We start from the raw sequence: 72089 nt of genomic DNA on the forward strand, positions 1-72089 counted from the left end.
CTAAGAGAAAGGGACCCAAACATGATACTTAAGAAAGCCATGAAACCACAAGGGAAGAGAGCAAGAGAAGAAGAAAGGAACAGAAAAGAACTACAAAAACACCAAGAAAAAAAATTTTAAAAAGGCAGTAAGTACATACTTATCATTAGCTACTTTAAATGTTAATGGACTAAATGCTCCAATTAAAAGGCATAGGTGGCTGACTGCATAAAAAACAAGACCCATATATATGCTGCATACAAGAGACACACTTCAGACCTAAAGACACTCACAAACGGAAAGTAAAGGGATGGAAAAGATACTCCATGCTAATGGCAATAAAAAGAAAGCTGGGGTGGCAATACTTATATCAGACAAAATAGACTTTAAAACAAAAACTGTAAAAGAGACAAAGAAGAGCACTACATAATGATCAAGGGAACAACCCAACAAGGAAACATAACACTTGTAAACATCTATGCACAAAACGGAGGAGCACCTAAATATATAAAGCAATTATTAACAGACATAAAAAGAGAAATAGACAGTAACACAATAATAGTAGGGGACTTTAACACTCCACTTACACCAACGGATAGATCATCCAAATGGAAGACCAATAAGGAAACATTGGCCTTAAATGACACACTAGAAGAGATGGACCTAGTAGATATATATAGAACATTCTATCCAAAATCTGAAGAATACACATTCTTTTCGAATGCACATGAAACATTCTCCAGGACTGATCACATATTAGGCAACAAAACAAGTGTCTATAAGTTTAAGATGATTGAAATAATACCAAGCATCTTTTCTGACCGCAATGGTACAAAACAAGAAATCAGCTCTAGGAAGAAAATCAACAAAGCCACAGATATGTGGAGATTAAACAAAATGCTACAGAACATTGATTGGGTCAATGAAGAAATCAAAGGAGAAATCAAAAAATACTTTGAGACAAATGAAAACAAAAATATGACATGCCAGACTTTATGGGATGCAGCAAAAGCACTTCTAAGAGGGAAGTTTATAGCAATACAGGCCTATCTCAACAAATAAGAAAAATCTCAAATAAACAATCTAACAATGCACCTAAAGGAATTGGAAAAAGAAGAACAAACAAAGCCCAAAATCAGTAGAAGAACGGAAACAATAAAAATCAGAGCGGAAATAAATGAAATAGAGACTAAAAAAAAAATAGAAAAAATTAATAAAACCAAGAGCTTGTTCTTTGAAAAGATAAATAAAATTGACAAACTTTTAGCTACACTCACCCAGAAAAAAGGTGAGAAGGCTCAAATAAGTAAAATCAGAAATGAAAGAGGAGAAATTACAATGGACACCTCAGAAATACAAAAGATTATTAGAGAATACTACAAAAAGCTATATGTCAAGCAATTTGACAGTCTGGAAGGAATGGATAAATTCTTAGAATCATACAACCTTCCAAAACTGGATCAAGAAGAAATAGAGAATTTGAATAGATCAATCAACAGTAAGGCGATCAAAACTGTAGTCAAAAACCTCCCCAAAAATACAAGTCCAGGACCAGACGGCTTCCCCGGTGAATTCTACCAAACATTCAAAGAAAACTTAATACCTATCCTTCTCAAACTCTTCCAAATATTCAGGAGGTAGGGAAGCTCCCTAACTCTTCACAAAGCTGACATTACACTGATAGCAAAACCAGACAAGGACAACACAAAAAATGAAAATTACAGACCAATATGACTGATGAACATCAATGGAAAAATCCTCAACAAAATACTAACAAATCACATACAAGAATGTATTAAAAAGATTGTACACCATGATCAGGTGGGATTTATTCCACGGATGCAGGGATGGTTCAACATTTACAAATCAATCAACGTGATACACCACATTAATAAAATGAGGAATAAAAATCACATGATCATCTCAATAGATGCAGAGAAAGCATTTGACAAGATACAGCATCCATTTATGATAAAAACTCTGAATAAAATGGGTATAGAAGGAAAGTACCTCCACATAATAAAGGCCATATATGACAAACCCACAGCTAATATCATCCTCAATGGTGAAAAACTGAAAGCTATCCCTCTAAGAACAGGAACCAGACAAGGATGCCCACTCTCACCACTCCTATTTAACATGGTATTGGAAGTCCTAGCCAGAACAATTAGGCAAGAAAAAGAAATAAAAAGGATCCATATTGGAAAGGAAGAAGTGAAACTCTCACTATTTGCGGATGACATGATTTTATATATAGAAAACCCTAAAGAATCCACCAAAAAACTTTTAGAAGTAATAAACGAATATGGTAAAGTTACAGGATACAAAATCAACATACAAAAATTAGTTGCATTTCTATACACTAACAACGAAGTAGCAGAAAGAGAAATTAACAATACAATTTCATTTACGATTGCAACAATAAGAATAAAATACCTAGGAATAAACTTAAGCAAAGAGGTGAAAGATCTGTACACTGAAAACTATAAAACATTGCTGAAAGAAATTGAAGAAGACAGAAAGAAATGGAAAGATATTCCATGCTCTTGGATTGGAAGAATGAACATAGTTAAGATGTCCATGCTTCCTAAAGCAATCTATAGATTCAATGCAATACCTATCAAAGTTCCAACAACATTTTTCACAGAAATAGAAGAAAGAATCCTAAAATTTATATGGAACAACAAAAAACCCTGAATAGCTAAAGGAATCCTGAGAAAAAAGAACAAAGCTGGAGGTATCACACTCCCTGATTTCAAAATATACTACAAAGCTATAGTAACCAAAACAGCATGGTACTGGCACAAAAACAGACACACAGATCAATGGAATAGAATTTAAAGCCCAGAAATAAACCCACACATCTATGGACAGCTAATCTTTGACAAAGGAGCCAAGAACATACAATGGAGAAAGGAAAGTCTCTTCAACAAATGGTGTTGGGAAAACTGGACAGCCACATGCAAAAAAACGAAAGTAGACCACTATCTTACACCATACACAAAAATTAACTTCAAATGGATTAAAGACTTGAATGTAAGACCTGAAACTATGAAACTTCTAGAAGAAAACATAGGCAGGACGGTCTTCGACATCCGTCTTAGCAACATATTTTCGAGCACCATGTCTGACCGGGCAAGAGAAACAATAGAAAAAATAAATGGGACTACATCAAACTAAAAACCTTCTGCGCAGAAAAGGAAACCAACAAAACGAAAAGACAACCTAACAATTGGGATAATATATTTGCAAACCATACATCTGATAAGGGGTTAATCTCAAAAATATATAAAGAACTGATGCATCTCAACAAGAAAAAAACTAACAACCCAATTAAAAAACGGACAAAAGACCTGATCAGACATTTCTCCAAAGAAGATATGCAGACAGCCAACAGGTACATGAAAAGATGTTCAGCATCATTAATTATCAGGGAAATGCAAATCAAAACTACAATGAGATATCACCTCACACCTGTCAGAATGACTATAATTAACAAGACAGGACACAACAAGTGTTGGAGAGGATGTGGAGAGAAGGGAACTCTCATACACTGCTGGTGGGAGTGCAAACTGGTGCAGCCACTACGGAAAACAGTATGGACATTCCTCAATAAATTAAGGAAAGAGCTACCACACAATCTAGCTATTCCACTGCTGGGTATTTATCCAAAGAACGTGAAAACACCAATACGTAAAGATACATGCACCCCTGTGTTCATTGCAGCGTTATTCACAATAGCCAAGACATGGAAGCAAACCAAGTGCCCATCAAGGCACGAATGGATAAAGAAGATGTGGTATATAAACACAATGGAATACTACTCAGCCATAAGAAATGATGAAATCCAGTCATTTGTGACAACATGGATGGACATTGAGGGTATTATGCAAAATGAAATAAGTCAGAGGGAGAAGATCAAATACTATATGATCTCACTCATTAAGTAGTAGATAATAACAACAAACAAACACATAGAGACAGTGATTGGATTGGTGTTTACCAGAGGGGAAGGGGGGAGGGAGGAGGGTGAAACGGATAATTAGGCACATGTGTGTGGTGATGGATTGTAATTAGTATTTGGGTGGTGAACATGAGAACATGGTGTAATCCATGCAGAAATAGAAGTATGATGATGTACATCTGAAATTTATACAATGTTATAAACCAATGTTACCACAATAAACCAAAAATAAGTAAATAAATAAATGCACTGCTACATATTTTGTAGCACTATTCTGCCAAAAGTGGCTACAACAACTATATAGACATGATAGTGCTGTATAGATCCTTCTCTTGGTGCCCTCTTTCCTAATTTTCTTGTTTATTCCAAAGATCTGTTACAAGTACATGATTTCTTAAAGATATGATTATATATATTAACATATAGTTTATTTTGTTGTTTCTATTCCAATTCTATATTATGTAATTTAATTTCTTACCTCATTTCATTAGATAAATCCTCCAAAATAATATTGAGTGGTACTGGGGATATCTATCTGAATTTTCAAGATTTTTTAGTGGAAATGTCTTTATCTCTCTACTAAGCAGATTTGATTTTAGTTTGGGGCAGTAGAATTTAAATTAATAATTTTTCTTTCATTTCTATTTTGCTTAGAGCTCATATGAGAAATGTTTGCCAAATTTTATCAGATAATTTTAGTAGCTAATGATGGGATCCTATGATACTTCTCTCTTAATGTGCTCATGCAATTAAGCAGGTTACTATAACAACTAATCTTGGAAACCTTCATTCCTGTAAAATTTCTTACCTCATCATGATGTATTATTACCTTGGTATACACTTGAATTTATTAAATAATATTTTATTTATACTTTTGATTCTTTATTCACAAATGAATCAGCTTATAATTTGGGGATACTCTAATTATCAAGGTTTAGTAGCAAAGATTTTTGAGCTGCATAAAATAAATCTGGAGGCATTACATCATTTTAAAGGCTCTACAATAGTTTAAGTAGACAGTAGTAAATTTTTCTTTAAAGTGTAAATAAAATCTATATGGAGAACTTTATGAAATTCATTTATTTTTTAATGTTGAAGCTGTAATTCCTTTTCTAATTACTTCAAAGGTTATTAGTGTGTTCAGGTTTGCTACCTCTTTTTGGAGCAATTTGACACTATATGTTGCTAGTAAATGACCTAATGTTTTTCAGTTTTCCCAATTTATACCATTATGTAACCAAAAATAGTGATATTTTTGGCTTTCAATTTGTGCCATCAAACTAACATGTTTGCCTTATTAAACTTGTAACTCTATACTACTAACTTTGTTCCTTTATCTAATGTCTTAAGTGTTTATTTTATTTGACATTTTCAGGATCTAGCTTTTGATATTATATAATTTTCATTTTATTTATATGTGCATGGACATTTTCACAGCATGGAAATTTTAGAACTAAAAATACAATGTTTGATATAAAAAATCACTAGATGGGCTTAAAAACAGAATGGAAAAGATAGAGGAATGAGTCACTGACTTGAGGATAGGTCAATAGAAGTTAACTAATCTAAAGAAAAAAAAGAAATATATTTTGAAAAAAAGACACAGAGAGCAGTAGGACAATTTAACATCTGTGTCATTGGATTCCCAGAAGGAAAGGAAAAAAGGATTGGTGCATGGGAAGTTAAAATTTTGAGAGAAATCTGTCTTCCTGCCTGGAAAAGTCTGGGAAAAAGCACTCCTGGAGCTGGGGAGAATAAGGAGAATCTCAGAGAGGAGAAAATCAGAGAATTAATTTGGTATATGAGCTGACAGAAGCTCAGCGTTCACCTATTAGCAGCAAAAGTGTGGAGTAAACCCATGACAGCATAGCAAAGGCTTTGAAAACTGAACACAATCTATACCACCAAGTCCCACAGTAACCACCAAATGGTTCACGAACAAGGCAGACACAAAGCAACATAATGAAGGTTTTGAAACTGAACTGACATGGAACCACCAACCACAGAAACCAAAGGGCACAAGGAAATTTGGAGGCATGAAGGATATGTCCATTATCTTAATGGTGATTTCATGGATACATACATATGTCAGAATACATTAAACTGTACCCTTTAAAGATGTTCTCTTCACTATATATATCAATGATACCTCAATAAAGCTGAAAAATTCAAATGTTTTTTAATTTGCTAGCAACAAAAATTTAGGAAATAAAAGTGGATAAAGATGACCATTTCCTATAACATCAAAACTATCAAATGCCTGTGAAAAAATCTAATAAAAAGTTTTGCAAGACAGTTCTGCTGAAATTGACAAAGCTTTTCTGTGAGAAAATAAAGGCAATATGAATAAAAGGGCAGATAATCCTTGTTCATGAATTGGAAGAGTCAGCATTGTTCAAGTGTTACTTATCTTTTTTTTTTTTTTTGAGGAAGATTGGCCCTGAGCTAACATCTGTTGTCAATCTTCCTCCTTTTTTCCTTTTTTCTCCCCAAAGCCCTATCAGATAGTTGCATGTCATAGTTGTACATCCTTCTAGTTGTTCTATGTGGGATGCCGCCTCAGCATGGCTTGATGAGTGGTGCGTAGGTCCGCACCCAGGATCCGAACTGGTGAACCCCAGGCCACTGGAGCAGAGGGCACGACCTTAACCACTATGCCACCAGCCAGCCCCTGTTAGTTCTCTTTTAATTGACAGATTCTATGCAATGTCAATCAAAACCTCATCTGTGTGTGTATGTGAAGTGGTAAGATTATACTAACACACACATACAAGACTTAGAATATCCAAGGCAATCAGACAATTAAGAAAAACAATAAAGTCAAATATCAAGATTTACTATAAAGCTACACTACTTAAGATAGAATAGTACTGTTCAAGGATAGACCATTGGACCAGAACAGAAAGACCAGAATTAGACTACCACATATATTGCCTGATTTATGACAAAGCCATCCTTGCAATTCAGTGGGGAAAGTGACTTTTCAATAAATAGTTCTTGATAGAAATAAAGTATTTTTTATCTGTGCTGTAGATAAAAAAAAAAATTAACTTGAAAAGAATCACTTCCAGAAGAAAAAGTATAACATCTTCATGATCTTGTAGGTAGAAAAACTTAAGACAAAAAATGAGTAGTATGTAATGAAAAGATTTATTAATAATATTTTATTTTATTTATTAAATTTAATTTATTTTATTAAAATACAATTTTATTGTATTTTAAAAGTATTTTAATTGTAAAATACAATGTATTTTAATAAATAAAATACAAATTTATTTATTAAAATTGTTTTCAACTTATGGAGAGACTCTATTCTGTTCATAAGAGACATTAAAATCCAAAGTTATTGAATAAGAGAAGATATCTGCAATCTGTATATCTACAAACTGTATCCAGAATATATACATTTAAAAAATCAATAAATAATGGCCAAAGATTTAACAGACATTACATAGAAGAGAATATCCAAACAAACATAAAGTTATCAGCACCATTAACCTTAAGGGAAATGCAGTTTTATGCTACAATTATATATCAACACATACTACGTACATGTAAAACTAGCATATGTAAAACTAGAAAGATTGACAACACTAAGTGTTGACAAGGATGTAGAGCAACATAAAGTCACAGAAAACTATTGGTAAAATTATATATTTTTCCCAGCACTTTGGAAAACTGTTTGGTATTATCTACTAGAACTAAATATATGCCCACAACATAACTTAGAAAGTTAGTTCCTCCGTAAATATGCAAGGGAAATGAGAACACATATTCACAAAAAGGCATGTACAAGAAATACAAAAATGTTTAGAGAAGTTTTATTCATAACATTAAAATAATAGGAAACAACCAAAATGACCATCAAAAGTAAAAGAATAGAATCGCCAAGGAGACTGTTGTATAATCATACAATGAAATTATACATAGTAATAAGAAAAATCTCACAGACATGATGCTGAATGGAAGAATGCAGACAAAAAGAGTATGTACTCTTTGATTCCATTTATGTGTCCAAGTATAGGCAAAAACAATTTACAGAGTTTGATATCAGAACAGTGATTATTTTAGGGCTGAAGAATAATTATTGATAGTTAGGGGGCACGAAGAAGATTTTGTTGGTGCTAGAAATGGTCTATGTTTGAAATCAGGGAATAAGTCCATGGTAATTTACATAGACAAAAATTTCATTGAGTGTACACTTATGATTTGTGCACTTTACATATGTTATCTCTCTTATTAAAATAAAAAGAGGAAAAGAGTTGCTAGTACTGACACGTTTGAATTGACTTTTCAGCTATTGTAATTAGAGTAAAAAACTATTTCATAAATCAAAAAATTGCAGAAACATCATATTATTTAAGACCATGTAGGTGCTGCAAGATTATATATTGGAAGTATAAACTCATACTTGTTGTTTGTGCCTGTGTATTTTCCACAATATTCCCATACCCCTCTCGACCTCCCACACACAGGTATTCACTCAGCTAGATCCTTCCATGTTAATTTTCTAATTTCATAGCAAAAAACAGAAAGCAAAAAAATTTAAAAAATGGACTCTACCCAGAGTATATATGAGAAATCTCATGACACAGACAAGAAGGAATTTTTAGAAAACTTGTATATAAAAGCAGTCTCCTTTTTCCTAAAACTAGAAGGAAATTGCTAGGAATGAGGGAAAGAGGAAAATGAGTCAGGTTGAGGAGTGGGAATATTAAGAAAAAGAAGTCAAAAAAGGCTCAATTAAGTGTGACTAACAGGAAGGGGCCAACCTCTGAAAAAAACCTTTTCCTTGAGTCACCACTATTCTCTGCCCATGCCAGTATCTGTTATCATAAATGCCTTGAAGTGATACAGTTGCTGAAGAAGCATCTGGAGTCTTTAAAGGAGCACTATTCAGTCTTGAATTGAGCGAGCAAAAGGTTTTCCTTTCTCAGGCAGGGGAAGACAACTTCTGCTGGAGATTTCCTCCTGAAAGTAGACAGCATCATCCTATTTTAAACTATTTGGATCCCCACTCCCCTTACAACTGTATTATATGCTCATAAAATCTAGAGAAGAATGGATCCCTGGACACCTCGTAGAGTAATGATGTTAAAGGGATCATCCTTGAATCTATCCATACTTTGATGTGGCTAAATAAAGGGAGAACTTCTCTGGTTCCATTACATAAAAAATCTCTGTAGCAAAAGAAGATGCCTCAAGAAAAGAGAGTGGGGAGATGGAATAGGTTGGACAGAAAACTGGTGATTTTCACTATAAATTCTTTGGTACTAAGGGATTTAATTTAAATTTAAGGTATATAACTTTGAAAACACATAGAAAGTAGAGACAAAACTTTGCATATATGTAGGAAGCAAAGTGCACAAATTCTCTTAGAGTTCAAACATGTTTAATTATTATTTTCTAATCTGCATCTTTCACTGTATAAGAAGTACATCTTTCCTAAATCAACCTTCATTTAAGAGTGAGAACTGTCTTGCCTTGCAGTCCTAGTGGATTTATGTCTCGGAAAATAAATGAAAGAGCTGCTTTCCTCATCCTTGACTCTATGTATACTGTAATCCCATTTTTATTCTGTTTTAATCGTTTTAGTTGAAATATAATACTAGAAACAAAATGGATATGCGAATCCAAGTTTCTTAAGTTACATATGTAACAGTCATAAAAGAGAATCACACAATATTCAACTCTGACTTTTAGGAAATGGATTTTCAGGACTGATTAGAAAAAAAAGATCTTCAAATGCACAAGTAAGTGACTCTTTTGCTGATGGATAAGATTAAGACAAGAAGCATCAGAGAAAAAAAGAAAAATATACAAATTCATTAAATTCACATGACTATGGAAGGGACTACCTGTCCCCTGAGAAAATTTAGAAGCAATTAGTGTATTAACCACATGTTTTCAAGTATTATTCAAAGACTTTCTACTGTTAGGACTATTGAGAAAGACCATCAAATGTGTTCCCCTCTGAGGTTGGGTAATAAAAGTAAACTGTTTTTCTCTATTCACTTCATTTCTGAGACCAGATTTTTCTACACCAAACAATTCTCCAGTTTTTAATGGACATTGACTGGGTGTCCTACAATTTAATTCGATTTTGACACTAACTGCGCAGAGTTAGCATGGACTCCACAGGTTAAGGGCTCAGTACCACAAGACGTCCCCCTCCCCCACCTTAGATGCCAATTATAATCCCCAGTTTACTTATAACTTCTGTTTGATTTGGCTACAAATTGGAGGTTCCACAACCTCCTTCTCAGGTTCAGTAATTTGCTAGACTGGCTCAGAGAACCCAGGGAAACAGCTTACTTACTATTACCAATTTATTATGAAGGATACAACTCAGGATTAGCCAAAGGGAAGAGATGCACAGGGCAAGGTATGTGGGAAGGGGTATGTAGCTTCTACACTCATTCTGGGTGGGTGCACCACACTCCCAGCATATGGATGTTGTTCACCAACACAGAAGCTCTCTGAATCCCTTTGTTTAGGGTTTTTAATGGAGCTTCCATTATGTAGGCGTGATTGATTAAATCATTAGCCATTGGGAATTGAATTCAATCTCAGCCCTTCTCCCCTCTCTGTAGGTCTGAGGGTGGGGTTGAAAGTTCCAACCTTCTAATAACATAATTGACTCCTCTGGCAATCAGCTCTCCTTCTCCAAGAGTCACCTTATTAGCATAAATTCAGGTACAGTTGAAAGGGGCTTATTATGAATAACAAAAGATGCTCTTTTCACTCCTATCACTCAGGAAATTACAAGGGTTTTAAGAACTTTGTTTCAAGGAGCAGGGAGGAAGATCAAATATATGTATCAAATATACATTTCTTATTATATCACAATATCACAGATAATATATATAAACAAACTGTGGTATGCATTTTCAGCTCTAAAAAGAAAGAATGTCCACATCTTCACTCAGCGAGAGCTAGACAAAAAATATTAAGGTTATTTTTCATTTCAGAAAAGTGAGGATGGGACTTCTTAATTTAGTAGATCATACGAAGCACTGAAATAAAGTTGATGTCTGTTATTTGGTGTCAATATTTAAATCTTTGTTGAGATTACCAAGAAAAGAGGCATGATGAAAAAATAAATGTTATATACACTCTATCTGGCATCTTTATTTTTTAACCCTGTTATGTAAATCTTTGTGGCATTTTATGCCAGTTTTGTAACCGGTATTTCAAGGTAGAGGAAATTAATAAATATCTTTTTCAAAGATAATGAGCCATTAAATATCTGAATGAGGAGCCAGATCAAAGTATGTAACTTATATAGCTAGTTTGTTTCCCTAGATCGAGCTGCCTGTCAAAGGAAAATGTGTAAAATCAGGATAAAGCTCACACTAAATCATCCTTGCTTTCCAGCTGAAGTATAATGGAATTCTGAGTAGTGCAGAGAACCCAGCTCTCTGTTAAACTATTTTCTTCGTTAGCAAAGAGCTAACATTTGCATCTGCACTCAATTCACTTTCTGTACAAGCACAGCAGCTAGATCCTAAGAGTGAAAAGTAAAAACATAATTGATAATATTGGAGTTTTCGAAAACTTTTACTAGTATTTGCTCAGTCAAAAACCACTTGTTATTTGTTCATTCTATCAACAAATAGTAATTGAAAACCTACTACATGCACTGCAGTGTGATGTGCTTCGGGGATCTGACTGTGAGCAAGTCAGACACAGTCCTTTACACTGTATTATAAAGGATAAGGTAAAGGGTAAGATAATAAAATCACCAATAATTTATTAATTATAATAAGTTATTCTTGCAGAAAGCATTAAAATAATTATTGTGTGCTAAAACAACATGTAACAGACAATGGGATGGGAGTGCTTAGGAGAAACCATTTTTAGGAAGTGACCTATAAGCTGAGCTCTTAAGGGTAAATAGGAGTTAACTAGAAGGAAAAGTAAATGGGAAAAGCTTAGCAGGCAAAGGAAATAGCATTTGCACAGTTCCTGAGCCAGTAAAGATCCTTCTGTATTGGTGGAATTTTTTTTTAGTCTTTAATCAATTAAGAAAGTAAATTTATTTGTGCATCATAGGTAGTTCAGTGGTAGAATTTTGATAGCTGTTCAGAAAGTGTTTTTATTTTCCCCCTAAAAGTTGATAGATTTTAAAAAATTAGTTTAAATTCTGGTGATATACTGTGGTAGTGATGGTGTCTTATTCACTTTTCTTTCCTTGGAGCCCACAAGTCATAGCATATGGTAAGGATTCAAGTGTTTGCCAAACAAATAGCGCTGAAACCGCTGAAATGAGTTATTAAAGGAGTGTTTCACGATCATAAGAAGCGTGAGGGACAATTTCAAGATGAATTCAGGGAAGAAAAGATTCCATGTAGCAATTGGATTTTGAGCTGAATCTCCCAGGATAACAAAGACTCAGAAATGCCAAAATACTTGTACTTTTTCCCGAGTCATGCACTCAACAGTAGGAAGAAAGGAAAAGAGTTAGGAAAGCAAGGGCTATGAGCAAGCACAGGCAAGTAATCAGAATTCACTGTAATATTTGTGGTATTTTATTTGTAATTTGTTACATAATCATATGCACACAGAGAGGAAAAATCTTTCATGTCAAGCTCATATTTCCATTATTCATTTAACATACAGATGTTGAATACTTGCTATCATCCTTACATTAGAGAACATTGGAATCAGACTCTCCTACAATGAGGAAAGGGAACTTTTATTATTATGTTATATTCCTACTCCTGAGTGGTGAAGTACAGGAAACCCTCGATTTTTAGGTTAAGCCAACCACTGGGGTTTACAAATATTGAAACCTACATTCCTGAATGGTTACGGCAGCTCCTGGAGAGGACATTGAAAACTATGTTTAAAAAATGCCGTAAGATGGGCTGGCCCCGTGGCTTAGCAGTTAAGTGCACGCGCTCTGCTACTGGCGGCCCCGGTTTGGATCCCAGGTGCGCACCGATGCACCGCTTCTCCAGCCATGCTGAGGCCACATCCCACATACAGCAACTAGAAGGATGTGCATCTATGACATATAACTATCTACTGGGGCTTGGGGGAAAAAAAAAAAAAAAAAGGAGGAGGATTGGCAATAGATGTTAGCTCAGAGCCGGTCTTCCTCAGCAAAAAGAGGAGGATTAGCATGGATGTTAGCTCAGGGCTGATCTTCCTCACAAAAAAAAAAAAAAAATGCCATAAGAAATTATTAGATATTTATGTGATTAGGTTCAAGTTTCAGGAAATACATGAAGTAAAAACATGTTATTTATTGGTGAAATAAAACCTTTATGATCAAAATGCTTCAGAAAAGCTTTGATTTTCCAAAAGACTCCTCTAGAAAAACTTACATTTTTTAACAAGATTTACACCATAATTGTCAATACAAGATGCAGCTCTCCCGAAGTTTCAGACATCAGCCGCGATTGAGCAGTCTGAAAAGGTGAGAGGAAGCAAGGGAGATAAGGAAAAGAATTAGGGTGAGAACTCAGGGTATGGAGGTGTTAAAAGTGGAAATCAGTGGAGGAGAATTCAAAAGCTCCAGGATCAATATAATAAATATATGAAAGTATCTTTTAGTCTTTAGGTCGTTTATTTGATACTTAGTCACTTGGCCAATGAAACATTGAAAAAGGAAGATGTTCTATTCAGACCTCTAACTCTGTAATTTTTTAAGTGGAGTACTTTTTTCTTCAGTGACGTTATTCTTACATTTTCTTCTCTACCCCATCAGTGTCTCTCCTCAGCCTCTAGAAGACAGTAAAGTGGCAAAGAAATCTGGAGTAAGAAGACAGCAAGTGATCTCAATTTAATGAGCATGTACTACATTCTCACTTTTGTTTTATATGCTTCTTTGCAAGTACTTATCTTTACTTCTCAGCAAATTCACCAGGTGGATATTCCCATTGTGTAGATGAGAAAATTGAGGCTCTGGTAATAAAATTATTTGCTCAAGGCCTCAAATAGAGTAGGGATTCAAGTAAGAATTCAAATTCAGCTTTGTCTAAGCCTCTAGAGCTTTTAAATCTGAACTACTTTACCATTGTCACTAATAAAATTACTTTTTGGAAACATATCTTTCTCTTAATGCTGGTGAAGGCTGTACTCCGAGTGATTTCAAGCTGCACGTGTAATTTTGCAGATCTTCATGGGGAAAAGAAAGATGAATTGTGTACCTTGTTGCATGAGACTTCCCATAGCCAACAGGCAGGTACTGAATTGGTGATGGGATGGGGGTTAGAAAAGACTTGGTTTATTTCACATAAAATTGATTTATTATATATAAATAATTTGTTTTCATAAGGATGTTATAATTTTCATATTCATTTGCTCATAGTAAAAATACTTGCTATTGACTTTTCCACCTGAACAACTCCATGTTATTGGAATGTGAATTAAAGTTACCAGAAATTCATGGTCGTGAGGAGTAAAGTCAAGGATAAGAGTGTAATGTTTCAAAATGTGTAAATCTGAGTCATCTTTTGATGTCCCCCAAAAAAATAAATTTTAATATATGCTTTTTATGCATTATGACATTTACATTTGATCTTAGTATATTTTTCTATATTAGAATTTTGTTGATCATAATTTAACCAGATGAATTTGGTTTCTCACTCAGAATTCGGAAGTACCGTAAACACAACACAGTCTTAAGCCTCTTGGAAAAGCTGCACAAAATGATTTATAAGTTATAGAATGAAGAACAGGAAATTAAAATGTATGTGAAAGTGTTTATACATGTCCAGTCTGTTAATTATAGTATTAATTGTACTGTCTGATACAAAAGTGTTATACTGAAATTAGCCCAACCACACAAATATTACCCAGGAGTTAGCTTCATATTATTTTTCTGAATGCATGCACCACACACCTGCCATGAAAATTGATGTTCCCAGATGCATACAAGGTGCACTATAAGTGCATGAGAGAGAAGAGTGGTGTTGGATCACGAATTTGAGCTGAAAGTCAAGGAATCTAAAAGATGTGGGTGTAAAAATTTAAGAAAAGATAAGAAATACAACTTATTTTTTGCCCAAACTTTCTGTCTTGTATTGAGAGTGACCTGTTAAAATCACCTTTTGTTAATGTGTTACTATCAATTTCCTCTTGAATCTCCTGTAATTTTTATATTATATAAATAGTCACTATTACTTACTGGATAGATTCATAACTATTTAATCTTCATAGTATGCTCCTTTTAACATTATAAAGTGTCTGTCTGTCTCGTTTAATTCTCCTTAGGCATACTGCTTCTTTGCCTAGTATCAGGATTGCAACCTCTGCTTTCTTATTGCTTCCATTTGCCTTGTAAATCTTTGTTCATACTTTACTTTTAGCATTCTATTGCTTTCCTGAGTTTGATCAACTCCTACCTCATTTTGTCTTTTTTTCTGCATTTCTGTTCTTTTTATGACGAGGATATCTAATTTAATTTGCAGAGTTGTATTCCAGTTTTATTCACCTTTGTAGTTGTTTCCTTTTTTAGGTGGACAACTTTTTGTACACAGAAAATATTTTATTCACATTCTTGAATTATTAAAGAGGTTTCATATAGATGTAGTCCTGTTTTTTTGATTCCTATTTGTTTAATGGTCAAGATTTCTGGTTAGAGAGCTCCCTCTTCTGTCAGTTCTGCCTTATTCTGTGCAGTTTCCCCTATGGGTGGCATTGATATGGAGGTGAGGAGGGCAAAGGCATGTCTTTTTCTCTTACATTTCTTCAGGATCCTTAAATTCTCCAAGTTATTTCTTTGCGTTCACACTCACATGTCTAAGAGGCACTACCCCTTTTTTATTATCTGCTTCTCACACAGAAAAAATGCTTTCCCACATTTCCCACTTCTTGTCTTACATTTCAAACCCTTTCCCAGTGTTATAAACTAGCAAGTCAAACTATGTTAAGTATTTTGGCATTTATTGTTTCAGTTTTATGTTTCTAGGTTGATTATGTCAGTGTTTCATCTATGTCCTTTGTTCTTCTCTTTTTCATAGACTATTTTATGGACTAATCCCCCTACCCTGCACCGTGGGCATTCACTAGTAGGCTGGAGTAAGTGCTCTGTCAGAATTTCTTTTCTCTACTTACAGATAATTTGAAGGTTGTGGTACTCTGTGTCTCCTGGAGATGCTGAAAGGGCATGAGTCTTGTGTGGCTTTATTTGCTTTCCTTATTGATTTTATGGATTTCAAGGAAAGAAGAGGGGTATTTGGAATCAGGTGACTATCTTTTCAATATGAAACTGACAGTTTAGCTAGTATATTTATTAAAGTACTCTTTCTTTTAGATCCTTACTCTAAGATCTATTTCATACTCTTAACCAGTAAAAGCTTGCAGGGAAGACTCATAAATTCTCAGTAAATAAACATTCTAAAATGTTAATTGAGGTAACTGTGTTCTCCATGTATGCATTTGCTTTCTTCTAGCCCCTCTGTGTTATTTATTTAATGTATTAACAAACAGCTGTAGTCCACAATGGATGAAAAAATGCAACTCTAACAACTTTAATGCTGGATCAAGTAAAAACATACTGAGGAAGAGTATCACATTGGATTTTACAATATAGGTTTTTATGGTAGCCAGAAACTTCTCAAAGAATATGGTTCAGAAAACCTCAGCAGGTAATTAGAAAATATTGGAAGTCCTAGTTAGTAGTATATGGGGATATTTTACAGCGTTGTTTACAATAGCAATTACTCTCCCAGTCATGAAATGAACTCAGCCACAATTTTTTTCACTTAAACAAGTTAATATGTTAGTCCATTTAAAATCCAGCTAAATTGCATTTGATGGCAATCCAAATCTAATATAGATACAAATTAGAAATAGAGTGCATAAATATCTCTATCTTATATTACTTAAAGCTGGAAATATGGATATATATATACACACAAATTATAAATATATATTATGCTTATTTATACTTTTACTTCTAAGAAAAAATATTAGCAGAGTGAAGTTAGCAAGATGGCAGAATAGGAAGCCCTTGACCCTACTTTTGGACACAAACAAACCAATTCAACAACAATTCATGGACAAATTTCCTTTTTGAGAAATTCAGAAACTAGTTGAGAGGTCCCTGCACCTTGGTTGAGTGCAAAACTATCCACTTTGAAGCCAGTAGGGAAATCTGAGACATCTCCTTGCCATAATCTCTACCCCCAGAATAGTGCCATACAATTAAAAGAAAACTGCCAGCTCTCAGCTTTCTCTGAGGAAAGAGACATGGACTGAGTTTCCAATGCCCCAACTTTTCCAGGGGCTACCCAGAGGACTGGCTTCTGACTAGTCTGTTTCAGAGCACTGTTGGAACCCAGCATAATCTAGCTGCATGGGGCCAGTGAGAACAGAAACAGTGGTGTGAGCTGGCAGTCACCATAGCCCCATAGCCCTTCCCCCCAGATAAGCGCAAAGTAAGCAAACAAAAATTCCCAACTCCCAGCTTCTCCCTTGGGAGGAAAAGAGGTAGACAACATGTCCAATGCCCCAATTTTTCTTGGAGCTACACAGAGGACTGGCTTCTGTCTAGCCTGTCCTGGAGTGTTGATGGGACTTAGCAGCGTCTGGCTGGCTGGTACCAATGAAAACAGAGATGGCAGCATGGGATGGAAGTTGCCATAGCTCCATAGACCCCACCCTGACCCAACACAGAGTGGGTGGACTTAAAAACCCCAGCTTCTGGCTTCTCCTTGGGAGGGTGAGGGGGGAGAGTTGGAAAGAGTATCTGATAATCCAACTTTTGTGGGGACTTCCTGAGAAACTGGAAGGTCTACCTTGTCTCAGAACATTGAAGACTTGACATACTCTAGATGACTGGGGGCCACTAAGAACAAAGTGGGTTTGACTAGCACAAAGGCTGAAGAGACCCCTAGAATCTCTCGCCAGGTTGATTAGTGAGAGTCTTCTCCTGTATGAGGCCAGTCTGTGAAGACTTGGAGAGGTGGCTGCTTTGCCTAATGTGTGGACACAAACTCAGAGAGTCAACAAAAATAAAGAAAAAAGGAAAAATATTTCAAACAAAGAAACAAGATAAATCACCAGAAACGGAAACAAGTGAAATGGAGTTTCATAGATAACATATCAGAGAATTCAAGATGGCCATCATAAAAATACTCACCATGGTCAGGAGAATAATGCATGAACAAAGCGAGAATATCAAAAAAGAGATAGAACATATAAAAAGAACAAAACAGATATCATGGAGTTGAAGAATATGATAAATGAATTTCAAAATTCACAAGAGGGGCTCAATAGCACACTAGATCAAACATACGAAAAACATTATCAAACTTGAAGACAGGCCACGGAAAATTTTCAGTCAACGGAGCAAAAAGATAAAAGTGAAAAAGGTGAAGAAAGCTTAAAGAACTTATGAGACACCATTAAAATAACCAATATACAAATTATGGGAGTCCCAGAAGGGGAAGTTAGAGAAAGGACTAGAAAGCATATTCAGAGAAATAATGTCTCAGTAAACAGGGAATAGAAGGGAAATTACTCAACTTAATAAAGACTACCTACAAAAAACCTACAGCTATCATCAAACTTAATGGTGAGAAACTGAAAGTTTTCCAACTAAAATCAGGTAAAAGGCAAAGATGTCCCCCTCTCATGACTCCTTTTCAACACCATACTGGAAGTCTTTGCTAACGCAGCAGGCAAAAAAGGGAAATTAAAAAAGATATAGATAAGGAAGGAAGGCGTAAAACTGTTTTGGTCTGCAAATGATCATCTATGTAGAAAATCTGAAAGAACTAACAAAAAACCTTCCTGGAACTAATAAGCAATTATAACAGGGTTGCAGGATACAAGGTTATTATACAAAGTCTTCCTATATTACAGCAATGAACAAGTGGAATTTGAAATTAAAAAGACAATATCATTTATGTTAGAGTCCTCAAAAATGAAATAATAAGCATAAATCTAACAAAATATGTAAAAGAATCTATATGAGGAAAACTATAAAACTTAGATGAAAAAAATCACAGAAATAAATAAATGGAGAGACATTCCATGTTTGTGGATAGGAAGGCTCAATAGTGTCAAGTTGTCAGTTCTTCCCAACTTGGTCTACAGATTTAATACAATCCAAATCAAAATCTGAGCAAGTTGTTTTGTGGATATTGGCAAACTGATTCTAAAGTCTATACAAAGAGGTAAAAGATCAGAATAACGAACACACTATCAAAGGAAAGAACAAAGTTGGAGGACTGACACTACCAGACTTCAAGATTTACTATAAAGCTACAATAATCAGGATAGTGTGATACTGGCAGAAGAATAGACAAACAGATTCATGGGAGGGAATAGACAAACCAGAAATAGACTTACATAAAGATAGGCAGTTGATCTTTGACAAAGGAACAAACATAATACAAAGATATAAATACAGTTTTTTCAGGAAATGGTGCTGGAACAACTGGACATCTACATGTAAGAAAATGAATCTAGACAAGATCTTATACCCTTCACAAAAATTAAATCAAAATAAATCACAGACCTAAATATAACAAACAAAAGTATAAAATTCCTAGAAGATAATATAGGCAAAAATCTAGATGACTTTGGTAAGGTGATACCTTTTTAGATACAATATTGAAGACACGACTCATGAAAGAACTAATTGATAAGCTAGGCTTCATGAAAATTAAAAACTTCTGCTCTGAGAAGGACCAAGTCAAGAGAATTAGAAAACAAACCATGGACTGGGAGAAAATATTTTCAAAAGACACATCTCATAAAGGACTGTTATCCAAAATATACAATGAACTCTTAACACTATACAATAAGAAAACAAATAACCCAATTTAAAAAACAGCCAAACACCTTAACAGACACCTCTTCAAAGAATATGTACACATAGCAAATAAGCATATGAAAAGATGCCCCAAATCATTAGAGAAATGCAAAATAAAACAACAATGAGACACCATTACACACCTATTTAAATGGCCAAAATTTAGAACACTAACAGCACCAAACGTTGGAGAGGAGATGGAGCAACACAAACCCTCATACACTGCTGGTGGGAATTCAAAATGGTATGGCCACCTTGGAAAACAGATTGGTGGCTTCTTAAAACAGTAAAAGTACTCTTATAATATGATCCAACTCCTTGGTATTTAAGCAAAGGAGTTGAGAACTTATGTAAACACAAAAAACCTGCACATGGATATTAATAGCAGCTTTATTTAAAATGGTTAAGACTTGGAAGCAACCAAGATTTCCTTCAATAGGTGAATGGATAAATAAGTTGTGGTACATCCAGAAAATGGAATATTATTGGGCTATCAAGAAATAAGCTATCAAGCCACGAAAAGACATGAAAGAGACTTAAATGCATATTACTAAGTGAAAGAAGTGAATCTGAAGAGGCTACATGCTGTATGATTCCAACTATATGACATTCTGGAAAAGGCAAAACTATAGAGACAACAAAAAGATCAGTAGTTACTGAGGATGGGGGGAAGGGGAGGAGATAACTAGGCAGAGCACAGAGAAATTTTAGAGCAGTGAAAATACTTTGTATGACATTATAATGGATTTATGTCATCCTATACTAATATCAGACAAAAAAAGACTATAAGCCAAAAACTATCAGAAGAGATAAAGAAAGACATTATATAATGATAAATGGATTAATTCACCAGAAGGAATTAATAATTATAAGTAAATATGCACACAACAGAGTACCTTAACATATAAAACAAACGTTGACAGAACTGAAGGGAGAAATAGTCAGCAACACAATAATGGTAGACTTCAACCTCACGTTCAATGATAAAACAATCAGACAGAAAATCAACAAAGAAACAGCAGATTTAAAGAAACACTATGGACCAAATGGACCTACCAGAAACATACAGAGCATTCTACCCAACAGCAGCTGATTACACATTCTTCTCAGGCACACTTGGAACATTCTCGAAGACAGATCATATGCCAGGTCACAAAATAATTCTTAATAAATTTAGGAGACTGAAATCATACCAAGTATCTTTTATGACCACAGTAGTATGAAAACAGAAATCCATAGCAGAAAGAAAACTGGAAAATTCACAAATATGCGATAATTGAACAACATACTTTTGAACAGCCAATCAGTCAAAGCAAAAAAATCAAAAGGGAAATTAGAAAATATATTGAGACAAATGAAAATGAAAATACAACATACTCAAAAGATAAAGAAAAAGCAGTAATAAGAGGGAAGTTTATAGTGATGAATGTCTACCTTAAAAAAGAAGAAACATCTCAAATCAATAGCCTAAATTTACACCTCAAGGACTAGAAAAAGAAGAACAAACTAAGCCCAAAGTTCACGGAAGGAAGAAAATCATAAAGATTAGAGCACAAATAACCAAAACAGTGTTTAGAAAACAATAAAAATAAATCAATGAAACAGAGTTGGTTTTCTTAAATGATAAACAAAATTGACAAACCTTTAGCTAGACTAAAAAAATCAGCAAGAGACTCAAATAAATAAAATCAGACATGAAAGAAGAGACATTGCAACAGGTGCCACAGAAATTTAAAAAGTCATAAGAGACTACTATGAACAATTGTACACCAATAAACTGTATAACCTAGAAGAATAGATAAATTCCCAGAAACATACAATCTTCCAAGACTAAATCATGAAGAAATAGAAAGTCTGAGCAGACCTATAACTGGTAAAGAGATAGAATCAGTAATTTAAAACCTCCAAACAAAGAAAAGCAAAGAACCATATGGCTTCAGCGATTAATTCTACCAAACACATAAGGAAGAATTTAAGCCAATTCTTCTCAAACTTTTCCAAAAAATTGAACAGGAGAGAACATTTCAAACCAATTTTATAAGGCCAGCATTATCATGATACTGAAGCCAGAAAAAGGTATAATAAGAAAAGAAAACAAGCCAATATCCATGATGAATATAGGTGTAAAAATCCTCAACAAAGTACTATCAAACCTAATATAATTGCATATTAAAAGGATTATACACCATGACTAAGTGGAATTTATCCCCGGGATGCAAGGATGGTTCAACATATAAGCAACAGTTAATGTGATACATCACATTAAAAGAATGAAGAATATTTCAAAATATATTGAAAGTAAACCTAATTTGAAAAATAAAAGTACTTTCTACTTAAAAAATTAAATTTAAAAAAAGAATGAAGAATAAAAATTACATGATTATCTCAGATTCAGGAAAAGCATTTGACAAAATTCAACACCACTTCATAATAAAAACTCTTAACAAAGTAGGCATAGGAAGAAATTACCTCAACATAACAAAGGCCATATTTGAAAAGCCCACAGCTAATATCATACTCATTAGTGAAAACCTGAAAACTTTTCCTCTAAAATCAGAAACAAGGCGAGGATGCTTGCTTTCACCACTTCTATTCAACATAGTTCTAGCAGTCCAAGCCAGACCAATTAGGAAATAAAAAGAAATTGAAAGGTATATAAATCAGAAATGAAGAAGTAAATTTATCCCTGTTTACAGATGACATGATCTTACATGTAGAAAACCCTAAAAACTCTACAAACAATTGCTTGAAGTAACTTAAAAAAATCAGTGATGTTGCAGGATACAAAATCAACATTCAAAAATCAGTTGCATTTTTATAAGCTAACAATGGACTATCTGTAGAGGAAATTAGAAGAACAATACCATATAGAACAGCATCAAAAAGAATTAAGAAACTTAGGAATAAACCTAAGTAAGAAGGTGAAAGACGTAAACTTAAAACTATAAAAAATTGATGAAAGATATTAAAGAAGACACAAATGGAAAGACATCCCAGGTTCATGGATCAGAAGACTTTGTATTGTTAAAATGCCCATACTACTCAAAGTGACCTACAGATTCAGTGCAATTTCTATCGAAATTCCAATGGCATTTTTTACAGAAATGGGTAAAACAATCCCCAAACTCATGTGGAACCCTAAAAGATCCCAAATAGCCAATGTGATCTTAAGCAAGAAGAACAAAGCTGGAGGCATCACTCGTCCTGATTTTAAATTACATTACAAGGCTATCGTAATCAAAGTGGTATGGTACTGACATGAAAACAGACACACAAATCAATGGAACAGAATAGAGATCCCAGAAATAAATCCACACATACGGTTAACTGATCTTTGAGCAGGTGCCAAGAATAAACAATGGGGGAAAGGATAGTCTCTTCAACAAATGGTGCTGGGAAAACTGGATATTCATATGCAAAAGAATGAAATTGGACACTTATTTTACACCATACACAAAAATCAACACAAAATAGTTTAAAAGCTTAACCATAAGACCTGACACTGTAAATCTCCTAGAAGAAAACATAGGGAAAAACCTTCATAACATTTCTTGGTAATGATTTCATGGATATGACACCAAAAGCACAGGCAAAACAAGGAAAAATAGACAAGTGGGACTACATCCAACTAAAAAGCTTCTGCACATCAAAGGAAACCATCCACAGAGTGAAAAGACAACCTGTGGAATGAGAGAAAATATTTGCAAACCATATATCTGGTAAGGAGTTAATTTCTAAGATATATAAGTAACTCTTACAACTCAATATCAAAAAGAATAATAACAACTGAAAAATGGGCTAAAGATTTGAACTGCCATTTCTCTAAAGATGATATACAAATGGCCAATAGGTACAAGATGCTCAATATCACTAATCATCAGGGAAACGCAATTGAAAACCACAACAAGGTATCACCTCAGACCTGTTAGGATAGTTATCAAAAGAAAAAAAGACAAGTGTTGGCCAGGATGTGGAGGAATTGGGACGCTTGTATACCGTTGGTGGGAATGCAAAATGGTGCTGCTGCTCTGAAAAACAGTATGGAGATTCCTCAAAAAATTAAAAATAAAACTACCATATGATCCCGCAATCCCACTTCTGAGTTTTTATTCAAAAGAACTAAAATCAAGATCTCAAAGTGATATTAGCACTCCCTTGTTCATTGCAGCACTATTCACAATAGCCAAGATCCGGAAACAACCTAAAAGATACTGAGTGATTCTACTTGTTTGAGGTATCTGGAGTAGTCAATCTCATAGAAGCAGGGAGTAGAATGGTGGTTGCCAGAGTGTGGCTGGAGGTAACAGGGAATTGCTAATCAATGGTCATAAAGTCTCAATTATGCAAGACGAATAAATTCTAGAGTTCTGCTGTACAACATTGTCTCTATAGTCAACTATACTGTATTTTACACTTAAAATTTTGTTGAATGTAGATCTCCTGTTGTGCTCTCACCACAATAAAATTTAAAAAGAAAAAAATTTAGCAAATTGTTTACAAAGATATATAAAAAGGATAACATATCATGAACAACCTGGATTTATCCCTGGAATGAAAGATTAGTTAACATTAGAAAATAAATCACTATATTAATGAACTAGAAAACAAAAACCATAAAATCTCAATAGAGACAGGTAGCATTTGATAAAAACACATGTCCACTCAGTAAAAATTCTCAGCAAACTAGGAATATAAGGAAATAGTTAAACATGGTAAAGGGCATCTAGGAAATCCTACAGCTAATATTAAGTGTAAAGATGAAGAAACGAAAGGTTATGCTATACAGATCAAAGATGTCTGCTCTGACCACTTGTATAAAACTTTTTATTGAATGTTATTGCCACTGCGATCAGGCAAGACAAAGAAATAAAGGCATCTGGTTTTGAAAAGAAAAGATAGAGCTGTCCTTATTCATATGGCATAATCGTCTATGCAGAAAATCGTATGGAAATGCTACTAGAATAAATGACTTAATAGAAAATCAATTGTATATATAGTCTTGCAATGAAAAATCAAAAATTGAAGTTAAAAAATACAATTTATAATAGCACCAAAAACAATGGAATACTTGTGGGAAATCTTATAAAAATGCAAAAGACCTACATATTAAAAACCACAAAACATCAATGAGAGAAATTAAAGAATAGCAAGATATAAGACATATACCTTGTTCAAGGGTCAGAAGATTCTCAGCAAAAAAGAATTAACTATTGATTCATGTAACAGTATGGATAAATATGAAAACAATTGCACTGAGTGAAAAAATCCAGACAATAGATGTACATAACTTATGATTCTATTTATATAAAACTGTAGAAAATGCAAATCTATAGTAAGAGAATGCCATACAATAGTCACTTGTGGGGGGAGGGGCAGGAGAAAGGTATTATATAGAAGTAAAAAGAAACTTTTTAGGGTAATATATGTTCTTTGTATTGATTGAGGTAATGGTCTCACAGATGCGTACACACGGAAATACATCAAATTTTACAAATTAAATATATGCACTTTATTGTATATCTATTATATCTCAACAAAGCTATTAAAAAATAAATAAAGGCCCAAAATGTTAAACAGACATACATAGAAGAGGATAAAAAAATGAAAAAATTAGAGAAAAACATCATTACTCATTAGGGAAATGGAAATTAAAGATGCAATTATATACAAATACATACCATCTTGAAAGTCTTTAGACTAAAATAATTGATAAGACTATGTGTTGGTAAGGATGTGGAGCAACACACTCACATAAACTGCTGCTAAGATCATAAGTAAATTTTATAAATACATTTTTATAATTTTTTTAAGCATTATCTAATGGAACTAAATATATACCAGCCTATGACTTAGAAATTAAACTCCTAGGCATGTACTCAAGAGAATTGAGGGCATGTGTCCAACAATGAGAGAGAAAAAATTATTTATAATAATTTTATTCATATGGTCAAAAAAAATGCAAATGTTGAACATTAGAATGGCTAATCAAGTTGTGGTGTAGTCTTACAAATTCTACATAACAATAAAAAAAGAATGAACTACTTTTACATACATACACAAAATGGATGATTCTCACAGCCATAACGCACACAGATAGAAGCTGCAAATATATATACTAAGTGTCCATATTGAATGCAAGAACAGGCAAAACAAATGTATGTTTTTAGAAATCGGAATAGTGGATCTCTTGAAGGAAAAGAGTCAGTAGCAATTAGCAAGCAGCACGGCGGTGCTAGATAGTCTATACTTTTATTTATTTATTTATTTTTATAAGTGTGGAATGTGAAAATAGTACACAGCATTTGACATTTTGAAATTTGTTTTCTGCTTTTTTTTTTCTTCCACTGGAGAGCTTTCTGCATTTGTTTTTTGTTTGTTTTTATCACAGTAACATTGGTTTATAATATTATATAAATTTCAGTGTACATCATTATATTTCAATTTCTGTATAGATTCCATCATGTTCACCACCCAAAGACTAATTACAATCCATCACCACACACATGTGCCTAATCACCCCTTTCGCCCTCTTCTCTCACCTCTTCCCCTCTGGTAACCACCAATCCAATCTCTGTCTCTATGTGGTTGTTTGTTGTTGTTTTTGTCTTCTACTTATGAGTGAGATCACACCGTGTTTGACCTTCTCCCTCTGATTTATTTCGCATAGCATAATACCCTCAAGTTCCATCCATGTTGTCGCAAATGGCTGGATTTCATCATTTCTTATGGCTGAGTAGTATTCCATTGTGTATATATACCACAGCTTCTTTATCCATTCATCCCTTGATGGAAACCTAGAGTACTTCCAAGTCTTGGCTATTATGAATTATGCTGCAATAAACATTGGGGTGCATGTATCTTTGTGCATTTGTGTTTTCATGTTCTTTGGATAAATATCCAGCAGCAGAATGCTGGATTGTATGGTAGTTATATTCTTAATTTTTTGAGGAATCTCTATACTGTTTTCCATAGTGGCTGCACCAGTTGCCACTCCCACTGTAACCAAGCAAAAAGGGGACCCGTTCTGCCCGCCTCAATCCAGCGTCAATCAGTTGCTAATGAGTCGGTGGTTGAGAAAGGAAAATTTATACAATTGGTTACCACAATCAGAAGATGGTGGACTAGCACCCTAAAGAACCATCTTAAAATCACACAGAATCTTGAGCCAGTTATATAGGGGAAACGGGTAGGAAAGGAGGGGGTTTTGGGATGTCCATCATCTGGTGTGATGAGCTTCAAGGCACCTCATTACCTCTTTCTTCTGTCATTTGTGATGGGTACCAACTGAGTTTTTCTCTCTGGAGGTCATCATGTTCCTGGGAAACTCAGAGAACAAAGTTATTCTTATCACAGCTGGGAGATGTACATAGGCAAGGGTCACAGAACTAGCAGATCACATATTTTGCAAAAGTAAGAGCTGGTTAATCATCTAGGCTGTGTGCAGGCTAGAGTGCATTCTCAGAGACTAGTGAGTCAGGATTACAGCTGCAATATTGCCTCCTTTCCCTAAGATGGCTTCCCTCATGTGGATTTAAGATCTAGCTCCTACACCACCAGCAGTATATGAGAGTTCCCTTCTCTCCATATCCTCTCCAACTCTTGTTGTCGCCTGTCTTGTTAATTATAGCCATTCTGATGGGCGTAAGTTGATATCTCATTATAGTTTGGGTTTGCATTTCCCCGATAGTTAATGTTGTTGAACATCTTTTCATGTGCTTGTTGGCCATCTGTGTATCTTCTTTGGAGAAATATCTGTTCAGGTCTTTTGCCCATTTTTTAACTGGGTTGTTCTTTTTGTTGTTGAGATGTATGAGTTCTTTACATATTTTGGATATTAACCCCCTATCAGATATATGATTTACAAATATCTCCTCCCAACTGTTATGTTGTGTTTCCATTTTGTTGTTGGTTTCCTTTGCTGTGCAGAAGCTTTTTAGTTTGAGGCAAAACAAATATATGTTTTCAGAAGTCAGAATAGTGGCTCTCTTGAGGGAGAAGAGTCTATAGCCATTACCAAGCAGCACAGTGGTGCTGGATAGTCTATATTTTAAGCTGGTGATGATTGCGTCAGTATAGACAGGTAAAAAAATTAAATGTAAATTTAAGATAGATACACTTTATGTACTTTTACTCTCAATTAAAAATATAAAAAAAGTCGTAAACTGTAATTAATGAAATATATGGTATTGACTAGGAAATCAATGAAGAGAAATTCCATGAAAATACTTTGTGGAACTGGTATATTGAGGAGCCTGTCCAATAACAGCAGATAAATAGTAGTTGTTGGCAGGATATTTTCAAGGATGAAAAACATGATACTTATAGATTATATAATATTATTAATAATCTTGAAAAGCTTTAATTTGACAGAAGAATTTGCTTTGATCTCATAGGGGTTATAGCAACAGAACCTCAAAGAAAGAGGTATAATCTTAGCTCACTATTGGGCTCTGAAATGTCCTCTGTTCATAGGGTCATTATGATGAAAATATATTGTGTTAGCTAACTACTGTACACACCAAATTAGCCCTACACTTACCAGTCTAAAGCAAGAAACATTTATTATATCACACAGTTTCTAAGAGTCAGGAATTCAGGAGCAGCTGAGCTAGGTCATTCTGGCTCAGGATCTCTCATGAGGTTGCTGCCAAAATGTAGCTTGAGTTGTAGTTATCTGAGGGTTTGACGCTGAGCTGGAAAATCTGCTTCCAAGAAGGCTCACTAACATGCCTGTCAGCAAGAGACTTCAATTCCTCGCTGGCTGTTCATAGGAGTCTTTAGTTCCTCACTCCATGGACCTCTCCAAAGGGTTGCTCATGACATGGTAGCTGGTTTCCCTCAAATCAAGTGACCTGAGAAAGAGCAAGGCAGAATCTACACTGCCTCAGAACTGATACATATGATTTCTACCATATTCCATTGGTCACATTGACCAACCCTAACACACTGTGGTTGATTTTTCAAAAGGGTTGAATTCCATGAGGCAAGGATCATTAGCAACATCCAGGAAACCAACTATGAGAGTCTAAACTTTGGCCCCAAATGATTTATGTTCCTCTCGCATGCAAAATATACACCTCCAAAGTCTCGTCCAATCAGCTCATAGTCTAGAAGTTCCTGACATCCAGGTATGGATGTGGATGAGACTTATCAGGTGTAGTTCCTTAAATTAGCTTCTTGAGTACACTTTCTCTCAATTTGAAGTCCTGTAAAACTAACAGTATTATATTTCTTTCCTGTATACACCCATCATCCAAAGGAAGATAAACTCTACATACTTTCTTGTTCAAAATGGGTGGTGGTGGGGTGGTGGGAGGCACAAAAGGGTCACTGATTTATAGTAATTGTGAAATCCAGTTGAGCAACTGTTAGGACTTATTTGACTAGAACTCTATCCTACTTCTGCCCCAAAATGGATCTCCATAATTGGGTCCACCCTCTAGGGTCTTTGTTCTACTCTCTGAATCATCCTTTCTTTTTAATGAACGGTAGCATTTCTTTGTGACTTCATAGTTTTCTAGTGTGTTTCCTGCTTGCAAATGTTTTGGGGCACCAAAATTCTCATTTGTTAGTGTGTGTATGTATGTAGGTAGGTAGGTAGGTAGTATTTTTACTGTCTCTGTCCTTTTCAGTTCAAACTGGCCATGCTTCTGCTGATATAATGATCTTAAAAATGTTTGGGGTCCTCCTATGAACTTATTGGAGTTTACTCCATTCACGAAAGCCACCCATATAAATCTCTTTGAGCTTCTCTACGTGAAGCTTCTGCTGAGATGGCTGAGGAAAAAAGGCCCTGAAACTTTCCAGAAGCGTTATTGTTTAACCAAGACAATCTGTGAAGTATACCTTTTATAGATTCTTTTATCTTCCTGAACTGAGGCACCATCTTTGCTCTTCCTGTGATCTTAACAGAGAATTTTAGTCTCACCCACAGCTTTTTTTCAGACCATGCTTTCCTGAGAGCACCTTAGATTTGATCTTTGCTCAGAATCCATTTCTTAATTTTAGCATTTTTCGACATTTGAAGAAGCTAGGAATCTTCAAAACCAGTAGGCTCTGGCTCTTTTTTGCTTAAAATCCTTGCATTAGCTTATCTGTCTCCTACTGCACTGTCATACAAGCGGTAGGAAGAAACCAGGCAGCGTCTTCAACACTCTGGCTGTAAATAACTTTAGCTAGTTCACTCAATTCATTAGGTGTATTTTCTACTTTCCACATTACTACAGACAATAGTGTTGCTAAACTTTCTGCAGCTAAATAGCAAGAATTCCCCTTACTCCAGTTTCTGATAACACGTTTCTCACTTCCCTGTAAGTCCATACTAGAAGGCTTCAGTCTTTCCAGTGCTTCCAGCTTCCATCCACTGGCAAGTTTAAAGCACTGCCAATTTTAGTTTTTTGTTTTTGTTTTGTTTTTTTTTCCTTTATGGAAGTTCCTCCTTTCTTAGTACTAAAATCCATATTATCTATCACTATGTAATACATTATTCCAACACTTAGAAGGCAAACTTAGATATCATTAATGGAGGAACTAAGAAATAATATATTGGGATAAATAGAAAAGTACTACTTGTCTTAGCATATGTGAATTAATTTCCTAGTTATCAGGAATCAAAAGACAATGTTTCAATTTAACAAACTATGAAGTAGCAGGTACAACATATTTTTAGGGGCGTGTTGGTATGGTAGGCAGAACTCTAAGATGACCGCCAAAATTCCCATGCCCTGGTTTACAACTGTATAATCCTCTCCCCTTAAATTTCAGTGAGTTTTGTGAATATGATTGGATGTTACTCTGAGATTAGATTGCATTAAATGACAAAGATGAGGCTGTTTTTCAGATATAATTAAGGTTCTAAATTAGTCAATTTTCAGTGAATCAAAAGACAGATTATTATGATCAACACAAACCTAATCAAGTGAACACTTAAAAGAGACTCTAGAGGTCAGAAAGAGAGGAGTCAGAGATGCTCTTCTTCTGGCTTTGAAGAAGCAAGCAGCCACTGCGTGACTGCCTGTAGGGAGGGGCGGCCTCTGGGATCTGAGAATCTCAGTTGCACAACCATAAGGAGCTGAATTCTGCCAACAGCCTTTCAAATGAATTTGGAGAGGACTCTGAGCTGCAGATAAAAATGCAGCCTGGCCAAGACCTTGGTTCCAGCCTTATGAGACACCCAGCAACCAATACAGCTAAGCCATGCCCAGATTCCTGATCGTAGATATTACGAGATAATAAACATGTGTTATTTTAAGTTTCTATATTTATCATAATTTGTTACACACCAATACATAACATGTATTGCACACATTCAGGGTAACACATTCAGGGTAACAGGATGAAATGAAGGAAGTATAACCTGATTCTTGGCAATGTTATTTTTTGTGTGTGTTTTCTAGACATTTTCTTACCCTCTTCTTTTAGCTCTACATCTATCACCTAGATATTCACTCAACTACATTCTTCCATGCACCTTAGCCCATTTCATAGCAAAAAAGCAGAGAGGAAAAAAATGTCTCTCTCCCTAGAGAATATATCAGAAATCTCATGTTAGAGAAAAAAAGATATTTGGTAGAAAAAACTTCATATAAAAAGAAGTCTTTCTTATATAAAAATACTACAAAGATATTTTCAAGATAAAGGAAAGCAGAATGCAGGTAAGAGTGGTAGGAAGAATAATAAAATGGTCCTGGACTGAGTGTAACTAACATGCTGGGACCATGCTGTGAGAAGACCCTGTACCTTGGTGGCCAGTATCCTCCATTCAAGCCAGAACCTTCTATGATAATGCCCTGAATTGATATGGGAGCTGAAAAAACATCTAAGCTACAACTGGGAGGCAATGGAAATTTTCTTCTCACTGTGATGACAATTATTAACATACATTATTCTTTGAAATTAGATATCATCCATCACATTTAACACTTTCCTCATCCTTTTGCAACCGTAATGAATGTTCATGAGTTCTCAGGAAAAAGGCAGGTGGGGCTCTGGACACATCATAAGGAGATGATGTGAAAAGTAACAATTTGAACCTATTCTTGTGTGTGGCTAAACGAAAACAATTGAGATTCATTCTGGACAAAAGTTATAAGAATGGACAATTCTTGATTCATTACAAAGAAAACCAACCTAAGTAGGAAAAAACAAACAAATAAACAAAAAAACAGAGAAAATTGCCTTATGAGAGGAAGACAGGGAGATGGGATAGCTGGGACAAAAAAACTATTGATTTTCACTATAAGCTTATCTATATTATTTTTTAATTTAATTAAAAATACATTATTTTGAAATCACAGGGACAACAAACCCAAAACATTTCAAACATCCAGAAAGTATAATGCATGTTCTCTCAGTCCAAGTTAAACATTTGAAAGATGTTATAGTCTAGCCTGTATTTTTCATGATATAACTTTAGTGCATTTTTCCCAAGTCAGTTTTCATAAAAGAATGTGAAGGGTTCAGTTTGTAGTTGTATTATGTTTATATTTTAAGAAGTGAAAAATAAGACGCCCTTTTCTCTTCCTGGCTCTTTGTATATTAAAAATCAACTTTGGATTCTTAATTTTTGTCCTTGAATTTGAAATATAAAACTAGAAAGCAAACAGAGATGTCAATACAAATTTCAGAAGATGTATATGTAACAATTAAAAAAAAAGAATTGGCTTGTGATATCTGTGAGGTTGAGAAAATCCCATCCAGGTTACAGGCATCAGACCTCATTGTGTTCTCACCGCTTCTTTGACATACCCAGAAACCCCTCAATAAAAGGGACGGCTCCCTTCACCCCCCAAAAAAAAGATAATTGGTCAGTATTTGACAAATAACTTTTAGGAAAAGGGGTTTTGGATTGATTACAGATTAAGATCTTCAATGCACATGTAAGTGACTTTTTTACTGACGGGTACACATAAAGCAAGAAAGATTGTGGAGTAAAGTAAAGAAATAAGAATTGTGAATTTCTGTGATCAGGGCTTGGATTCCCTTTACCCTTACAAAATCTGAAAGCAATCACACGGGAACCATATATTTGGCCAAAAACTTCCAATTGTTCCACAGAACTCAGCAGCATTGAGAGACGACACACAAATACGTTCCCCTCTGAAGCCAGGTAAGGAAATTGTCATATGGCACTTTCGGCTCCAGATAAAACATATAGATACATAGATATCCAGAAAGAACTTAGAAAGAGCATTAAAATTATTTTTACTTCCAGAAAAGCGAGATGAGACGGGACTTCGCAATTTAGTATGCCATACAAAAGACTGAAATGATGTTGATACATATTATTTAGTGTGAAGTTTTATTTAAATTTATGCAGAAAGAATTTACAAGAATATATGCATATAACTATATTCAATTTGACACCGAACATATGCATTAAATCAAAATATTCATGAAATACTTTATCTTGACACTTTATAATTTCAAGTGTCGGTGCACAAATTTCATCAATTTTAAAACAAGTCGTTTCAAATAAATAAACAGTGTATGCTATGACACAATTTGAAACATTTTACAGATGCCAGCGGTAGATAATTAGTAGCCATATAAGAGGAACAGTACCATTCTAAGTAATGCTGGATCTTCGTTGACAACCCCTTTTGCTCCAAGAAGCACCTAAGTAGGCTGTTGCTTACAGATATAACGATTTTTCCTGTAGCAGTTTTCATCTAAGGCATTTTTGCTTGGGCTATACATTATACAGTTCTTTGGATTTGCCCTTTGAGAGAATTGAAATCTGTAATGAAGAAGAAAATGTTAACATATGGGAAAAAGAAATGACAATGTTCAAGGATGATGTTTTTTGTTAAAATGATAGAACTTTTAAAAGTACTTGAATGAGAAATTACCATATTGAGTCATTATATTTGTTTTCATTCAGTAGCCATAGTTTTCACAATTTCAGAGTACAGTGTTACAAAAACTCAGTTATTTCCTCAATAATCAATAGGACTGAGGCCAGGGATTTTTTGTTTTTGTTTTTGCTGTTACTATTAATGGTTTTGATATATGATATAGTTTACTTCAGTTTTGTTTAAAGATATATTGTCTAATCTAGTCTAGGAAAACAAATCAGAACACAAAATTTTTCATTGTATGATGCTGCAAATGTCATGTTTTTCAACTGAAATGAGATTCAAAAGTTACAAATATACAGAAAATAACCCAGAGTGTCTGAAACATAGGAGGATACTGGGAATATTGTGCTCCACCAGAATAAAGAAAATAATGGGGGCCGGCCCCGTGGCTTAGCGGTGAAGTGCATGCGCTCCGCTACTGGCGGCCCAGGTTCGGATCCCGGGCACGCACCGAGGCACTGCTTGTCCGGCCCTGCTGAGGTGGCGTCCCACATACAGCAACTAGAAGGATGTGCAGCTATGACATACAACTATCTACTGGGGCTTTGGGGGAAAAAAAAAAAGGAGGAAGATTGGCAATAGATATTAGCTCAGAGCCGGTCTTCCTCAGCAAAAAGAGGAGGATTAGCATGGATGTTAGCTCAGGGCTGATCTTCCTCACAAAAAAAAAAAAAAAAGAAAATAATGGATATACGGTTTTGCATGGACAGCCTTTGTGTATGTGAGCATCTGTACATGCACATAGACATCCAAGTGTTTGTACCAAGGCAGAAAAAAAAATACGTCAAAGGTCTTCTACGGTCACAAGTACACTAACTTCATGTCACTTGAGCTTAAGCTTGGATGTCCAAGATGGAGCTAAAATTGTTATTCTGTCGTATCTATTCTCTTTTCTGTATTTTCATGCCCTAGACAGGTTATCTTAGCTACAGAGTTCCTTGATGTTACATTCTCCGGTGAGATCTAAGGATAAACTCAAAAACAACAGAAAAGGCCTCGACTGCCAGACACTTACAGATCCTGGGAGAGAGCAGAGCCATCCTCCCACAACCAGGCACCGTGTTCTTCACTGTAAGAGAGTCCAATCCAGTAAAAACTTTTACTGGAGTTCATAAAACGCTGCTTAGAAACAGAGACAAATGTATTAACTTAATTTGATTCTACTCTGGGAATAATGTACTTTGAAGAAATTCAGTCTCCAGTGTCAGTTTAAGCTTTTTAATTACACATACTAAAATCATTTTTAACTTCTAATTTAGGAGGTATTGTCACTTGCCTCATATTTCTCATTTACCAGGGCCATTCATCTACGGAGAAAAATATACCACAAAATCTCATGTCTTGAAGGAATGAAAAACGTTATAAAGACAATTAGAGTTTTCATGAAACACTTCTTTACAGGGAATCAAGAGTCAAATTTCATTCCAAATCAACGGTACCTTGAGGGACAAATCTCATGGGTGTGGCCTACTCAACCTGTATTCAGCACAGGTTCTGCACGCAGCTAGAGAAATTTTTCACTTCTTCTTAAGATTTGGGTAATTTTTATGATCATACTTTTCATATTCATTCCACAGTATATTCAAGAATGACAACAAAAGCTATATAATTATAAAAGAAATTATCAATTCAATTAAAGAACAAAAATTTACAAAGTTGTTTACTTGGTTCTCTGAATAAAAATAATGACCTATTATTTCTTTTTCGAATTCTCTCTAAAAAGTTTCTTGTACTTTATCTGGCATCTATCTTGATTTTTATCCCTATAGTAACGTAAATCTTCGAGAAATTTTATGTAGGTTTTATAATGACTATTTCAAGTATAGGAGATTAGTAAGTCATGAGCTCAAATATAACCATCCATTTACTCTCTGATTAAAGACTTGAATCAAAGTGTTCAGCTAACTTAGATAATATATTTTCCTAGGTCAAAGAAAATGTAGGAAATTAGAATTAAATACATGCCAATTCATCTGCATTTTGCATCTGAAGTAGACTGGAATTCTGAGAAACACAGAAATCCCTACTGTCTGCCCAAGTTTTTAATTCATTAGAAACGAAGTAACAGTTGCATTGATACCCAATCCACCTTTCTTGGCAAGAACAGCAGCCAGAGCCTAAGAGAAAAAAATAAAACGTGATTGATGACTTTGATTGGAGATTCATATTTTTTCAGTGCTATTTACTCATTCAAAAATCATTTATTTGTTCATTTTTCTACAAATATTCTTTGACATTCTACTAGATACGCCAGAGTTCAGGGGATATTAACATGAAAGAGTCAGACATGACCTTTTTTCCTCATGGAAATTATATTCTAGAGATAGCATCAAAATTAAATAATTTCCAATCATTTATTAATTATATTTAATACTAATTTGGGTAATTATACACAAGAAATTCAGTATGTTAAAACATCATGTAGTACAGTGTAGCATGGGGGGTGGTTAGAAGGGCCTTTTTTGAGGAAGTGACCCAAAGTTGAGCTCTGCTGTGTAAATAGGAGTAAACTAAATGAAAGAGATATTTAAAGGAGGAAAACATTTTAGAATATTTTCTGAGTCAGAAAAAAATGATACATTGGGAGAATTCTGATATATGTTTTGGGTATTTTATTTTCAAAATGAAGATAAAACAATTAGCTTACAGTCTAATCATAGAGTTTACCAGTGATAGTGTCTTGAACATTTATTGTCCTCAGTGATAAAAGTTGTGACACTTGGTAGGCACTCAGCTCTTTACTAAATGAATGGTGCTGAAGTTGTAGAGTGAATGGTGCTTTCCAGGGGCTGGGGGATAGGAGAAACGGGGAGATATTGGTCAAAGGGTACAAACTTCCAGTTAGAAGATGAGTAAGTTCTGAGGCTCTAATGCATAGCCTTGTGATTATAGTTAACAATACTGTAGTATATACTTGTAAGTTGCTAAAAGAGTAGATCTTAACTGTTCTTACCACAAAGAAATTGTAATTACGTGATGTGATGTGTTAGCTAATACTATAGTGATAATAACATTACAATATATAAATGTATCAAATCAGCATGTTAACAATGTTCTATATCAATTACATTTCAATAAAGCTGGAAAAAAATGTTAAGAGAAAAAAGCTATAAATGAAGTTCTATATGATCACAGAAGATGGTGAGACAACTTAGAGATCATTTGGAAAAAATACATTAAAAATATTGGACTTTGAGATGGCTTTCACTGGATAAGTAGGGTTTAGACTTGCTGAAACCTGAGCACTATATTCTGAGTCGTGGAAGAAGCAGAAGCAAAGATAAAGAGATAAAAGTATGCGCTATGAGCAAACACAGACAGGTAATTAGGATTAGCTGTAATGTTTACTGTAATTTAGTTTTGATTTGTTACTTAAACATGAGCACTCATATAGGAAAAATATGTCATTTCAGGCTAATACTTTCCTTATTACTTAAATATATAAATGATGTGCATTTAATTTAATTTAATAATTTATACACTCGAGAGAAATCAAATGAGACTATCTTACAATTGATAGGTAAACTTATATTACTAAGTGTAATACTCCATCATGCTTCTGTGAGAGAAAAACAAGAAACTACTTATTTCATCCTCTGCCAACCCTAAGGTTTTCCAAATTATGGGACCTACCTTGCTGGAGTTCTGTGTCCAGTCCAGGGGAGACTGTTGACTGAATACTTTGTTGAGTAAATGCTGTAAGAAATGATTAGAAATTTACTTAATTAGATACAGGCTTATGAAACAACAAAATATTATACATTAGTAAAATCAAACCTTTATTATTAAATGGTTTCATCACAGTTTAGATCTTTAAATGGACTTGTCTAGAAACACTTACAATTTTTCAACAAAATTCCCAAAGTAGCCATCAACAAAATGCACATTACTCCTAAGATCCCAGAAATCAACCTCCATGGAGTGGTCTGAAATGCTGTGGAGAAAGAGAGGTAGGGTATTGACTTAAAGGACAAACACAGGAGCTGAAGTTCTTAAAAGCAGAAACCGGTGAGAGAATCCAAAAAGGTCATTGGTTTGATAACCCAATCATCTTGCCAATAAAACATCGGAAAATGAAGACATTCCATTAAGAACTCAACCCAATACCAAAATTCTTATTTGATGTATTTTATTCTTCAGTGAGATTATCCATGCCTTTATTTCTTTACCAGCTCTGTCTCAATAAAGTAGATTTACTATTTATTTTTTTAATTTGGTGAAGAAACTTGGAGATCTGGAGTAAGTAGAGATCAACAGGCACGTTGTCGTGTTTTGTGGGCTTACATAACAGACACTTACTTTTATTTTCTCAGCAAAAATCACAAGACAGATAGGATGATTCCTGTTAGGTAGATGAGAAAACTTACGATTCATAAATAAAGTTATTTTCTCAAGGTATCAAAGCTACTAAGTATCCAAGTCAGAAATCAAATGAAAGTTTGCCTAGGCCCAGAGTCTTTCATTTAAGATATTCCATCATCATCACAATAATACTACTTGGGAGTATACTCTTCTGCTAATCTCAATGCATTCACTGCTCTGAGAAATGTTAGGCTGCTCACAGCTTTGTAGAGGTTTTATAGGGAAGAGAAGACATAGGAGCACTCTGGACCTGGTGTGATGAGAGGTTCCCCAAACAATGTACGGGTAATACCTTGAGAAGCTGTGTTCATTTCACATTACATTGAATTATGATATGTAAGCAACTATTTTTTACAAGAACAATACATTTTCTCATACCCAAAATTGTTTATAGACATTTCCCCTAAAACAATTTAACATTGGGAGATTCTGCATTAATATCAGCACACTCCCAAAAAGTATTGTCATTAACAACAGTACAATGTGTCAAATGTTAATTTGGGTGGCTTTTAGATATCACAATACAAATTTTTAAAAAATACTTTTAAACATTGTGTCATTAATATTTGGCCTTCTGTATTTCTATGCTAGAATTACATTACTCATAATTTAACCTGGTAAATTCAGTTCTCAATCAGAATTTAGAGGTATTCCTGTCAGAAGCTACCCTTAAACCTATTGGAAAAGCTTGGCAAAATCATTTCTAAGTTACAAAATGAAGATGCAGAAAAATAAAATTAAGTGGAAAGTGCTGATACATGGGAAGCCTAAATGTGCCCACTTTTTTCTTAAAGCACTGCCCTGAAATTAACCATATCCATGAGATAACTTTTCTGGTTATTTTTACTTTTTTAATTTTATGACTAGGGTCTGACATACCTGCCATGAGAAATGATGTCCCAGTATCGATGCAGGTGAGACACGATGTGTGTTTCTTCAAGAAGGGTGTTGGATCGTGGAGTCGAGCTGGAGGCTAAGGAATCTGCAAGTTGCCTATGAAGAAGTTTAAAAGAAAAATTGTGTATTTAAATGATGTTCTTGAATCACCTATCGGTGTGACAAGGATGTGGAGTATAAACAAGAAACAGCTTCTAAAATGTTCCGGGAACCACAATACAGGAAATTCTCACTGTGCTTATGTAATGAGAACCCTTTGACTACCATAAAAGAAAGTGAGAGGGTGGTTTTTTTAATGTTTGAACATCAAAATTATCTTGAAAAATTATTTGGAAAACAGGGAAAAAGACGGGCAAACCAAAGGTAAATTTACTTAGTATATTAAAATTCCACACAGAATTTCCCTCTGTTTTTGTAATTTACCTCGTGTTAAACATAGATTAAAGCGCTTGGCATATGTCAGCAAATTTATTTCTGAAAATGGCTTAATAATGAAGATACATAAATATATTTATTTTGCCAATGAGAAAACTAAGGCAGAGCCAAGTACTTGACCGAGGTCACTAAGTTTGAAATCCAGGCATTTTTTCTCCAGAGCACACATGCAATATATTTCAAATCAAGCCTCTCTCTCTGTGTCTATATGCTGTGTTGATTTTGTTTCTCTTCTTTAGCACAGAATGGTTGGTATTTCATCTCTCATTCTTTGCTTCTGATCCCTGCCTCATTAACCCAGCAACGGAAGGGAAAGCTCAAAATGGTAGAACCAGAGGGACTTCCCATTATTGTTCCATGTACACACACAGACACACACACACACACACACACACACACACGCATGCACATCTGTGCTCTACACCGCCTCAGCTGGTCAAAGCCCACACTTCAGTGCCTCATTCACATTAGCCTTAAAAGCTTCTTTCAACGCTTGACTCTCCAACGTTCTGTTCCCTTCAAGTCCTTTGAACATGACCACAGCTGCTCTATTATCCTTCTTTACAAACATATTATTATAATTTTTACTATAATATACTTATAGTTCAATTGACACAATTTTGTCCTCAGAAGAGTAACCTTATTAGTGGGAATTTCAAATGTGGGACAGATAGGCAGAATAAGAATCTTGAGAGTAGGCACCTTGACCTACAATTATCAGGAAATACAATCTACCATTCATCCATATCCAACAGCAGACTCCCAAATAAGTTTTCTGTTGTTTATATTATTTAAGCATAATAATAATACCATAGATGAAATTTTTGTAAAAGACTGGCTTTTCAACCAAAAAAAGAAGAAAAACAAAAACTGTGATTTAATTTCTTAGTTTCCATGACGTTAAAAGTTTTCCATCTTTTTAACTTGCACTGTGTGCATAGATCTGCTTTCCCTGAACCAACAATATTGCTAAAATTTAAATCCTTACTGGAGAATGTAAACATGAAAAATTTTTTTCAGTTTTAGTGTTGGACAAAGCTGAACTAGAAAAAACTGCCTAATTTCGCTCATTTTTTGCCCCCTGTAAAATTGCCTTAACTAAGTAGGAGTTTAAGATTTTGCTTTCAGCTTTAGCTTTGAGATAATGCAAATTTGTGACAAAATATAGCAAAGATTATTACGACACTTCCAACACTACCAGCACCACCTTCATTTGGAAGTTATTCTAAGTTTTCAGAACCATGCTTTGTGAGACTTACATCCATCACTGTCTGTTTGTTTTTCATCTTAGTTTTCCATCAAAGATGTGTTCAATCCAAGTGCTCTAGGCTCAAGTCACAAATAAAATAGCAATACACATGCACACACTCACACACACGATACATATATATATGTATCGTGTGTGTGTATATAAATGTGTGTGTGTATATATATATATATATATATATATATATATATATATATATGTGTGTGTATATATATATATTTAACCCCTCTCTTTAATTCTTGCTGAACTGCCAACCCTGGCTGATTCTTTGATTCCTTTTTGTACATAGTCAGTTGCGTTGTTTTGTGCCAGGGTCTCTAACACTTACCTCCACGTGAAGCAGAGGTTATCATTGCCCCATCCATATCCCTCAAAATATTTGGTAAACTCTGACCAATCAGTGTCTGCAACTCTGTGTCTGCAGACTTTTTCCTCCTAGAATTGCTGAACGCCTTGCTGCTATCACAGGCGGCAGTTCAGAAGTGCTGAGGAACTCTTATGTGGATGGACATCAAACAACTAATCTCAGGGTTTGGTGTAGTCCAGCAACCGCAGCCCTGAGGTGAGGCAATTCTGAACATCATGTTTTGCCCTGTTTCCCACAATCACTCAGTGTTAAGCTCCAGTCTCCTCCTCTAGCAGCTAGATTAAGATGATGGCCTTTATTGTGTTCTGCCTTTCCTGTATTAACATTCCCTTACCTACCTTGTTCCATGCACAGCCCAAATGTACTGTACTCAAAACCTTTTTCAGAGTCTGCTGCAGAGAGAACTCAGAGTGAAATTCCACTGAAATCTTCAGCTGTACTTACATAAGTTTGTTTTTGAGAAGTTAGTTATCCTTCCAGAAGATGCACCTCTTTTTGTAGGATCTGCTCTCCTCTAGTCTCCTCACTGCAGGCAACCACACTTTTTCTCCTCTGTAATTTCCTACTGCCCTCCTTCAAAGCAAGTGGTGACTCCAATGACTAAAAAATCATTCTAACCTAAACAGGGAGCCTGGCAAAAGAAACTAATGCCCACTTAAGGTATAAACAATAAAGTCTTTCCCCTGCCTAGAAATTTATAACTAAAATGTTGCAGGACGTAGTAATAGTACACATTCCGATAGCCCCAAATGGGAAATTTATTTTGATCTCACTGTTTGGAAAATGTGTGCAATCTCTGAATGGAAAGAAAATTGCTAGCAACAGACAGCAAATTATTCTCCTTGTAAGGGGGAGGGAGGACCTCTTGAGAAAGAAAAAAAGGATTCTGACTTGGTAAAGCTTCCTTGTAAACATGCTAATGACAAACCTACTACCAAACACTTGTGGGTTTTGTTTCTCAAAATCTGTATCTATGAAATGTTTTTAACACGATGTTTTAGATTGTCTAAACTTGTTTATGGTCAAAACAAAAGACAAAAGATAGAACTGGAATCTATGGGTTTATGAAGCATGGCTTCTTGGAAAATGTCACATAAACTATATAACCATCTGAGTATAAAATGAAGATCCGTCATGACCAAAGCATCTCCTTTTGTATATGTGATGGAGCCACCAGCGTCACTTAGAGATCTCACATGTTAGTCTGTTAGTCTGGACCACAGTGTATACTAAGGGGGAGAGAAAAGACCTGGGGAGCTTCATTGGCAGGGCTGGACTTCTCACCACTTTGTCTGGACCTCACAATTATTATATCATTGAAATTCCTAGTAAAGCTAGATACTGGGTAAAATCTCTGATAATGCTTGTGAGTCTGATTTAACAATCCAATCCTTTGGGTTACCTTCTTGAGAAATTGGTAAATTTTGTCCATATAGATAATGAAAAATATGCATACTATTATATGTATATAATCAAACACCCTCTGCCACTTGGAGCAGAGTTATCATTGCCTCTCTCGTGTCCCTAGGAACTTTTGTTGTACCTAAGCAGATTGCTGCATCTCTGTGCCTAGAGCCTTCTTCTCCCCCTAGATCTGCTGACAGCTTTGCTGCCCTCACCCCAATGATCTCAGGATTTGATATATAAAGATCCCAGCTCCTTTTGCTTCTCTAACATGCAGGGACTATTTGGGGATATATGTTTGAAAAAAGGAATATGTGGAAAAGATGTTCCCCATCCCCAAGACTAAGAAAAACTCTCTTGATGTGAGGGAAAGAAGAATAAGCCAATGTCGTGTTGGTGGAAGAGGGTAGGAAGACAAAAGAGAGAAGTCAGAGAAGCAGGGTTGAGTGCTACTGAAAAGAATGAAGCATGCTGTGAGAAGAGAGCCTGCACTGAGGGACTCCTCTGCCACTCAAATCAGCACTTCCCTTCATCAATATCTTGAACCATTAATGGCATTGAGTAAACATCTGAAGAGAGTTCACCATTGTGAATGTGGTAAAATGGTGTAATCAAATCATACACACCTCAACTGTATTATTAGTTCTTCAAATATACAATTAGATGCAAAATAAGAATATCAATCCAAGTTTATTAAGATATATGTGTAACTATAATAAAAGTGAGTTTTACCACATATGACAGATGATATTTAGGGAAAGTGTTTTGTATATTGATAAGGAAATAAAGGACAAGTGAGAGACTCTTTTGTTGAGAAACATAAGCAAAAACACCCAAAAGAAAAAGTAAAAATTGCTGAATGAAAGTGATCAGGGCTTAGATAATTTTTCTTTGGGGAAAATCTGGGAGCAATCACTGTGTGAACCATGGTTTCAAAGCAAGAGGCTCAAATTAAGTTTAATAAAATACATTAAAATCAGGACATTCAAAAAAATTTTTTTTGATATTTATATTTCAAGTAGAGACACAAATTTAGTCAACAACAATATAAATGGTTTAAAATTCATATATGTAATATTGATTACAATGAGATAAAATACGTTGATACATTTCACTGTTTTCTAGAGGGAGAGAAATGATTTGTTGAAATGTGAGAGGTTCCATTTTCAGTCAGATGAGATTTGAATTCTTCCTAAGAAAACAGTTAAATAAGCTATTTTTTACAAATGTAATGGTTTGATTTCATAACATTCCCCTTTCCCTGCATTTTCCTGAATTATTTCCCTGAATTATCTCCTGTGGTGGTTACTAAAAGAATATTTCCAATCGCTTCTGATATCAAAAGCTTCATTGACAATTTCTGTCTAAGGCATCACTACTGCTGATGATAAAAATTCACAACTGACATGGAGATGCTGGAAATTACATACATCTGTAGAAAAGATATTTCCCATTAATGCAAAAAAAGCCAATATGGCCACTATTTGCTAAAAATACTATTGGAATGAATGTTTCTGACAATTTATGTGTTTATTGTACCATGTAACAGAAAGGGAAAATGCTGTTGTCATTTGCATAATATTTTTTGCAACCTATCTGTGAAAGGTATGAGTGCTGACCCAGAGAATTTTCCAAGTAATTTGCATTTATACATGTATGTATTTACGTAAGAAACACCAATGAATATGTATTATGTGTCATGCACTCTCCTAAGTACTTTGTAAGTAATAACTCATTTAATAACTGCACTGAACTCAAACATACCCTTCCTTTCTCTTAATGGCTATTTGATCTAACTTCAAATCTGCACCCTATACTGCGGATCCATCTTGGTCTCTCTCAGGTTTTTGGGTTTTTTTTCTTTTTTTTTCCTGAGGAAGAGTCACCCTGAGCTAACATCTGTGCCACTCTTCCTCTATTTTATATGTGGGTCGCTGCCACGGCATGGATGAGGAGTGATGTAGGCCCATACCCAGGTTCTGAACCTGCGAACCGAGGCTGCTGAAATGGAGCATGCCAAACAACCACTATGGCACAGGGTCGGCCCCATCTCCCACATTTTTAATCACCTAAAAAAACAGTAAGGTTCATTATGTGAACAAACAGTTATGGCAGGCCCAGGACCTAAAATAAACAAACAAATAAATATGTTCAAATTAAGAAATTGCTATAATCTTTCTTGTGTGATAAATTGAATTTCTGTTAATACAGTTCCAAGTGTACTTGGATACACTTGGAAAAGGTGGATAAGGGAGGAAAATTTACGTGCATATTATTGAACTCTGACTCTAAAATAGTGCCTGTCTTGTCATTATTTATCTCTGTTAGGCCTGCCAGAAAAAATAACATGAGAGCAGAGATTTTATCTGTATTGTTTACTTCTGTATCTACAGCTCCTAGGACCATCGCAGATTTTCTAAATAATTACCTGTTTAAGAAATGAATGTACATAAATGGAATCAGGGGATAAGTAAATTTCTAAAAATTGAATGACATTTAAAAATTAACTGAGGTCAGAATCAACACAATTGTCTCAGTAGCATGAAAATTATGGCATCAGTGGGATAATCTAATGAGAACAAGGCACAGAGAGAATCTAGAAAAATAGCACACAGCTAAATGAGATGACAACACAAAGGTAGACTATTTAGCATTCAAAACTAATTTCTAATTGATCCTGATCAGATGATCCTTTTCTTCCCTTCTTTAATCTGCTGAATGTGAGGTATAAAAAGTCAGTAGTTTCAAGCGTCTGATTCTCTTTTTTTGTTAGATCTGTAAACTTGAGTAGGTTACAGAACCCCTTTAATATTCTTTTCCATCATCTGAAATGAATATATATGTATATAGGGGCTCATAAGACAGATGTCATTAATTAAAGTAAATTTGGAGATTACACTTGGTCAGACCTCAATCGTCAGCTCAGTGCACTCTAAGTGTGTAAAAGGTATACTGTACAGTAGAGAATATTTCCAACCGCAGACTTGCTGCTGCTTGAAATAACATTTAACACCTACACCAGGCTTGATATGACCACACAATCTTGGGGAAGAGATGAAGGGGTATTGAGTGGAGGAAATAGCATGTCTGATGAAAAGAACAAGAAGCTACTACAAAAGAAAGTGGGAATCGAAGTAGTTTACCTGGTCAAGGAACAGAAGATAGAGCCTAAGGAGGAGAGAGGGAGACCAAAAGTGAGGTTTACAAGCCTGGAGGTGGTGATCATTATTTTTTTAACTGTCCTTATCTGTGTCATTATCATTAGGGCAAGTGTGACCACAGGAAACAACACTAAATTCAGAAGCATGACACATTTACCCACTAAGAGGGGAGGAGGGAAAAGGAAAGGGCCAAACACAAAGAAAAATAACCCGAGGATCATGAAGCATTGATTAGACTGTAAATACTAGAGTTGTATTTTACATTAGATCTTTTTCCACTTGGAATTCTCTTCTGATAGAGTGCATAGAAGTAGCAGATTTTGTAGATGGAAATAATGAAAAGTAAGGATACGAAAGAACAACCCTTAAGCTGCTGTGGAGGAAGGTGTTAAATAATACCAAACAAAAATTGTCAGGGTACCTGTTTATATAAAATTTTGTCAAAGGAATTGTGTCTCCCTGAGTTCTTCCTGAACTGTTATCATGACAGAACAGTGACTGGAACAGAAAGTTTTCAAAATAGACAGCCAATACACATGACAGAAAAAGAAAGCTAGCATATGGCAAAAATAATTCCAGGAATAAAAGTGAATCAAATAGTTATGATTTTGCAGAATATTTTAAAAGAAGCAACCCATTCGTAGCAGCTGGCAGCAAGACACTGTACTTAACTGTCAATTTTAGCAAGAACAAAATCTAAAGATAAGAACTTATTTTACAAATAGTAGTAAAGTGTTTTTGAAAATGAGGAAATGTTATTCTAAACCAGGTCAACATGAGACATCACTAGCATGGTACACAGGTAACACCAAAGGGCCAAAAAAAAAAAGGGAAATAAAGCAGAATAGATCAGAGATTTTTCTTTTATATACAGTTATTTTCTTACCATTTTTTTAAAGAGTTAGAACTGAAAATTAAATGATGCATAAGACACAAATACAGTCCCTAATTCTGTATTCAAAATCTTTGTAGAGAAATATATTTTAAAATTCATAATTTTGTATTTTAAAATATAATATGTGCATATACATATATAAATTAGCAGTACTAGTGAAATTTGGTGATTCTCCCAGTAACCAAGCACATCTATATTTCCATAGCAAAATGTATAAAACAAAAACCATAATTAGCTTTGTTCAGGTTTTAGAACCAAACTAATAAAAATATTTTGCTTTATAGATATTTGGTTTTCAACAATTATCTTCGGGATAATTGTATCTCCCATGGGGACTTGTATCTCCCATGTCAGTATATGGATTCAAGTATACTCAATTCTTTCTTCAAAAACTTTTGTTCTAAAATCTTTTCCCTTCTTGCTGTACATTTCCACACTTGATTCTATAGTGATAATTTGTCTGAGTGATCCCACCCACATGTGACAGTAAAGAGACTGACATATAGACAAGATAATTTTAGTTTCTTCATAGAATATTGTCCTAACAAGTCATACTTCTGATTGGGTATGAGAAGCATCTCTCTCAAAATACTGTTGTTCTATGCCTTGGTGGATCTGGTTTCTTCTACTGTGTGTCAGTTACTTTCCTTTTGTCTTCCTTGCCCTTCTCCTGCTCTGTTCATATCTCAGGGTGTTTATTACAGCAAGATTAGGTTCAGTTCCGGTTGGATTCAGTCAATGAGAGCAATTGGCTTCACATTTTGAAGTTGAGAAGAGAGAAAGCCTGGTGCTACTTCTTTTCTCTCTCTGCTTCAGGCTATATCTCCTGCCTTGGCTACTCAGGCTACATGGTTTTAACTCCTGCCAAACAATAGCTGCGTCCTCTTCCCAGCTCCCACCAGGCATCATCTACTGTGGTCCTGGTTCCCAGCTGGCTCTGGGGAGACCACCTGCTCCCTCAGTTCCTCCAGTCCTAGGACCTTTCTGTTTTGCTCATCTATGGGTTGTCCTCTTTCTCCTGTTTGTCTCTTCAGGTTCTCCAACTGCTTTGTAAATATTTTCCTGTATTAAGTTCCCTCTATTTAATGATCTGGCATGGGCTGTGTTTACCTGCCTACTGGAGTCTCATCAGTACACCACCCTACTTCAAGTAAGATCTAACTACTTGCCACACCCTTGCTTCCCTAACTATTCCCCCAGTTCCATTTCCTACCCCTCTTCGCCTCATTAACTCTGCTCCCGTCACAATGCCTCCTTGCTATTCCTCAAACACGCCATGCAGTCTTACATCACAGAGCCTTCCCGCAGTTTGTACAGTTCCTCCTGGAAATATTTGAGAGGCTCGCTCCTTCATTTCATCCAGACCTTGCTCAAACATCACCCCCTTAGGCTCTGACTACTTCTCTGACCACTCTTTCTAAATGCATACCCACATCATTCCATATGATCTACAATATTTTCTACAACAGATAAAGAAGCCAAAATTGATTCAAAGGACCAACAACTGAAATTCAAAATCTAAAATGACACAATATTTTAAAGGTATTGCTATATGTGAACTTTATATCGTGTATTTTTATTTGATATTTGTAACTTTATGTAGAAGGTATTATTTTTATTATATGATTCTGAGATTTACCAAGATTATAGACAATGTTAAAGAAACCAAATATTTAGATTTTAATAACTATAATGAACAGAATAGTAACGTATAATCATCAGAGGACTTGATTCTCAAATCTCTTGATTCTCAAATCAACAAGAATACTAGATAACCCAAGAAGAGTGAAACCAGAAGAGATTATAGATTATTGATATTTTTAAGGGAATTCAGAGAAAAAGACTTATATCTGTATGCTAATCATTGTTACTCAGGATTCCAAAATCCTATTCATATAATCAAAACAATTAAAATAATTCACATACTGCCTGTGTCAGTTTAGGATCAAGGTTTCTCTCAATTTCCCTTTAAACTTGAATATAGTTTTGTTCTTTACCTTCTTCCCTAGAGTCTTTAATAACGTACTCAATTCTCAGATAATTAAGTTTTTTAGTCATTTTCAGTCACAAGAACATGTCACTCCAGCCATTCAAATTTCCAATTCTGTATGATAACAAAATTATTGAATTTTATGAAATTTAGTATTTTTCTCCTTCTTAAGGCTTCAACTGAACTCAGGCTGGAAACACAGCACAGAATAAGAGCTATGTTTGGCTTCTCTCTTTGTCTCAGGGAGTTCTTGGTGCAATTCCCATGCAGCCCTGTAGCTGCAGCTCCTAAGACATGGGTGATTAACCCCTCTGGTTTGTTGTCTAGTTTTGATTCTTTCTGCAAACTGAAGACACTGTGTGTCCCACTAAAGGCTAGAAGCCTGATAAGATTCTATAGGGCTAATAACAAGGTTTCAGCATGGCTGAATCTGTTCCTTGCCTCATCCAGCTTCTCATGTCTTCCAGCAATCTTGTCTTGTGTCTGCATCGCTCCAATTTTTGCTCCCATGGTCACATTGCCTTCTTATCTTCTGGACTTAAATCTCCCTCTGCCTCTGTCTTAGACAAATACTTGTGATTACTCTTCAAGCCCACCTGAAAAATACAACATACTCTTTCTACCTCAAGATTGTTACCTTCTCCACTTCTTCAAAGTCCTTTTTGTCATGTAAGGTAATATTTACAGTTTCCAGTGATTGTGATCTGGTAGGCTGAAGCCTCCCACAGAATCCACGATGCCCCCAGGTAGCTCCCTGCCCCCACATGGGCCCATTTTAGCCCACGAGATAAACTCAGACATAGTTTATCCCAGTATTGCAGACATACAACGTGTTCCCAGTGGAGCTTCCACTACTCTGCCACCATAGGCTACTTCGGTGGGCATGATTCTAATATCTTTTTTTTCATAACTCCACTCCCGCATCCATGTCCATGCTTGTTTGCTGCATTCTGTGTCCCTGGAAGCTAAACTCTAACAATCGCAGCACTCAGACTTCATGCCCTCTGGCTTCTGGCTGGTGGCAGCCACTAGGAGACATTGGCAGAGTTTCAGAAGGTGAGAGGAGACAGCAGACAAATTATTTAATTCTCCAGCTTCCCTCTTGACTGTTCATGCCCTGGCAATGGCTAGAATCTGTTCTTGTGAACTCTAGGCATCTTCTGACACTCAACAATGGAGCACAATGTGATCATTATCCTCATGCTCTACACAATGTTGCCTAGAATATGTGTAGCTTAAAAATCTATTTGATTTATTTTATTTTTTAAGAAATAAAAAATTAGTTCTGATAAAGTGCTCTGTGGTATTTTCTAGAATATTGGTTGCTAAAAAAATTTTTGCCGTATCATTACCAAATAAATAAACCATCTGTATTCTGATATGGCCCATGTTGCATTTTTTTCAGAAAGAATACTAGATTTTCCCCTGCATTTAATCCAGCATTTATTTTTAGTTTAAGCATCATGCATCTGGTCAATATACTCTAGGTATGTAAAAGGTGTTGCTGACGTATCCACTCACTGTACACTCCTCTGTACAAAATATTTCCAACCACAGTGTTGTTAGCACTTGAAAGGGCATTTAGCACCCAGACCACTCTTGATGTTATTGTAATGACTCCTGAGGATTCTAATGGGGGTTATGAGAAAGGAGAAGAAATTTCTGATGAAAAATAAGATTCTACTGTAAAAGATATTGGAAGTAAAACCTGTGTAACTGGCCAAGGAGCAGTAGGTTTAGCTTAAAGGAAGAGAAGGAAATCAAAACGAAGATTTACAAGCTTGGATATGGAGGATCACTACCACTTTAACTGTCACATTAGTCTCATTATCGGTTGGGCATGCATCAACATAGGTAATAACATTAGCTTCAGAATCATGACAGAATTTTTCTTTGGAAGAAGGAGGAGGGAGGAATGAAAAGACACTTAACAATGTGAAACAACATGAGTCTGGAAAAATCCCTGATATAATGAGAATGAGAAATAACATAAGGATGAAAAGAATCACTGATGCATATGACTATGTAAATGTTATAGTGACGTTCTAAATATGTATTTCTTGGAAATGTCTTCTCAACTAGGTCTATTTAGGTAACATATTTTGTAAACAGAAGTAATGGGCAAATCAATGCATGTGTGAACACCTGTCACAACGCCTATATAAAACAGAATCTTTTTAAATCTTGAACTTCTTAAAAAAACAAAATGTGAGAAGATGAGAAAGTTTTCAGAAACCCATTGAGACATTCGTATTAGAGAAACAGAAAGCTAGACAGTGATAAAAACAATTCCTGAAATAATAAGTGAATAAAACAGCCAGGATCTGCAGAACAAATTGAAAGAGGCAATTCATTCTTAGCAATCATAGCAAAAACTTCATACCTAAGTGGTAGTTTTAGGAAGAATATAATTTAAAACTAAGGACTTACTTTGCAAAAAATGCTAAGGGCTTTTCAGTCCATAATTATCATGAAACACAGCCTACATAGGATACACAAAAGAAGCAAGCATGTCAGAAAAATTAGAGGAATCAAGACAGCACTAGTTCAGAGATTGTTCTTAAATACGTATTATCGGGACCAAGAGGAAGTGGGAAAGGTAGACTCAGACATTTCTTTTGTGTATTTTTGAGGAGGCCATACCAAAGCTCAACAATACCAGATACCTGGGGATGGTAAGGAGCATGGAGTTCCATCAAATATCTTAAATATTAGCCATTTTGAGTGGCTTTATAACAAAATATGCACCATGGTCAGACTGTAAATGGTCTGGAAAGCTGAAAGCCTGACACAGATTATTTTCACAGGTTAAAATGATTGGCCACAGTTGGCTAATCAGACTGGAATAATAACGTTATCACTTCGAAAAGTACTGATAGCAGTAAGGCACCAATGATAACTCCAAGAGGAGGTCAAATATCTGACTTAGTCAATCTGACAGGAGTGGGTGGGGGCAATTCCCTGTGCGTTGTGGTCTCTTCCACCAGAAAACAACAGGATCATCTTCGGCAGGGCTCACAAGTCTGGCATGCAGTGGTAGTGTGTTGTCATGCCCACTATGATGATAGATCCAGGCAGCAATGGTGGCAATCAGACAGCGCAGATTCAATCGACAGCTTGATTCTGATCACACTCATCAGAAAATGTGGGCATCTACATGAGAGACACAGTTAAATCAGTCACTGTAAATTCTTTCTACAGTTTATGGTTCTATAGAGGAGTGTCTTAAATCTGCCAGGGTGTGTGTCTAAATCTAGGCCATACAGATAGGCCACTGGCAACAATGCATCCATAAGTCAATAAAAAACATAATGAGATTCATCCAGAGAAATACTAGCTAGAGCTAGGAGAATGGCTTTGAGTTCTGCCAATGAGCGTAGTGACCGTGTTACCTGTCGGTTCTTCAGAGACAGCATTATGCCAAAACAGGCACATCAGTATCACATTTCAGTTAGCCAAACCATCAGTGAACCAGACCTAAGTATTTGGGGAAACTGTGACTCCAGAGACACACTGAGACCATCACTTTTCTTCAGGTAATGGAGTTGGGAATAAAGCTTCTGCAAAAGGGGTAGTTGCCACCTTTTCAGGCTCAGACAAGACACTGCTGGGACCAGGTTATCTGTGTTCTTTATTGTAACATTTCCATTTGACAAATAAGGCTTGTTGTGTCCCTCTCACACTGTTATTGTTGAATTCAAGTTGTATCACCCCAAAGTTAGAATATTAGGCCAAGGAGTCACAAGGCCCCATGGGTCAAGTGCTCAGTTTTCACAAGAAAACTTGATTTGGAGAAAATTAATAGCTGTTTTCAAAAGGAATGTAAAAGGCAGCCATGATAGGAAGACAGCAAGTCTAAATCCCCAAGGGGCACGTTCAGGGGGAGGCTTCCTTCCTTTGCTAAAAAGCTCCATTCAGCAAAGTCATCAGTTATAGAAAGTTGTATTTCCAAAGAATTATTAAGGTCATGAGGCCACAAAGATAGGCAGCATGCTACAGGTTGCTGGACCACTTCCAACAACCACTCCAGATACGCTGATTTGCAGGTCAAACCATCAAATAGAATGCCCAATACTCTCTTCAACACCCAGTAAGATGCTGGGCCTGCTTATTGTGGGTGGGAATGGAGGTGAAGAGGCAGAAGTATTTCTTTGACTTCTGGAGAAATTAAGTATAGTGAATCAGCCCACATTGTCCCAAGAAACTTTACTCGGAGAGCAGTTTCTTGAATTTTGTGGAGGGTTATTAGTTGCCCCCTTACCACTGGCAGAGGTATGATAACACTACAGCCTGTTGAAATCAAGGCTTCTGACTTTCCAACCAACAGAGCATTAGCTATGGTTCTTGGTAGGTAGAGACATTCCCTATAAATCCTGGTCCCTGCTCCCCATTATTGGCAAATGCCAGGGAGTTTGTCCTTCTAGTACTGCTCTGAATTGCTCTTTTCTGATCAAAGGAAACCTTCTGGCACTGATGGGATGGAGAAGTACAAGCACATAATACATCAATTCTTACTATACATTCAAATGTAGAAGCAACAATAGCAGTACATTGAATTGGCCCAGAAGTCCTCACCTACAATATCTTGTTTTTTTTAAATTTTATTTATTTATTTTTTTCCACCCAAAGCCCCAGTAGATAGTTGTATGTCATAGCTGCACATCCTTCTAGTTGCTGTATGTGGGACGCGGCCTCAGCATGGCCGGAGAAGCGGCGCGTCAGTGCGCACCCGGGATCCGAACCCGGGCCTCCAGCAGCAGAGCCGCGCACTTAACCACTAAGCCACGGGGCCGGCCCTACAATATCTTGTTAACATTGCTTTCCCATTGTGAAGCCTGCCAAACTATCAGCTGAATCTAGGATGTACCCTTTCTCCATGAGATTGAGTACCATGATAACATACATTACTGTATCAAACAGGGCCTTATTATATGTGATTTAATAGGCAATAATTTTATAAGCAAAAAGAATATTCTACTTGTTTCTGTGGTAGAGAATTCCATGAATTTTTTTGAGGCGGAGGATATTTGCTAATGTGTCTATCAAACCAAAGGCACTGATTTTAATGGACTCTGAATATGTGAATAGTCAGATTTTTATACATGCAGGAATCCACAAAGATCAGGCTTCTGCTGTGGCTATGCATAGATATGGGAGTTTTTGTATTATTCCATTTATATATTTTTTTCTAATTTTTATTTTTATTTGGTTTTGGTTTTTGTATGGATAGAAAGGAATTTGCTTCAATTAGTATTGTAAATTTGACAGAAAATGCTTCCAATTGCCATTAATTATTGAATAAAGAAGAAACGGATGAATAGGCATAGAAATGGGAGTTAGAAATCTAAAGGCATAGAACTGAATATTTTTGTAAAGTATATTTTGATAAATTACTACATTTCTGTTAAAGCTAAAGGACGTGGGCTGTGGCTAAGGAATGCTCGGCAGGATTTCTGGTGATCTGGATTCCAGTACAACTGATAGAGCGAAGGTGGTAGTTAGAGAAACAGGCTCTTGAGTATAGAAACTCCTCAATTAGTGTAGATTATGTAACTAGACTAAGATTATACAACATTTTCTTAATATATGACAACCAAAGAATTGTGTGTCATAGAAGTCACTGACAGAACAAAGATGAAAGTTAACAATTCTATATGAAACTTCAAACAATTCCTTTCTATCTATTCCAATCTTTCTTTTTTTTTTTTTTTTTTTTGTGAGGAAGATCGTCCCTGAGCTAACATCTGCCAATCCTCCTCTTTTTGCTGAGGAAGACTGGCCCTGGGCCAACATCCAGGCCCATCTTTCTCCGCTTTACATGGGACTCTGCCACAGCATGGCTTGACAAGCGGTGCGTTTGGTGCATGCCCGGAATCCGAACCGGGGAACCCCGGGCCGCCGCAGCAGAGAGCGCGCACTTAACCATTTGCGCCACCAAGCCGGCCCCTTATTCCAATCTTTCTTAGAGAGCAATCAGTAAAGCACTTACCTTGGTATTACCTACTGTACTTGCCTATACTATAGCTTATACTATAGATTCCTTTACCTCACTCCGGACATACTGATTCACGTTTCCTGTGGTGGAATACGGGAATATGAATTTTGGATAGGCACCACAGAAAATTCTTAAGAATAATGAAGATTGAAAAGTACTCTTCTGCTTCCCTAAACTTTCACCTGTGTCCAATTAAGTTAAACATAATTTTCTAACAAAGATCATCCAGGCTAAGCAGAGAACTACAAAGTTACTTACAAAAGAATCAACAAATATCTGTGTCAACATCTTCCTTTGCTGCTGTGTGTTTATTCTCTTGCTCTGCTCTCTGAGGAATCCCTTGTTGAACAGAGATCTTTTCCATGGTCTTAAACTCAGTTTGCTGCTTTAATTCTCTTGCCTTCCTCCATCTTTCTGCTCTACTTCCAGATTCTCACTGTCAAATTTTGCTCATAATACCTGGTTCTCAGAGAAGCTTCAAATTGTGAATATACTCAGAATGTTAAGGTTTTATCCTCTACCAAACCAGGGCAAATATCACCGTATGAAAAAAAAAGATTAAAATCCATAAAGATGGTGGAGATAGAATCATCACACGTGGAAATACAGCCCTAAAAGCAGGACTGCCAAAGGAAGTCCTAAGTCACCAAAGACAAAATACTGACCAAACCGAACACTTTGGACAAGAATGACAATAAGGTCCTAAACAAAATTTCTACATCAATGCATTAAATAGATCCCCAAGTCTGATTTGGCAAACGGAAGTACATTTTTTAAATTTTCGTACGATATTCTAAATGAACATCTCCCACAATTCAGCAAAAAAGGTAGGCAGTGGGTTTATACCCTGATGTCTTATGCTGCAAAGGCATTCATTGTTTATGTCAATTCCACAAGCATAATATCTTCCATAGGAAAGCTAATCTACTATATGTTATAGATGATAGAGATAAGAATAAGACATAGTCCAGCCATTAAATATTTATGTTCTAATTTAACAGGTGTTTAGTATAACTAACTTAACTACAAGATAAAAATATAGAAATAAGTTTTTCTTAGAGATGCATGTATATTTCCATAGGTTTTTAGGAGCGTAGAATTATTTACCACTGCAGATAATCTGTGATTTGAGAAAAAATAAAAACAAATGTTTTAATTTCTAATTCATAATTTAATCATAACTCATTTTTGTTGTTTTTACGTAATGTTATTAAAATAATTAGAAGTCACCCATGTCTTTGTAATGCATTCCTTTGTAAATTAACTTCCTCTAATTATGTTGAGTGTGCTACTTATCCTTTGGATTCTGATCAAAGAAAACGAGTCAGACATTAACAGAAAATAAAATAAATTGCACTTGGTTTGTGTATTTACATTATATTCTCAGTTTTACTTCCCCTTTAAATCTGATTTTCCCTAATTTAAAGGAACTAAATTTAAAGGCATTAAATTAGGGAAAATCAGATCAGTCTAATCAATTTAATTTGATTTAAATTTAATTAAATCCCTTAAGATTTTTTTTAAATCTTGTCTGTTTGTTTATAAACCATAAACGATACATATTTGAGAGCTGTTGTCAAAAGTCATTGTTTCTATGCTATGCACAAATTATAAGTGAGAAATAGACTTCAGCTCCTTGAGAAATGTAAAGTAATGTTAGTTCTGGACAGTTGACTATGGAATACCTTACGTTCAGAAGACATTCTTTTTGTTAAACTCTGGATCAAGAATTATCATTCTATCTAGTGTGCGGGAAAAGATTCATGCCCATAACATTTCTCAGTCTGCTACATTCAATGAAAATATATTTTAAAAACAATCTAATTGTCATATTAATGACAGCTTTGAGATTTTTGGTAAAGCCATGATTGACATTGAATTAATATTAATATTGAAGTTATTAAAATATCATTACATCAAAAATATTATTTTCAATTAAAAGAGATATCCTTGTTCTCCTTTGTGTCCCATGTATCTGATCTATTTATTGTCTACTATCAATATGTGGGTTAACTAACTCACTAAACCTCTTCGTGCTTGGAAGGAAAAATAACATTTTAATACACTGTGCCTTTTAGAAGGGAACTGAAACAGTGAATTTGGTAAGAAATTATATTTAAGAATACAGTTGGGGTGGCCAGCACTGTGGCTTAGCCGTTCAGTGCGCGCGCTCCATTACTGGCAGCCTGAGTTCAGATCCCGGGCACGCATTGACCCACCACTTGACCGGCCATGCTGAGGCGGCGTCCCACATACAGCAACTAGAAGGATGTGCAACTATGACATAGAACTATCTACTGGGGCTTTGGGGAGAAAAAGGGAAAAAAAAAGAAAAAAGGAGGAGGATTGGCATGGATGTTAGCTCAGGGCTGATCTTCCTCACAAAAAAAAAAAAAAAGATAGAGAATCCAGTCGATAGAGATTAAGGATCTTCATTTTTCGAAATCGACATTTATTTGCTAAATCTGACCACTCTAACTACAGTTTTAGGATAAGAGTGAACTTAAACTAAATCAGTTTTCCCCAGATTCCTAAAAAGAAAATTTCCTACTTGAAATAGCTTCTCTGAAGCCAGTCTTCATGTGGATTTTCAGGCTGCATTAACCCCACCTCTCTGCTTAAAAAGATTACCAGGCCAAGATTTTATTTTCTTGTGTTTTCTTTGTTGGTTTTTCTTTTCCATTTTATTAAGATATAATTGATATAACATTGCATAAGTTTAAGGGGTACAATATAGTGATTTGATACGTGTATATATTGCAAAATGATTACCATAAGAAGTTTAGTTAACATCAATCACCTCACATAGTTACACATTTTTTTCCTTGTGATGAGAACCTTTAAGATCCACTCTCCAGGGGCGGGCCCAGTGGTGTAGACTTTGAGTTTGCAGGTTCCACTTTGGCGGCCCCGGGGTTCACGGTTCGGATCCTGCACGGACCTACTCACCCCTCATCAAGCCATGCCGAGGTGGCGTCCCTCATAGAAGAGCTACAACTCTACAACTATGATATACAACTGCGTACTAGGGCTTTGGGGAAGAAAAAGAAAAAGAGGAAGATTGACAACAGATATTAGCGCAGACCCAATCTTCCTCAAAAAAAAAAAAAAAGATGCACTCTCTTAGCAACTTTCAAATATACAATACAGTATTGTTAAATATAGTCACCATGCTGTAATTATATCCACAGAATTTATTTATCATATAACTGGAAGTTTGTTCCTTTGACCACCTCCATCTGCTTCTGTCACCCACCATGTCCCGCTCTGACAACCACAAATCTGATCTCTGTTTCCATGAGTTTGGTTTTTTCAGATTTCACCTATAAGTGAGATCATACAGTACATATTTGTTTTATTCTGTCTGACTTATTTCACTTACATAACGCCCTCGAGTTCCATCCATGTTATCACAGTTGGCAGGATTTCTTTCTTTTTTATGGCTGAATGAAATGAATCAAGATAGAATTCAATACACAGCCATTTTCCTCAAGTATGAGAGAAAAATATATTTTTCAATAAAACAAAACCTGAGAGAAATTGGTATCTTCATTCAATGATAGAAATTGTGTTGCTTGAATCTCCTTGAGATTGTCCGAATATGATTTTTTTTTGGTCTGCTTGATGCATCAGAGGCATATTAAAATTTACCCAAGTGACTGTGTTTTGTTTATTGCTCCTTCTATATTTACATACCATTTATCTTTGCTATATTTTGAACTCATATTTAAGATTATATTAAAATTGTGATAGGTTATTGTTGAATTGAAACTTTTATTGTTGTTAGGAAACCAACCTCAAACACTATATTTTGCATTAAAGTGTATTTTGTCAGATATTAAGAGCTATGATTGCTTTAATTTGATTAGCGTTTGCGTTATATATATTTTCAACCATTACACATTCTTATCTATTAGAAGTGACTTTTGTAAATGACATAGAACACTTAAAATTTCTCAGAAACCCAGTGATAATGTTGATCTTTTTACTGGAGCACTTAGAGGGTGCGCATTTACTGTTGTTATATTTTATTTTTTATCCATATCAGACTTTTGTGCTTTCTATTTGTCCTACCTCTTCTTGGGTTTTTCCCCTTCCTTTCTAGCTTCTTTTGGACTTATTTATTTTTCTCACTCTATGTTTTCCTCTATAATTTTTGAAGTTATAATTTCTTTCCATCCTTTCAGCATTTACTCTAGAATTTAATTCATGTGCACTCAAATTATTACTGCTGGAAATTGATCATTATTTTTAGCTCTTCCAAGATCATTCTATGGTCTCCCAGTCAAATTATATACTTGTGCTATATGAGGTTTATTGCTATTGATCAAAGGTGAGGGCAGGGGCCCCTGTGGTCACTGTGGCATGTATATCTCAGAGCATATTAGGCTGAAAATAAAATTTCTTGTAGGCACACTGTATTCCTTTCAATGATAATAATTAATTATGTTCATTAAAAGAAGTACCACAAAAATGGAAAACCACGTACATAAAATACAAATTTACCTACTAAGTTAGTAACTTAAATATTATTACATTACAGTCTTAAATTACCAGGTGAAACATATATTATTGTATTACAAGCACACACATAACAACAGTTTTTTTCTACCAAATATAATATAAAATCCTGTGATGCAATAATGTGTACCTTTTTCCCCCTTAATGCAGCATAGAAAATTATCCATATCAATACTTACAGAACTCTCTCATCTATAGTAATGACTGTATAAGTTTTATTGAAGGAATACATCATAATTGATTTTATTATTTAATTTATTGATAGTTAAATTGTTCCTGTTACTGTTCTAAACATCCATTGGTCACTTGAAAAATTAGGAAAAGTTATGAATAATTATGTTAACCGTGGTTATATTGAGGGAATGAGGTTGTAGGTCATTTTCATTTTCTATAGGATATGTTCTGAGATTGTTTGAATTATTACAAAAAGCATAGATATTTATAATCACAAAAAATATATTTCTAAAAATCAGTATCTGTTAAAACCTTATTCAAATACATGTCATTTATGTACATAAATATGTTTTAGTTTGCATTGTTTTTGAAAAATAAGCCAGAGAATAAATCATTATGATTAATATAATTTTAAACTTTACCTTTAGAAATAAAGAAGTGTTTTATTATAAATAGAAGAATAACAAATTTAATCTATAGTGGCTGGATTACATCGCCTTTCATTTTCTTCAGTGAAAAAGTAGTTTACATATTTAATTTAGAGTAAACATCCTGTCTCATGTTGCAATACTAAGAGATCTGTTTCCCTGGTCCTGTCTCATTCTGACCCTCTGCTAGTCATCAGATCCATGCAACCTAAGCTAAGCTATGGAACCAGAGACACCAGCACTGTCCAGCCCCTGTCTTGATCGTCAACCTTCGCCAGTGGAGTCTCGTGAAATAAATACAGGTAAAATCACATACTGCTGTTATTGCTAAGTAATCCCTTTATTTGATAAGAAAATAATATTATAAATAACAAAGTCCATAGCCAGATACTTTTAGAGGAGGATTTGAAAATCTCTTGTCTTTGTAAATGAATTGAAAATTTTCCAGTTGAAGGGGATTTAAATTTCAGACAATCATCCTTTGGTAAGTAAATATTTACAAAGGAATTAGATTTAATATCATTTGGGAAAAATGTTACTGACTTGGTGTCTCTGAGTCCTGTTTCACCTGCACTGAAGGAGAACATGCAATATGTTGCTAAGAGAATTTTTCTACCTAGTGAGAATTAGATGATTTGTTTTCTCACGCTCCTTTTATTAAAATTAAATTTAACTATAGGAAGGCGCAAAGATAGATAGGCATTTAAATTAATTTTTATATTTCTACTCTTGCTTCTGCAACCAGTGTTATTCCTTATGCTATTGCCCGAAATATTCTTAACAATTACTATTCTACACTGTTACTATTACTGCTACCACAACAATAACGCCTATTGCATGTTTATTTTTTCAAGCATCTGCTATTGACTTTATATATATTAACTTAGTCTCCACAACATATCTATGAATGAATACTGTTGTTATCCCTATTTTACTGATGAAGAAACTAAGAATTAGAAAAGAAAAGGAACTTTCCACGTTTTACAAAGTAACTATATGATTGAGCCAATTTTAAAACTTGCTTATAAACATGAAATGGGGCGATTTTTGTTTATGATTTCTAACATGATTTTTAATTGTATGTTTATGTATCATATACCTATGCATGTATACATACATGTTTATACATAAAAATTATAGTTATTGCATGCATTTTTCTTACATATTTTCTAGAGCTTTGTGAGGAAAGCATAACATACTCAGAACTCAAAGTTCATTGCTCTTCAAATACTCAGAAGAGAAAAATAACTAGGAATTTGAAGACAAAAGGTAAAAAACATTTACGACTAGATTAGCTTTTTGCTTGAAATTTTAACGAACTAATCCTGAAAACAAATATTCCTGGGCTAATCTCTGAATCAGAATTTCTCTCTTATAACAACACTTTTTAACTAGCCATAGAGACAAAATGAACCACTGATGCCACAATGGCTTAGATGGATGTACCACCGTAGCCATAGAATGAAGACTGTTTCATGCATACCTTTCTGGTTTGATATTTTAGTTTTGCAAAAAGCTAGTGTTCCTTTAACGCTTCAGTATTTCTCAAAACAAAATGGAGCTTGTGAGGTATCTCATGATAAATGGACTTTTATCAAAACTGTCACAGAATATCTGTCTGGGCCAACAGCTAATGTAGGAATTTTATTCTTAACCTAGCTCTGCTACAAAGATGGAAGAAATTGTTTTTTAAAAATTGGGGGAGGGTGATGAATTAAATCCCTAGTAGGTTTTCTGAAGGGTCTTTTGTAGTCTTTGTAAGATTCCTTTACTAGAGCAACTTGTTAGTCACAAACAACCCGATCCTACATAAACACAGTTATGTCTTCCCTGGCTGTACCCAAGCTGCAGAATAATTTTTACAATTCTCCTCACAATTTCCCACATTGTGATGCTCCCGTGAGCTTAGATTTCACTCCAGTATAAGTGGGTTGAATATTCCTGACCAAAATTCTTTCTAAACCCAACTCCTGCATCTTGTTTCCGTTGTAGGGATACATACCTACTATCATAGTAGCCCACTTCCCTCTCTTTGGACAGAGTCTCCGTGGCGCCTTGCTGCAGTGATATTTGCCTTCCTTTATTTAATTTTTCTGGTACTAGCTGCAATTATGACAGCTAAGGGTAAGTGTTTTTCAGAGCTATTTCATTAATCTGTTTTAAATTACTAGAATATAATTTTTAAAAGCCTTTAAAGTTGATGCTAAGGTTTTCCTCAAGGTATTTTTCTCATTTGTTATTTTAATTACATGAGTAATTTTATCAATTCGATTTTTGAATTTTCAACAATAGCATAGGCCCAGGTGACCTTATCAAAGATGTCAGTGGATAGCTGGGTGTTTTGATAAAAATAGAAAATAATAGCAGCATTCTATATTTTAACATATTGTTATTCATATTAGATTCATCAACTGTGAGATGTAATAAAACATGAAAATATGTATAGAATTTATTAGTGGAATAGTTAAAAATTAACTGTAAGGGAATCAAGTCAAGCAATTTGAAAGAATTTAATAGAGGAAAGAAAAGATTGTGGGCAGGTATTCAACAAAAAATGAAACACAATGACCAAAGATATTGGACTGAGTCTACACATTGCTTAAATTCAATATGTCTTAATACTATAAAAAACTATAAGGCTTTTAAAAGAGTAAATCCATAAAACAGTACTATTAGCAACTCATAAATGTGAAAAATTTCAAATACAGAAAGAAAGATAAATTAGATTTATAAAGCAGAGGAAACAATTGCTCAAAACACATGGAGTATAAATTTATTCAAAAGGCATAATTAGTTCTAAAGAAAAGTAATCTCAAAGAGAATTATTTCAGAATACAGCAGATAATACAATTTGTAATAATAAACACAAAAAACGTTGTTTAAATGTATGATATCCTGCAGACACATGATAATAAAGAGACTCAAGACAATGCAGAGAAACTGAATAAAATAACTGTATTCTACAGACAAATAAATAAATAAACTAATCACAGATGTGCATCCAAATAGATAGCTGACCGATAACGTGTTTAAGTATGAAGTTGAAAATATCTTAATAACAAAAACTGATTCCTAGATAAACTGGTTAGTAGCTAGCAAAAGATCAAAGATTCCCACCCAAATCAGTAAGAGGAGCATAGCGTTATTCCAAATTATCTCTATATGCAGAAAACTATTTTAGGACAATATCCCTTACAAACATAGAAAGAAAAATTCTACATAAAAGAACCAACATAATACATCACTGTACTAAAAGAATACTACATGGCGACCAAATCCTGGTTAAGATCAGGGACGGGTTTGTACAGTTGTCAAGAGGTTTGTCAATATAGAGAAGAAAAAGATATTACAATTAGAAGAAAACATATTCGACTTGATTAAGGGTGTTTATAAGAACCTTCAGAAAATATAACCTTTCATAGTGAAAAATTAGAATCAGTTTCAGTGGAACCAGGAAAACAAGGATGACTGATATAACTATTATAATTCAAAATTTCTTTCATAGTTTGAGAAGCATTTGTGTCCAAATGGATGTTCTGGCCAAAGAAAAGCAATAATAGAGGAAAACCTATTTAGATATAATATAAATATTAAAAGTTAAATATGGAAATTATATGCAGATGATGTGCTTTCTTACCCAGACATTACAAGAAAATCTACTGAAAAAAACAATCAGAATAAAAAGAACACTTCAATAATGAAGCTGGATACAAAATTAACCTAGTTTTATTACATACCAGCAAGAACCAACATCCAAAATCTAGGTCCATGTTTTAAACCTCTTATTTACATTTCTTCTTAAATATCTTAAAAAATACCTAGCACACTACTTTTCCAAAGAGACTCTGCCTTACCAGCCCTGATCCTTACCCATCCAGAAAAAAACCATGTACTTTAATATTGCTGTCTTTCTTGGCACTTGATGTCTAGTGAAATGAACCTAGGAGTCATCTGCGTTATCTAACCGCCACTAATTATCTCAGCTTAGTGAATTAGTGCACTTCTCTACATTTGCATTGCTATCCATCTAATCCAAGACAATAATCTCTCTCTCTCTTTCTCTCTCTCTCTCTCTTTCTCGAACTACTCTACAAGCCTCCAAGTGATCTAACTACATCCACCCTTGACCTCTTCCAGTCAATTTCCAGAGTAATCTCTTCAAAGTATAAATTTTATAAACTCACCACAGCTTTACTATTAGCTGCTTAGTCCTCTAAATTCAACATAAATTTAAAAATCCTTAACATAGTTTATAAAGCCCTTCCTTACTTGGTCATGGATCTCCACCCCTGCTGGTAGTACATACTTCCTCACTCTCTAGGCTCCAGCCACAGTTGTTGCCCTTTAGTTCACTGCATGACTCATGGTTAGGGTTACTGTGTAACATCATAAAAACAACGGTAATATTAGAATGAGAGTTGACGTTGTTAATAATTACTCTGGGACAACAAGCATAAATCAGGACTTCTCTGGGCAGACTGGTCTGAATTGTGACTTTATCCGTGATCCCTCTTGCTACAGGGCATATGCATAGACTATTCCTTTTACTTGAAACATCCTTGCTTCTACTTTTTCCTGGATAACTAAATCCTGGAGTTATTAAATATCACAGAAATACCAATATTCTCTTAAAATTAGACCAAATTTCTCTACTACAATATCTTACGTACCACTCATTTGTAGCATCTTTCACAACCTCACTTGTATATTCTTTGTGTGGTTTATTCAATGTCTATCTCTCCCACTAGATTGTTAGCTTCGTTAGAACAAAGCCGGTGTCTGTATTTGCTCGACATTTAATCTTTGCTTTCGAATACTATGTTGACACATTATAGATACTTAGTGAATATTTTTTATTAAATAAATTCGTATACCTAATAATATATATGGCTTATATGAAAGAATTATAATACTTTATTAAAAGCCATAAAGAAAGGTATTAATGAATTGAGTATATATTAAATGTACCTTGGTGGGAAGATTAAGATTTACGTGATTCCAATGCAAATGTATTTTCATGATAAACAAGTTAATTATAAATTATACATAGATGTAAAAATTCCTGAGATTAACAAAATACATATTGAAGTATATTAACTAAAGAGGTAGGGATCTAGACTTTCCAGGTATCAAAATTGTCTAGTAACTGAAGTTACTAGAGTTACAAAACTATAGTTACAAAAACTAAACTAAAGTTTAGTTAAAAACAAACTAAAGTTTGTAACTATAGTTACAAAACTATACGTAACTGAAGGGAGATCTTCTTGGATATTAAGTCCTCAGCATAAGTGAACCAGGGAAGATTAAATTTATAATATAAATGGAGGGGAAAGTCTCTAAATAAATAAGAATATCCTTCGTGGAAAATTTAGTCAAGCATGGCTTGCTTATTCAGTGATGCCTTAAGATTTAGCTTGATTATTTGGCTTCTTATTTTAAACAAGATAGAGAAGTTGTAGGTCTGTGTTCAACTACATCAAATCAGTGACTAGCAGTATCCATTCTAGGAGAATATGTTTAAAATATGGAATAATCAATTTAGGGAACAAATATGGAAGACTACAAGTTTGAGAGAATGGAAAGTTTATGATAATATACTCTTTGTTTTCCAATGAATTATCATAAGAAATATGCCATTTTAATACTCTACGTGGTCTGGTTACGGAATGACCAGCATATTTATTACATTCATTCCCATGAGTCCAGCTGTGCCTCTGGGACTCAAACTGGATTAATACGGTCCAGAGAATTTAAAGTCGTGTTGATACGAGTCTGTACTTGACCAGATGGAAACCCTATGTCCAACAGCAAGATACACGATTTTGTAACGGAGCTGGGATCGGATCTTGGTAAAGCAGGCAGGCAGAAATCTTTTCTCTACAATTCATGTGAAGACTCCAAAATCTCTAGACCATTCACACATAAATAAATTCAAGCTAGAAACATTCTATTCACTCTTTTTTTTTTTAATTCAAGTTGTGCCATGTGGAGTGCCAGGTCCTTCAAAATAAAACAAAACACATCAATGTGAAGTGATGCAGGTTAAAGGTTTCATATTTGAAGATAGTTAAAAATAGAGCTGCTAAGAAAAAAATGGTCAAATTTTGTAAAATTTTAATTGTAATAAGTTTGAATTTCAGCGTATAAATGATTGAGAGTCTCTGAAGATGGTTGAAAGTGTAGCATTATCCAAGCTGTGCACTGGGGTTGTTAACTATACAAGCATTTTGAGGAAAATATTGTAAAGTTAGAACTAGAGACAGAGAGTTGGTAAAATATTATACCAGCTCAACATAAAAATAATGAAAATCTGAATGGGGAAAAGGTTATGGTACTGTGAAGAAGGGAAAAGATATATGAAGCATTGAAGCGATAGAATAAATAGTACTTTGTGACTGATTGGCTGTGTCCCATGTCGAAAGTGTTTGGTTCAAAGATAGCTTACGTCATTACGTTCTGATTGTCCAGGTTTACACATTACTGAGAGTGGCATCAATCAGATGTGGAAACTTGCAATTATTAAAGCACCAGTTTTTAACTCAGAAATATACATTATAAGTAAAAGTTCATACTTTAATATCACTTACTTGCAAATGATAACTTACAATTCATGCTTCATGTAATAATAAAAAAAGAATGGACAAATTATACTCAAGAAATCTTAGATTTCTATTTTATTTGCTGTCTCAAATGTTTGAAATCATGGTAGTATTAAAATAAATATTCTTCTGCAAATTTTATGAATTTCAGCTCGTTGTCTAGAAGAGATTTTAAAGGACTTCAATAAGTCAAATGAGATGGCACATTGCACAGTGATGTAGCAAACAAAGGTATGTATTGCATTGCAGTGGGAATCTTGGTATCACGTAAACTATTTAAATTTAGACGTATATATATATACAATGAATAAATATGAGATCCAAGTTAAATAACTATGGCATATGTAGAAAAATTCTCATATATCAAGGCTTCTCTTTAAGTTAGGGAGGATAATTGCAAATAATACTGTAAAAATTATATTACACTGAGTGACCGTGGGTGATGAACTTAGCTTCATGCATGTACTTTTTGTCTGTCAAGGTAACTGGCCATTCTCTGAAGAAAACAGATATTTTATTTCTGCTGAAAATAAAATCTTGGCAGCAAGAAAATTCTTCTGAAGCACTGATCTCCAGTCTTATCAAGACAAATAGCAAGGAAGAATTGGAAGTGTATGGCATGATATTCATCCCCATATTTTTATACAGAAGATAATTATAAACAGGGATCTTTAATATCTCTGTTCATTCAAGCATGCTGGTCTCAACATATTGAAACTGGAAATCTCTTAATCAAGCCCAAAAGATCAAAATATGGATTTAAAATGATTATGTGATTTTTCACTTTTAGATATATTTGCATATAGAAGCAAATACTAACATAAAACACTTTCAGACCTTGGTAAATAAGTGGAGGAAAAACATAGGACGTACAAACCAAAGGGAATCTGGTCACAATTGACACCTAAAAATTCCTAACATTCAATGATTGCTTCTAATATTCCTGGTACAACTTCAGTGATTATATATATTAAAGCATGCACTGCCCCAATAATCCTATAAGACAGTACTATCATTATTGTTGTCATATTAATAAAGAAACTGAGGCCCAGAAAGCATGAGAAATTTTTCCAAGGTTGTATGGCTCGTAGGAATTATAATCAAGTTTTAAACCAAGATAGTCTTACTCTAGAGATCATGAGCATAACAATTATGCTATGCTGACCCCAGAACAATAAATCATATCCCACCAAGTTGTAAGAATATTGCTTCTTTGGGAATAGTCAGGGCTGCTGATTCAAGCAGATTTACGTTTTTCTAACCTGGATGTATCTTTCAGAGAGAAATAATTGAGAAAAAGAACTTTCAAGAATCAAATACCATAATAGCTTTTCATAAGGAATGACTATTGTTGTGCTTATCATTCTTTGGAATATGAAAAAAAATAACTTAAAAGAAGTGATGTTTTTCCCCTTAGTAGACTCTAGCAAGCCTAAAGCATATACGTCTCCTATTTTTTAATTCTCATCCACTGTGTCGCCGTTGCCTCTATATTGTTTCTTCTTTTACATTGCGTTCAAGTTCTGTTACTGCCTTTAATAAAGACTTGAGTCCATATCAGTGACGGCAAATTTATGGCATATATGCTGACAATTTCCACATGATGCTCCTGGAAGTTACTCCTCCTAATTACAACATTCTTCCCTGCTGAGACTGGACTCCACTTGAATAATTTTCAGCAGAGCACCCCTGAAGGTTTTCCCCAGCTGCATTGCTCTCATCTTCTATATATGCTATGCTTCAAACTGAACTTGTATGTACAGATCATCAGTGAACTCTTTCAGGAAGAGCAAGTAAAAAATACATATAAAGAGTAATGACTTGCTAAGGCAATGTCTCCTAATGATCTATTACCTCAAAATTTGCTTTAGTAAGTCACAGTTTACCCACAACTTCAAGCAGAAGAGATCATGAGTGTGAATGTTCCAAAGCTGATAGAAGACATCAAACTACATATTGACAAAGGCTTATGAACCTTAGTAGGGTGAACAAATTGAACACAAAGTTATGTATATCATGCATAATTGCTGAAAACCAAAGACAAAAAACAAATCTGAAAGACAGGCAGAGAAAAACAGAGTTTACTTTCAAAGGAACAATTGACAGTTAACCTATAAAAAGAAAACATGAAAGCCATATGATTACTGAAAGACAATTGCCATACTAAAATTCTATTCCCAGAGACAAGATGCTAATTATATGAGAATCATGTGAGTATACAATCATATTTCATAGGTGAAATAAAGATAACTTAAGATAGGCAGAAGAAAAGAATTAATTGCCTTGGACAGTGCTAAGAACACTATAATGTTCTTTAGGTGTAAGGATATGATCCCAAACGGCACCTCTGCATAAAGGGCAATTCAGGATAAAGATTCAGGATGAAGGGCAACGAAATAGGTAAATATGGGGTAAATCTAAAGAATAGTGATTATATAAAACCACAATATTAATGTCTATGGTTTTAAATTGAATAAAGGTAAAGTGCACTATAAGTGTTGCAATTAAATCAAAAAGGGGGCAAATGGAGTTATTACAACGACTAGGAAGAGGTAAAGCAACCATTTATATTGGACATTAAGTCAATGATGCATGTTGGGATTTTAAGGATAATCACTAAAATCACACCAAAAAATTACATAACTATGAGATAATGGAGGAATATATTTCAATTAATGATACAATATAATTTAATGAAGTAATTCTTAATAGAACAATACATAATGAGGTCAATGAAGCAGAAGAATTCATATCGTCATATCTTAGACGAAGATACTGAGGCCTGCGGGAGTTCAAGGAAGAACTTCAGCTTTATCTCCTGGGTCCTTCCTGGGTATTTGGAGGCCCATAAAGTACTGAGGACGGATATTGGAGTTACAAACAATTATTCCAATCACAAAAGTGGAAGCATCTCCAAATGCTTCCAGTCCATTTTCTTGTGTTCCCATCTTCCTACCAACTACTTTCACCTGCAGACTAATTTCATTTACCTCTGTCCATTGGTCCTTTTCCCAAAAACTATTTATGTTCCCTTGGCTTCTTAATAGTTCTTACAGATTCCCTTATCTCGGGGTTTGCTATATATGTATATGCTTTGACAACCCGTAACATATTTTTCTCAGCCTCTTTTTCTAATAAAAGTAGCCACGTAGTTTTGTGTGAGGAAGCCACATAAAAGAGCCTCATCGTTGTCATTCTTGCTCCCTATTTCTTTTAGTCTCAAACGAAGGCCTAAAATAAATGTCCAATGTCAGTTGTGCTCTATTTCCTCCCCTTAAGATACATAATTTCTGTAGGAACTATTTTGTCCCCCTGTGGAACTGGTAGTACATGATTCCTCCAAATGTTTCAACAGCTGAGATTGCAAGCATATTTATTATCTTAATTGCCATTATCTTCTTTAAAAGTAAATTTATTTCCACTAAAAACAAAACCAAAAACAATTCACCCATTTGTCCCACCCAACATCTCCCACCTCTGGCAAGCACCAATCTGTTCTCTGTATCAATCAGCTTGGTTTATAGAGATAGACACAGATATAGACATTGATATAGATATAGGTATATTTTAGACTCCAAATACAAGAGAAATCATACGGTATTTGTCTTTCTCTGTCTGACTTATTTCAGTTAGCATAATGCCCTTGAGTTCCATCTATGTTGTCATAAATGACAAGCTTTCATTATTTTTTATGGATGAATAATATTCCATTATATATGTGTATGTGTATATATATATATATATACACACACACACACACATACATACATATACACATCTATACATGTATGTGTATATACCACTATTTACTTATCCACTTATCCATCAGTGGACACTTAGGTTGTTTCCATATCTTGGCCACTGTAAATGATGCTGCAATGAACATGGAGATGCATATATCTTTTCAAGATAGTGTTTTCATTTTCTTCAGATAAATACTCAGAAGTGGAATTGCTGGATCATATGGTAGTTCTATTTTTAATTTTTTGAGGAACCTTCATACTGCTTTCTATAGTGGCTACACCAATTTACATTCCCACCCACAGTGCACAAGTGTTCCCTTTTCTCCACATCTTCACCAACACTTTATTTTTCTAGACTTTTTGATAATAGCCAGTCTAACAGGTATGAAGTCATATCTCATTGTGGTTTTGATTTTGATTTTCCTGATGATTAATGATGTAGAGCCTCTTTTCATCTACCTCCTGACCATCTGTATGTCTTCTTTGAAAAAATGTCTATTCAGATCTTTTGCCCATTTTTTAATCAGATTGTTTGGGGGATTTTGCTGTTGAGTTGTATGAGTTCCTCAGACATTTTGCATATTAGCCCCTTGTCAGATATACGATTTGCAAATATTTTCTCCCATTCAGTAGGTTGCCTTTACCTTTTGTTGATGGTTTCTTTTGCTGTGCAGAAGCTTTTTTGTTTGATGTAGTCCCACTTGTTTATTTTTTCTTTTGTTGCCTCTGTTTTTGGTGTCAAGACTCAAAAAATCATCACCAAACCTATGTCAAATAGCTTACCTCCATGTTCTTTTCTAGGAGTGTTATGGTTTCAGGGCTTTTGTTCAAGTATTTAATCCATTTTGAGTTACATTTTGTGTATGATGTAAGATAGGAGTCTAGTTTCATTCTTTTGCACGTGGCTGTGCAATTTTCCCAACATTGCTTATTAGTATTTATTGAAGTATTTATTGAAGAGACTGTCCTTTCACCATTGTATATTCTTGGCTCCTTTGTCATAAATTAATTGACCGTATATGCATGGGTTTATTCCTGGGCTCTCTATTCTGTTCCATTGATCTATGTGTCAGTGTTTATACCAATACCATACTTTTCAAAGTAATTTAATTTGGCGGTATAATTTGAAATCAGGGAGCCTGATGCCTCCAGTATCCTTCTGGCACTGATGGGATGGAGAAGTACAAGCACATAATACATCAATTCTTACTATACATTCAAATGTAGAAGCAACAATAGCAGTACATTGAATTGGCCCAGAAGTCCCCACCTACAATATCCTGTTAACATTGCTTTCCCATTGTGAAGCCTGGCAAACTATCAACTGAATCTAAGATGTACCCTTTCTCCATGAGATTGGGTACAATGATAACATGCGTTACTGTATTAAACAGAGCCTTATGTGACTGAATAGGCAATAATTTTATAAGCAAAAAGAATATTCTACTTGGTTTCTGTGTTAGAGAATTCCATGAATTTTTTTGAGGCGGAGGATATTTGCTAATGTGTCAATCAAATTAAAGGCACTGATTTTAATGGACTCTCAATATTTGAATAGTCAGATTTTTATACATGCAGGAATCCACAAAGATCAGGCTTTTGCTGTGGTTATGCATAGATATGGGAGTTTTTGTATTATTCCATTTATATATTTTTTTCTAATTTTTATTTTTATTTGGTTTTGGTTTTTGTATGGATAGAAAGGAATTTGCTTCAATTAGTATCATAAATTTGACAGAAAATGCTTCCAATTGCCATTAATTATTGAATAAAGAAGAAACGGATGAATAGGCATAGAAATGGGAGTTAGAAATCTAAAGGCATAGAACTGAATATTTTTGTAAAGTATATTTTGATAAATTACTACCTTTCTGTTAAAGCTAAAGGACGTGGGCTGTGGCTAAGGAATGCTCGGCAGGATTTCTGGTGATCTGAATTCCAGTACGACTGATAGAGCGAAGGTTGTGGTTAGAGAAACAGGCTCTTGAGTATAGAAGCTCCTCAATTAGTGTAGATTATGTAACTAGACTAAGATTATACAACATTTTCTTAATATATGACAACCAAAGAATTGTGTGTCATAGAAGTCACTGACATAACAAGGATTAAAGTTAACAATTCTACATGAAACTTCAAACAATTCCTTCCTATTTATTCCAGTCTTGCTGAAAAAGAAATCAGTAAAACACCTACCTTGGTATTACCTACTGTACTTGCTTATACTATAGCTTATACTATAGATTCCTTTACCTCACCCCAGACATACTGATTCAC

At 34.9% G+C, this 72089-nt stretch overlaps 2 protein-coding genes across 3 annotated transcripts; one reads left to right on the forward strand and one right to left on the reverse strand.

The window, feature by feature from the left end:
• Positions 1-32938: 32938 nt before the first annotated feature.
• On the reverse strand, positions 32939-39046 carry LOC101406069 (natural killer cells antigen CD94). 2 transcript variants are annotated; one of them, XM_087442768.1, is made up of 7 exons: positions 38819-39045; positions 37419-37511; positions 37211-37273; positions 36245-36366; positions 35543-35694; positions 34593-34696; positions 32943-33456 (listed from the first exon to the last, which is right to left on the reverse strand). In XM_087442768.1, exons 2-7 carry the CDS (start codon positions 37493-37495, stop codon positions 33336-33338), a joined length of 639 nt encoding a protein of 212 aa, XP_087298894.1. In that variant the 5' UTR covers positions 37496-37511; positions 38819-39045; the 3' UTR covers positions 32943-33335. The 2 variants fall into 2 exon arrangements, with proteins under 2 accessions (XP_004438692.1, XP_087298894.1); XM_004438635.3 differs by lacking the exon at positions 36245-36366 and having other exon boundaries at positions 32939-33456; positions 38819-39046.
• A 20622-nt stretch (positions 39047-59668) lies between these two features.
• Positions 59669-67242, forward strand: LOC147914816 (uncharacterized). The gene is made up of 5 exons (XM_087441987.1): positions 59669-59775; positions 60647-60742; positions 61466-61597; positions 66224-66303; positions 66554-67242. Exons 1-4 carry the CDS (start codon positions 59694-59696, stop codon positions 66292-66294), a joined length of 381 nt encoding a protein of 126 aa, XP_087298113.1. The 5' UTR covers positions 59669-59693; the 3' UTR covers positions 66295-66303; positions 66554-67242.
• Positions 67243-72089: the final 4847 nt, after the last annotated feature.

This window comes from Ceratotherium simum, chromosome 17 (genome assembly GCF_057802395.1).
Source record: "Ceratotherium simum simum isolate JZ-2026a chromosome 17, ASM5780239v1, whole genome shotgun sequence".
NCBI lineage: Eukaryota > Metazoa > Chordata > Mammalia > Perissodactyla > Rhinocerotidae > Ceratotherium > Ceratotherium simum.

Excerpts from the sequence above, each read along its gene's own strand:
- LOC101406069 (XM_087442768.1), bottom strand. The coding sequence starts at position 37,495 with ATGGAGGTTGATTTCTGGGATCTTAGGAGTAATGTGCATTTTGTTGAT. Across the intron at positions 36,367-37,210 it reads GGACACAGAACTCCAGCAAG|CCCCTGGAAAGCACCATTCA; the intron begins GTAGGTCCCATA and ends CCTATCCCCCAG. Across the intron at positions 34,697-35,542 it reads TGCAAAATGCAGATGAATTG|CGTTTTATGAACTCCAGTAA; the intron begins GCATGTATTTAA and ends GTTTCTAAGCAG.
- LOC147914816 (XM_087441987.1), top strand. The coding sequence starts at position 59,694 with ATGGAACCAGAGACACCAGCACTGTCCAGCCCCTGTCTTGATCGTCAA. Across the intron at positions 59,776-60,646 it reads GTCTCGTGAAATAAATACAG|AGCTTTGTGAGGAAAGCATA; the intron begins GTAAAATCACAT and ends CATATTTTCTAG. Across the intron at positions 61,598-66,223 it reads TGCAATTATGACAGCTAAGG|CTCGTTGTCTAGAAGAGATT; the intron begins GTAAGTGTTTTT and ends TATGAATTTCAG.